This window comes from Notothenia rossii, assembly GCF_949606895.1.
Source record: "Notothenia rossii genome assembly, chromosome: 8".
NCBI lineage: Eukaryota > Metazoa > Chordata > Actinopteri > Perciformes > Nototheniidae > Notothenia > Notothenia rossii.
In genome coordinates, this window is record NC_136906.1 from 16,443,999 (window position 1) to 16,500,531 (window position 56,533).

The 56,533-nt window shown below is 42.7% G+C and overlaps 3 protein-coding genes across 5 annotated transcripts; 1 reads left to right on the forward strand and 2 right to left on the reverse strand.

The window, feature by feature from the left end:
* Positions 1-323: 323 nt before the first annotated feature.
* On the reverse strand, positions 324-13,688 carry srl (sarcalumenin). 2 transcript variants are annotated; one of them, XM_079645405.1, is made up of 7 exons: positions 13,551-13,688; positions 5,356-5,457; positions 5,146-5,241; positions 4,146-4,181; positions 2,780-2,896; positions 2,186-2,419; positions 324-2,069 (listed from the first exon to the last, which is right to left on the reverse strand). In XM_079645405.1, exons 1-7 carry the CDS (start codon positions 13,678-13,680, stop codon positions 1,258-1,260), a joined length of 1,527 nt encoding a protein of 508 aa, XP_079501531.1. In that variant the 5' UTR covers positions 13,681-13,688; the 3' UTR covers positions 324-1,257. The 2 variants fall into 2 exon arrangements, with proteins under 2 accessions (XP_079501531.1, XP_079501532.1); XM_079645406.1 differs by lacking the exon at positions 4,146-4,181.
* A 1,980-nt stretch (positions 13,689-15,668) lies between these two features.
* tfap4 (transcription factor AP-4 (activating enhancer binding protein 4)) lies at positions 15,669-24,647 on the reverse strand. Its single transcript, XM_079645782.1, has 7 exons — positions 24,244-24,647; positions 21,535-21,700; positions 21,345-21,443; positions 21,058-21,228; positions 20,809-20,946; positions 18,726-18,893; positions 15,669-18,611 (listed from the first exon to the last, which is right to left on the reverse strand). The coding sequence occupies exons 1-7, from the start codon at positions 24,330-24,332 to the stop codon at positions 18,453-18,455; spliced, it is 990 nt and encodes a 329-aa protein (XP_079501908.1). The 5' UTR covers positions 24,333-24,647; the 3' UTR covers positions 15,669-18,452.
* Positions 24,648-26,246: 1,599 nt separating this feature from the next.
* glis2b (GLIS family zinc finger 2b) lies at positions 26,247-54,338 on the forward strand. Of its 2 annotated transcripts, none has more exons than XM_079641740.1 (7): positions 26,247-28,874; positions 46,251-46,452; positions 46,612-46,742; positions 48,194-48,331; positions 48,424-48,557; positions 48,639-48,757; positions 49,380-54,338. In XM_079641740.1, the coding sequence occupies exons 2-7, from the start codon at positions 46,275-46,277 to the stop codon at positions 50,102-50,104; spliced, it is 1,425 nt and encodes a 474-aa protein (XP_079497866.1). In that variant the 5' UTR covers positions 26,247-28,874; positions 46,251-46,274; the 3' UTR covers positions 50,105-54,338. The 2 variants fall into 2 exon arrangements, with proteins under 2 accessions (XP_079497866.1, XP_079497865.1); XM_079641739.1 differs by having other exon boundaries at positions 26,250-28,874; positions 48,176-48,331.
* The last annotated feature ends 2,195 nt before the right edge of the window (positions 54,339-56,533 follow it).

Sequence of the window (56,533 nt, forward strand, 5' to 3'; positions counted from 1 at the left end):
AGGTCAGGGGTCAACTCAGAAGTCCTCAACTTTACTTTTACCTGCAGCCCGGCTTATGCAAGCTAGGAAAACGCATTCTTGTTGTGGTAGTTTATACAAATGTAAAGCAGGGAGTATTCAGTACACCTACATAGAATACTTAAATGCCCATTTGGAATAATTATACATTCAAACCAATAAATAGCTTTCTATCCTGCAAAATAAATGGTTGAATAAGACAGCTTTAATCAAAACACATCCTCCATCTTTGTTTGTCATGGTCATTCAGCTAAAAGAAGCTGGGAAGCTTATTGTTCAAGGGGAAAGAAAATCATAACACAGTATTGAATTCCTGCCAAAGACTGGCAAATTTATAGACGCATACAGAAAACAGTAAGAACAGTTAAGAAGTGAAGCAAAATTAACATACCCAGCCCGCTCTGAAGAGTCTGACCCTTGAACCCTGAACTCTGCTTCTATCACAGTGCCCATGTCATAAGTTGTCAACAACCAGGACTGATGAGCGTATAAAATGAAAGGAGAAAAAAAGGCCTTATTTGTTGCATGGCAAGGTTGGTTCAGGTTTCAGTTACACAAGGAAATATTATTTTTAAAACGTTATGCTAGCAGGAATTACATGCATCTGTTAAATAAGATCTAACATGCATTGTTAAAGTTAATCTATGTCAAACGCAAGAGTTGGATGACAAATGCAAAGGCTTATAGCACCCACAAAAAAGACTACTTCAAAATCGGCTTTCGAAGTTTATGGAATTGACTTTCTGCAATGCAGTTCTCAAGATTTTACAACACAAATTTGCAACTTCTGTTTCCACTTTTTCCCATTTTATTCACATACAAGGGAGCTGGTATTTGAATGTTTTCAGTCTCAGGATTATCAAGATTTTACTGAATTTTACTTTTTCATTTCTGTGCTTCTTTACATAATTAATTCCCCACCCAAAAGAACCCTGTGGTTGGTGAGAGAAGAGAAGGGCATATATTTTAACAAAACTCAGTGATTAGTGGCATTTTCTCATGTCTTCAGCATGTGTGTCCTTAAGATGCCTTATCAAACAATGACCCTTCCCCTCCCATCTGTCTCATTAATACAGTCCCTAAATGCAACTCCCCATATTATCCTGAGGAAAAAAACAAACACTAATCTCCCTTCTCCTCTGTCTTCTTCATCAATACAGGCATTCTGACAAACGCAAGGGTGGCTCCCACCCGACCCCTTCTCTTCTTACTTCACCCACTGAAGTTATTTGGATTTCCTCAGTTCTTTCGATAACGATTCTTTGGCTTCTCACCACAGCCTGTAACCTCACAGGAGGTCAGGCCAGGCTGCTTGCCTGAGTTAATGCTGCTCAGAAGGGCGGGCAGCTCATTGGTGATTGCCTTCTCAATCTTATCCAGCAGACAGCCACCCATGTAGGAGCACTGAGCTGTCAGGGGCTTGAAGTTGGTGACAGGATTAACGCCAAAGAAGTCACGGTAAGCATCGCGGTTGGGCAGGTCAAACTTGCTGATGTTGGTCTTGGCTAGGATGGATTTGAAAATGTAAAACTTGTCTGGGTCATCTAAGATCTCCTTGAAGACTAGTTCAGGGTCACTGAAGTAGCTCATCTTCTCTTTAAAGGTCTGAACGTAGCGGTCTACCAGCAGGCCGTGAATGCGCACGCGGATGCCGTGTTGGCGGATGAAAGCAACTTTGTTCTCCATGCGGTTTTCAATCACCTGGTTCAGATCTTCCAGGAGGGAGATCTCTTCCCGTTTGAAGAGGTCACGGCTGGTGTCAGGTGCGTAGTCATATGGCCAGAAAGAGCTGACGTAGACGCGGGGGGGTTCGGTCACATTGATGAGCGGAGCTAAGCTCCAAAAGAGAGCACCATAGACTCTCATTAAGTCCTGGGTGGCAAGGTTGTCAGCCTTGTTTAGGATGATGCGGATCTGGGATTCACGACCCTTCAACTGACGGAAGAGCATCTCCAGCTCAAGGCCTACATCCAACTTGGTGGGGTCAAATACTACGAAGATCAGGTCAGCACGGTCAATGAACCACTGGCAAACATCATTGAAGGGATAGCCTGGACAGAAGAAGAGAATATGTAAACCTCTAGATACTGAGTTGCAGACAGATTGCTTTGTGTTTGAAATGTTGGATTGTGTACATTTGCAAACTAAGGTAAAGCTCTCTGTTTACCTCTCTCCTGCTGCTTCCGGTTCTCAATAATTCCTGGTGTATCCACAAAAGTCACACGTTCCAGCATCTTATGGGGCATCTCAATACCAACCAGCTTTTCCAGGAAGTTTTGCCCAAACTTCTCCAAGGGAGAGAAGGACCGAGAGCTGTCTGCTGCCATTACAATACCCTCAACTGAGCGGATCTTCTCCCCATGCGTAATCACAGTGAACTCAGAGGTAGTAGGCTCAGCTCCTGAAAAAAAGGAAAACAAGAGGGAACGATTAGCAGGAGTAGTATCAAAATATGTTTTACTGAAAAACGATGCTGTGAAAGCAAACCAAAAAAGTTGCGTGTTAAACTATGTGCCAAAACTCAATTGAAATCTCTTCAAAGCCAAGTGAAGCTGCAGATCCAAGACACGAGTGACCCTTTTCCATCATCACATTGTTTTTACATTGTCATTCAAATATTTTTATGTTAAAATATTGATTATAGCGATTTTTGATCAACTGTGTAATGGTACTAAATTGTCAGAAATCACTTCATTTATTTTGGATTATAGTACAAAGGATTACAACATTAAAGATGATATTGCTGATCTGTATAACATACCTGTGTAGAGCTGATAGGGGCTATCTTGCATGCCCAGGAGGTAATTGATCATGGAGGACTTTCCTACACTCCAGGGTCCCAGGAACAGCACCATGGGCTTGGAGGTAATCTCTCCATCTGTCAGGCAAGGAAAGACAAGATTGGGTAAAATCTCAGCAGGGTGGCTAAATAATGACAAAGAACCTCTCAAGTTCATCCCAAATGTTATGTGAATAATTACAAAATAACCACTCATGATAGGATTTGGGAGATTGAGAACTTGAGCTGTTTAATATTATAGCCAAAAGAAGTCAATATTTGCTTGGCTAGCTTAACAACACTCCATCTATACGAAAAAAAATCCTGTGGTTGTTTTTGGGATGAACTATATTTGAAGTCTGAGTACACCAAAGAAGCATGTCATCACAACACTGTCATTCTCAATCCAGAGCACGAAAATAAATATTTCCTCAGACTGAGAATGGAAATAAAAAGAAAGATGCCTGTGGAAAGAAAGCTGCAGTGCTTTTTTAATAGCAGAAGAAGACATTTTACAAAAAAGAGGCAGCCATATTTTAGTACCACACGTCAAAGCAGTGCCTCTGACATACAACGCTGCTTTCAAAGCAATCTGTGTGTCTCTTAACAAGCTGCCATGTGTGTTATCAGTGGACATGGTGTGGTAGGGCGCAGGAAAGTTCTGTGAGAGCCTTGTAGTCCAAGGCTGAAAGAACTCAAAAAGATGAAAAAATTCAAAAAGAAGAGAAATTAAAAGAAGAGAACATTTCATCCAAAAAGATACAAAGAAAAAGGTCAAAATAACCATCCCTGATGATATTGGCCTGAATAATACTATTTTGGACAAAAAGTCAGTCAATTCACTCTCATCACCTCCTGCCAGTGTCCCCTACTCAAGCATGTGTGTTTTTCGCTTAAAGCTTTGCTAAAGCCAGAACTGCACATGCAACCCCGTCCAAATGTTACAATGTGAACCCTAACACAATGTTATGCTTGTCATCTGTAGATAATGTGATGACCAAACCATATTCATTTTTATTTTTATTTTTGAGTAAACCTTTTATTTACATTTCTTCCCTTTTCATTCTTTTGAATTGGATTGGAGTTTTGGTTGGAATTGTGAATCAGTAAATCAAGGAAAAGTAAATCCATGTCGATTAGGCTATAAAACATATCTTGCTCTATATGGGTTGAGCCTTTTGCCTATGGATCACTTTGACTAAACCTAATCTGAAATGTTACATCTGGGTAACCCCAAAATGGTATCCATCCAATTGACTCACAAATTTACAAGGACAAATGAATGGGGTAGGAAAGGGCTAAGCACTTCAGGCAGTGCCATGCACAGGTAAGCCCCGCCGACACCCACCTGGGTCTGAATCCCCCAGGGTTCGTCCGGGGTATGCTGTTAGATGGGGGGAGTGGAGGGAATGGGGAAACGGGACAGTAAAGGGTAGAATTCAGAGAAGTGAGTGGAACAGGAGGTGGGTGAGAGTGAGGAATGAGGGAGTGAGGTCTCCTGGAACGGTGGAGTAACAATGTGCAGGAATGGGTGGGAAATTGGGAATACAGAACCATCTTTGACCTGATATGTCCAAGATGTTGTCCCTTTTTGCCTAGGGGATTTTGTGTGAATGGTTTTTTACTCTCATTTTAAAAAATAGTTTAATTAAGAGCAGAGACAAGCACAAGCCCAGGCTAAAGTTATACAAGCAACAGCCCATGTGCCCTTTGTTGGCTTGGCTGCCCTTCTTGAGGAAAGATTAAATACAAATTGTTGATGGATGACACCTACAATCTGAGTGGTTGCCCCTTTTTGTCGGTAAAACAACATCCCCTCAGAATTTCTGTGCATGTCCCAGATTAGGAGGCATGATATAAAAGGGATTTGACAAGTTTGCATGTATGCCAAGCCTAAAAAGCCACAAGAGGGCGACCTTTATTTCATTGTAAGTAAAGTTTGTTCTTGACAGTTAAGTATGCAGCTCAGAGTGTCGCTCTGGAGGAGAATTGAGGAGTGCAAAGTCATTTAAGAATCAAACAAGGACAAAGGGAAATTAAATAGAAGAAAAGGGGAAGAAATATTTTAAAGCTAATATATTACCTGTCCTGTATATATAACTTAAAAACAAATTATACACAATTCTTTCCTCACCCTCATATAACAGTGAGTCTGAGAGCCCAGAAAAAGATAATCGCATACCATAAAATCCAAGAATTTAAAGAAGATCTTTCTGTTATGTGTTGTTGATGGAGTAAGGATGATGTGTTTGTACAAACAAGTCAAACGACCAGTCACTAAAGCAACCCAAACATTAAAACCCACACATCAGAACAAAGTGCAGACATAGCCCAACCCTCTTTGATACCTGAGATCTCGTGCTGCCTCAGCTCATTGTACTTGTAGGCCTGCTCCATCGGCTTGATGGATGAGTGGTAGATCTTCCGCAACTTCTCAATGGCCACTGGAGGATAAGAAAAGAGAGAGGAATAAAGATTAGTTACTGAGTAAAATGTGCCAGTTACAGGCAAGCGAAAAGCTTTCCATAAAACATATCCAATGCATCTTTGATCCTCACCTGCATAGTCTCCTGATTTGTCCTCAGTTGCAAGCCGCAGCGTCTCATCGATGTGAGATCTGTCTCTGAGGGCGGAGATGAATTCTTCTACTTTATCTTCCTCTGTAAATACAACATTAACATCATTTAACTTGATTTAAGTCCTCACTGTTTGTCTTCAATTACAACATGAACAATGGAAGTTGGCCCAGGTTTCCAGATATGGTGCAAACCAACCCAGTGATAATTGTATTATGAAGTTGCCACTGGGGCTAATGACAGACATGTTCAACTAAGCTATGCTACAGAGGCCAACAGTGCCGATATTTCTGGACGCAAGTCAATCAATGCATCCTGTATCAACACTGCTTGGAATTTAAGTGTGACACACATATTTGATAATAAGAAGTGGGAGACAGTTTTGCATTTGATGCCACTATCAACTAATGACACAGCAGATATTTGAGCTGTCTACATTTCAAGTGTTTCCAACCTGAGCCTTGATTTCCTCTGCAGCTACATCGTTTTTCCTTCATTTCCATCTACCTCTCTGTCTCATGGTTTATTTTTGTAAATACAAAAAGGTTATTGCATGATAGCCTCCCATAAAGTGTTTGTGTCTGGCAAAAATGATAACTAGCTATGCATGAAACCCTATTGATTGTTCCAGACGTACTCTGCGACATCCATTTCCTTCTGAATGACACATGCAGAGGCCAGAGGGAAATTGAATCATGCATTGTGAACAAGACATCATTTCACCCGGTTTTTTTCCTACAAATCCATCCATTTATTTATTGTTTTTGTGCATAATTAACCCAATAGTTTCCACCCAAATATATGTTCATGACTTTGTGGCTACAGAGAGGAACAAAGTATTTTATGGTTGACATTTTTGGGTGTTTAAGGTTCTCTATCCAAATAAAATGGGTGACTTTTCCTGATTGTGCATACATGCAATTTGGTGCTTTTTTCCCCAAAGTGCCTTAAATGTTTGCACCCCGCAACATACACATGTCTAATTTTTCAATGACTATTCACCCCCTTATGCATATCCGCTCACCAGTGTGCCGTGTCCACTTATGAGCATGAACATATCAGATAGCTCAGAACTCAGCTGTTACTATAATCAGCTCTTCATTTAGAAAGCAAAGGCCAAAAATAAACATAGCTATTTGTTTGGCATCACCATGGGCTTTTATAGCAACTGCAAACATAAGGGGGGCAGAGAGAGAGAGAGAGAGAGAGAGAGAGAGAGAGAGAGAGAGAGAGAGAGAGAGAGAGAGAGAGAGAGAGAGAGAGAGAGAGAGAGAGAGAGGGACTTCCCCAGTTTCATTACAGACTGGGAGGAGAACTCAGAGCTGGACTGAGTGTTCCCATCAATAATACACACGATGAGACAATGATGTGCAATCCTGTGTCTTTCCTCTTCTATATTTACCAACCTATCAGAGACTCATCGCACTGTGGGGCCTGTCCTTGTGTGTCCAGGCCTCAGAACAGGCCTCCCTTGTAACGCCTCCCACACGGTCCTGCGTCGGACAAACCTGCTACGGCTACATGCTATATATAGAAGGAATGGGGAAGTCTTCCTGGTTCACACTTCAATGTCCCTGAAGGGTTATGGGTCTGTGTGTCCAAGCTATTAAACACTCCCTTAATAGAGTTGTTCGGGAATTTTAAAGGTATTTACAGCATGCTATAGGAGTATTAAAGATGATAGTATAGCAGCAATGGGGATGATTCATTGCAATCATTCAATTGTAAATCATACTGTCTGTGTCTGGCATAATCTGAATATTGATTGTGTTATATAAACACATCAGCATACTTCTTGTCAGCACATCGGTTAATCCGGTTTACTGGCACAGGCAGGGCTGGCCCTAGGCACTGGTAAACTAGCCGGTTGCCTAGGGCGCCAGATCTGGAGGGGCGCTGCGCTGGGAGAAAAAACACATACCCCCGGACCCCCCTAGAGGATGTGACGTCCACCCGCCAATTAAAAAATGTTCATACAATAATGAATACATTTGAAACCTTCTTTATGTATATAACCAACATATCAATATGTTACAGTTTTTGTAGTGTATTGGTCTTTTGTAGAGATTTTTCATTTTTTCTTTATATATTCTATTGTGTATTGCTTGGAGCGGGGGGGGGGGGGGGCACCAAATCCTAATTTCGCCTAGGGCACCAAAATGTCTAGGGCCGGCCCTGGGCACAGGCAACATGTAAAGATAGTTTGAAAGGAATCCTTGATCATAAAAAAAGATTTTGATACAGGCTTCTAAGCTTGATGACAAAAAAACTTGAACATGCCTGACTTATAAAACTAAGACTATAAAATAAGATGCCCTGTTCAGATGATGAGACCTGCATGGACACCAGAAAGCATGATAAATTGGTGCTGATGCTCCAGGTCACGACCCTGTGATCTCAGCTGGCCAATTCTCTGGTCAACACCAAACAGACCTGACTGATGTGAAGCAGAAACACTTAGTAGGGATGCTTGATTTTGCAGGTCAAGCACTCTTATGCAGACATGCCCAAAACTTAGATTATTTTATAAACTACCAACCGTCACTTTCTCTTTATTCATATAAACAAACAACCATACTCTTTATATCGCTCTCTCGAAATCTCTTCCAATTATTTCAAATGCTACTTAATTTTAATCATGTATGCTTACAATGTTTTATTTAATTTCATAGATTGCTGTTTTTTGGAGTCAAAATCAAACAAATTACTAAGAATAGGTTTATTATCAAAAAGCAAAGATGTAATAATGACACAATATTGCAAATAGCATAATCAAAGCGACAATTTCTCCAAATAATGACTTCACGTATGCCACCTATTAATGTGTCTTTAACCTTATTGCTTGATTCCTGACATTAGCTTAATGGCTTTTTGTATTATGCAGGCATGTAAAGTAAATCTATGTGAGGTACTGTCATGGGAACCTCCACCCTAACCTGAATTACCGGCACCAGCCATGTCGTCAATGAATTCTAGTGTTTCTGGCAAAGTGTCATATTGGCACATTGCTCTGGCCAGAAGTAATGGTGCATCAAATGACAGGAAAGATATCTGAAGGCCTGTTTGTTTACAAGTCTGAAGCAAACTCGTTTTGTATTGATGAACAAATGATAATTGAAGAAGAAATGTATTCACAGTCAATACAATGAACCCAAGTATGGCTTCTGACATCTGAGGCAGAGATAGAAAATGTCTCCCCAAAAGACCCCCCACAAAGTATGGCTGGTGCTTTAATTAAAACACCAACTGCGCTTTTGCAGTGAGGCAGCAGTGACACACACTGCTGGTTAAGGAACAACGTAGCGCCACTGATTCTCCCCGAGTCAACCTGCTAAAAATAAGCCTGTGCAATGTTGCTCCCAGCACGATGCAAGAACAAGAGAAACCAAAAGGTTAGAAGCCAGAATAAAAGGAGAAGATGAGTAATACTGCAATCCCTAAAAAGATTCAGTGACTGATCTATATCTGTCATTAAATATTAAAACGCTACTTTGTTAAGCTTACATTCTCAATGAGTATTTTTAAGGAGCTCTGTAAGATGTGATGATAAGAAAAGCATGTATGAAAACAATGCAAGAGAATGAATAGAATTTTACAATAATCACCAATTAAAAGCATTTCAAATCAGCCAGTGTAGGTCAGATACATGCCAACACAAAATGTTTTTTGTCATGTTTTTTGAAAACAGCAGTAAGTGACATCTTGTTGCACAATTTGTGAAACATGACTATCATTTTGCAACCCCCGCAACTCATCACTTGTCATGGCACAACTGCATGTCAAATTGAGTCAAAGAGAAACAATGCACACAACGAAATTTCAGTCATCTGAACCAACACTGAGTGAAGATATGGCACAAGATGAGTGATTTTGACAAAGAAGAGAGAAGTCAGCTTTCAAAAGAAACAGAAGATCCACTTGGATGCTTGAGGCACATTTCTTATCTTTTCACCGTACCAGGCCTGCACCCTTCAGCCGCAAAGCTTAGTTAACTTCTGTAACTTGACTCATCACTCAGAAGAGTCATGTCTTTTAACACAAGCTCTTATAGGTTTTAACTGCTGTGGGAGTGTTAACACCTCCCAATCCAGCCGATGCCTGATAGAAGGCCTGGGACAGAGGTCTGCAAAGATCAGAGAGGTAGTGTTGCCCGCTGAGGGCGGGCCTTGCATAAGCGCTCAAAATGAACTGTGCAGGCGCCAGGGGAGTAGAACCCGCGACATTTGCGCTCAGGACCATGTGTCCTCAGTGAGCCGGTTGCCACACAACCCAGCCTCAGTTTGGAGAAACATTCTGGTGGCATCAGCACATCCAGTAGGAATGTTTGTGAGTTAAGCCTACCAGCGGCTTAGTAAGTCATGCCTCAACTATAGATCCTTGGGTGGAGGCTATTCAATAATCACAAGGAATGTCAATCAACTCCTGTAATTGTTAAACGTCTGTGTATAAATATGTTGCTCAAGTTGAAAGAACACCATGGATGGACATTAATGTGTGTGCTTGTGTTTGTTTGCACTCATGTGCATTTACACTGTTTATATCAGGTATCTGTGTATGTGTAAAACCCCAGGATCATGTTCTGCTTGCAGCACAGTGGAGGTAAATGGAATTATGAACATGATGAGGGACGACAAGCCTGGAACCCCTAGTCAGAGGATTTATCCTGAGCACGGGGGGATTCAGGCAACCTTTACTAAAGGCCAGGGGGTTCCACTGGAAATATCCATGGAGAGGCATTGGTTTCATTTAAAGCTAAACCGAGTGGACCATTTTTTTTACAAAATCACTGTTTTTTTAAATACCAAATGTTATATACAGCCTTAATGTGACAACAAAACAACTTTCCTGATCACTCTAAAAGGACAATGCATGTACTTTTGACTAAAAACTAAGCCCATTGAATATTTAAGAAACCTAGAACTATGAAAATGACTCTTCCTCTGGCAAGGGTCAGAGGTGTGAGAGCAGTCAGCAGAGCGTGTGCAGGGTGTGGTGAAAATAGGCCACGGATGGCAACAGGTGGAACAGCTTCTGGAGCTAGTACTCCCCCTCAGTCAGAAATAGACCCACAATGGGTCAGAGGATGGACAGAGGAGGGGGCAGAATGGTTGGCTCCTATTTTAGTCAGTGTGTGGAGACTCAGAGACATCCACATCCCTCAGATCGGAATCTGAATGTGTAATATACAGGGAAACGAGTGAAGCTACTGTACCATCATGAATGATTTAAATGAAGTAAAGATTGGTGGAAGACAAAGGAGAAATTTGCCAATTAGACACATTAAAGATTTATTTGTATCTCAGGAATTTACACAAGAAGTGCAGTTAAATGCATCTTCTGAAGTACGTTTCCACTATGGAATTTCGATATTTCAGACAGAAAGTACATACTTGATAGAAAGACTACTTTTGTTGGTCTCATTTGTTTTACTTGAAAAAAAATACCAATCAAACAGAAACATGACTTAATGGTTGTCAATGGCCCAGAGTCTTTCTTATGTGAGCCACATCCGGACTGTAAGTCCTCTAAGGGGACACTGACATCTACGAATGTATTTGAGTGACAGGCTCAAACGAAGACAGAATGGCAAAGGCACTTTAACCTGAGGTGTTGATCTGATGCCTCTATCCCTGCTCTCCTATTTGAAAGCCAGGAGAGGAAAAGTGCCCTTGGGACCGGGGGGCTTGTCTCAAGAAGGGGTGTGTTGTAAGGCAGTTAAGTATGACTGGTGTGTCCCTTCCACTACTACCAGTGTAGGGATGTCCCAGACATGCCACATGCCTTAAGAGAGGATTACGTGGAGCAGAGTGCCTTTAAATGTTCATGCCTCCCCTCTGCAAAGTGACGACAAAGAGGTTTTTACTGTATCGAAGATGGGTAGTGTTACCTCTAATGTATAAACACACTTGTGTGAAAAACTAATCAAGTTCCAAAACAGGCTGTTAAATGATTGTATGTCAAAAAGAGTCAGCGTCACATTTTAGGAATTACATCTTCACTATCAAACATTACATGTGACATTGGACACTGAACATGGTATGAATCCACGTTTGGTCTGTCAACACCATTCACACAAGACCTGGTTAGTCTAGGATTTCTGGCAACCTTATAATAACTCCATCGTAACTATAGCAATCTATGTTTACTTCTACATGGAAAGTGAGCGCAGCGTCATGGAATCAGGTTGGTCATGAAATACAAGTTGAACGACAATAAAACCAGGCTTCCCTTGCCTGATTCAATCATAAAATGAATGATCAAGCTATCAACATAGTTGATCAAGTTCAACTATGTTGTGCAAAAGTCACAGTATCCTTGCCTATCATCAAAATGTATCATTTTCAGTTTATGACAGCTTATTTATTACTGTTGTGGACAGAAATGTGGGACGAAAATGAGTGTAAAATATCAAAAACATCAACTTTTCTACGTGTAGGCCATGCTGGTGCTTTGAGTTGTATTTCTCACAAAAATGTGGTGTTATATACTATTAATTAATTTGCTTTTTGGACCAGAAAATCTGCGCTTTGCAGGACTTCTATAAGATGACCCATGATCAGTTGATTGAAAGTCAATTTTAGATGATTTTGTAAGGAGATTACCCTTTCTTCTACTCTCTGCACTGTTAGCTACTCCAATGGATTCCTGACATTGATTGAACCAACCAACAACATAAATAATTGGCCATTAAGCAGCAAGAAGTTTATGGTTCTTCTCATAATTGTCCGTAACCAACAGGTATTGGAGTACAAATCAACACATAGTTTCCACATGCTGCCACCAAAAGATGCACGGGCCTGCAGAAGGGGTCTATGAAGGCATGAATTGCAGCCATAGCCCAACCCCTCCTGCCTGGAGAATGCATGTCCCTATAAGGCCAACTGCTGGGAATAAATTGCGATTGTGACAGTGCAGAGTGACAGCAGCTGTGCAATGCATCTAAAGGGAAGCATTGGGCTGGGAGGGGAGAGGAGTCAGGAGGGAAGGGGAGAGGAGGAGGGGGGGGGGGGGGAGACTGTAGTGGACAGTGTTGGGTTTCAGGAGGCCTTCCAATCTTAGACACCTGACAGCAGCCTGGAATATGGAGGCCTGGGCCCGGCCGTGGAGCTCAACGCCGACCCAAGGACGGACAAGGGTGACAGACAAGGGTAATGCCAACCGCTTTGCTCCAGACCCGCAGACCTGTCTGCACCAACACGGGCAATCTTGGAGAAATCGTTGTCGCCATGACATTCTACTCCATTGCTGCCATGTTATCATATTCATTCCGATATTTGTATTTATAATTTGTATTTTACTATGCTATAGGTTATCGTCCAGATAATGTTGCCCCCCACATGTAAATGGGTATAAGTATTTATTCCAAACCAAGTTGTGGAAAATGAATTAAAAGGAAGCAATGAGATCACATCTATGAATGAAAAACTATAAATGACATAAAGGTGCATTGCCCATTCAAGCTCCCGCGTGGCTGTTCTCTCCCAGGTTAGACTTTCCATCAGCTGGTGCCATGCATTACGACAGCTGACATGCTGTCAGTGATCAGGGGAGGCTGAACTCTCGTTTGAATGATCTTTAACTGCTCTGCTTTGTAAAGTCACCAAAAGGTTTGGTACATCCAAAGTGAATTAGAGTGCTGTGTTTGTTTTGGATTCTAATTAATAGACAATTAAAAACTAGAAAAATCAAAGGGACACTCAAGTCTCATTTTGTACGGGGCGCCAGCAGTTTAATTTTAAACTGAGACAGGATTATTATAGTCCAGCTTGATGGCAAAGAGGGACTGGACTAACATTTCTGTCTCCATTCAGTCTATCCTCGGTTGGTGTCCCCATGACAGTCTCTGTCCCCACACACTAGAAGCCAGTGACATTTCCAAAAAAACTGCACAAACATTTGACACAAGAACTGTAAAACTTTCAACCATCTATGTTTGACAGTCTAAATCAAAGCTTCTGAATCTCAGAAGGTTTTCGTAGTAGATCAAGCTCACAAAGCAGCCAGGAATCCATTTAACATTCCTCAAACCAACTTCTAAACCTACACTGCATCCCTGTTTCATTCATTAGCAACATTTGTGTGGAAACGTATATATATAGAGCCTTAAATGCACCACCCAACATAAAATATGAGGAATCCACCAGATGTTTGACCAAAATGCTTACTAAAAGTCTTACCTGCTGTGGCTTGCAAAAGCAGCAGGGACAGGAGACAGCTGATCACGACTGTACCCTTCATGATGGCTGCCAGGAGAACTCTGATAGTCACACAGACTATATATACCAAGGCAGGAAGGTTAAAGGGCATGCAGATTGAAGAGGAGGGGCACAGAGAGGGCCAGCTGGTGGAGGGGCTGGGATCTGTGTGTGAGGGCCTCTACGTGTGCAAGCAGCTGACTTCTTTTTAAAGGGGTTGCAGCTTGGGCCTCTGCAAATATTTCGGCAAAGACCTGGCTAAACGTGTCAGTGCTGAATAACACAACTTCTTTCTGATGATCATTTTAAAGAAATTGTGTTTTATAGACTGGAAGTAGGTATGGTTTGAAATGAGCAACAATTCTAAGAAGATGACATTAATAGAATGGGATTAAAGGCAAACTGGTGTGAAATCAGCCCATTTTAGAGGCCTAAAAGTAAAACGTATTTGGGATATATGTTATTTTTTATTTTTCGCATATAGTAAGATCAGAAGATTGATACCACTCAGTAGGAATCAGTATCAACATGTGTACCAATTAAGCTTAAGAGGTGTTGGTTAAGTCGGATTTTTTTACTTTGGAGAATGGGCCATGCTAGCTGCTAGCATGCAATATGGTAAATGGACTGTGTAGCAGTGCAGTGAGCTGGCCAGTCACTTCAGTAAGGAAAAGAACATCTCCTTCCTCTAAATTAGTAATACAAACTTTAATACAGCTGCTAGGGTTGCTTGGTGCAACAAAAAATAATGATCAAATGACTGTAACAACTTTACCTAACTTTAACAAGTTAACTCCCTAATTTTCAGGAAATGTTCATAAGGTAATACACTTTTAATGTTAATTTAGACGCTGCCAGATTGGGAAGTAATCTTCACTGTGTGAGAGAGGCAGGGATGAGAGCTGAAGAGAGGGTATGTCTGGAAAATGTAGACCCCCGAGTCAACCCAGAATCCGAGCTAAGCGCTAGGCGGATTACTGCTTTATCACACTCAAGCAGACACACTGTGCAGAACATAATCTCACAATTCAAGGGAATAAACATCTCAACTATAAATTAATCCTCAAATATAGCAGGACTTTCTCACTCAAGCATGTCCATCCCTAATGACTCTGGCAGCGTGTCCAAACAATACAGCGTGTTCATTTTGGTGCGTAAAACTGCCTTAATCCTCAGAAACTTCACTACTGATGTGGCATGACTATTTGTTCATCTGTGCTTTTGATGAGCTTTTATGAATTAAAACAATTATCTTTTGTTTATTACTATGACAGGCGCTGAATTCAGTAGTGTGCCTTTAAAAAGTGTTTGTAAAATGAGCTTTGTTGTTGCTTTTTCTGACAATGAAAAAAGTCACAGAATATAACAAGCTGTTAAATATGGTTTTCAAGTGACAATTGTTAAAAGACTATACTTTTCAACCGCTATTTCACAAATGTAGAAACAGAAGGCTCTTCACCTTAAGGGAGATATATGTTATCTATGTTAGTACATAGTGCTTAGGTTCTTAAGTACTATTTACCACCTTTAGCTTTTAACACAAAGTGGAGCTTTGGATGTGTCTAAATACCCTCTTAAGAACTACTTAATCCCTTAATACATCTGTGCTATCCATTTCTCCTAACTCCTCAACAGTTGTGTTTTTCTCTACCTATCAAGGCTATAGGAAACAAACAAAAAGTAGGCTTGATTTAATCTCTGGACACAAAAACCTGAGGTCTTGTTGGATAAATGTGTGAGGGTGTGAACATGAGGCCTGGAATGAATGAATGCATGTCAGGGGATAGTGGCAGAAGATGCCACCTACTGTCCCTTGTGTACATTTGAACTGTCACAGGACGTGGTGGATCTTAATTTAGCGATGAGCTGTTGAGCAAGAGAGGGGGGTGGGGCTTTAATATCGCAGCCACCAATCAGGAATAGACACTTGGACATCAACTGTACTGCTTGAGTGATGGCCAGCCACAACCGGAGCTGGTACAAATTCAGCTGCTTATGTCATTATTCATGCTATAATAACCGTTATCAACTCAGAACTGGAGTGAAACACTTATTTCAAAGACTTAAAGAGAGAAACAAAGTCACACACTAGGAGCCCGATGCATAAAAAACAAAGTACAAACTTTATTATTCTGTCTTTACAAAGGCACAAGCCTCTTTATCCCCAAAACATTTCTTTAAAAAACAAAACAAAAAACACGAAATAGCTTCTTGACGACCATAAGCACTGACAGGTCTAACAAAAACAAAAATACAGATAACAGACGAATGGAAAGGGAGATGAGGGAGCCATCAAATGTGTAACGGGGTACAAAAGATATTGAAAATAGAAAAAAATAAGACAGCTAAATAAGATTTTGCTAAAAATGTGATGGTCAAACAGGACAATGATGTAGGAGGTCCGGACATGAAGGAGAAGGGGATACACAGCTGTGCGGCTTTTACTCATAACCTCAAGAGCTTTATCTGAGGAGAAGCTCCTTTATACAAAAGAAAGAGGCCGACTCCATAGTACAGTAAGTGCTTTGTAATGTTGACCCTATTTAATGATCCCCAGGCCCACCCCACTCATCTGACATGTCCACTTAACATTTCCTAACACACAGAACAAAGTTTAAAACACATTTGGAAATAAAACAGTTCTGGTTTTCAGCAGAAAACGAATAAATGCAAATACTCAGAGAAGAAAAGCACGGGCTCTACAAAAAGCAAAGCTTGCAAAACACGTTTTTAGCATATAGGAATCCCCTGCCCATAGTGACAGGGAGATGTCCCACGATTTGACAGACACGTTGCTCTTTTTAGTGCAGCTGACATCAATATTTCTTTAAGGGGCAATTCCATGACATAAATCATGATAGATGAGTTGCGTTCAATTGAACACATTATCTGTCCAGCAGTTCAAAGCTCCATCTATGCATTCATGCAGGGGATATTAATAAGGAGTTTGTCCCTAAATGCGACTCTAAAATAGCATGATATGTCAAAAGCACTAAATGTAATCTCTAAATACACCAGGGTTCACTTTTGAAAAGTAACCTGATAGGGAAAAATGTGTAAAATGTATGGAATGTCAACATTTCATTGTGGAATTTTTCCCCAATGAATCTGAAATCTGGCTTTAGTAGAGAACACTAACGGGCCAACAGTTGAAAATCTACATGTAAGTCCAAACAGCAGTCAGTATTCGGATACATTTTGAATAACTGGGGAGTGCTTGAATGTAATAAGTATAACTGCCCGGTTTGTGGCAAACACAATATAACAAAAAGAAGAGACTAAAGAACTGGAAATACACCGTATATTCCAACACACCAGGGTGTTTGCAAGCCTGTTTGGGAAGGCAAAGGAAAACCAATCCCACCGGCCACCAAGCGACCCAGATCAAGTGTTCAGGTTTGCCTCTCAGACCCCATGGCCGTGTTAAGGCTGGCTTCACAGTGCCTCCCTGCACCATCGGGCTTATTAGTAAGGCAAGCTGCTGCCTCTATCCAAGCTACATTTCTGAACGCCGAAAACCAACAGCACCAGGCAGAAACACTTAAAGTATGATCTAAGCAGAAACATGTAAATAGCATGGTAGGATAAACATAAAGCACGCAAAAGCACATGTGATCTATGCACGGATATGCATATGTCAACTCCATGGCACATTCAAACTATTTCACAGGGCAATTACACTCTGCTTTGATAGAGGTCCTAACATTAGGACAGCTAACTACATTATTAAGGGCTTAATAAAACCAGCCCTTAAGACTGAGCAAAGAAATGATTGTATGTCAGTTTTAGATGTGTGTTGTGTGCACATACACACATCAAATGCCTTCATTTCAAGGCAATTGCAATGCTGTTGCAGACTGCCAGAGTCTGGGATATAACTGCTGATTCAAAATGCTATATGGGACACACATACACCAGTGGAAATCACTCAAGAGTGCCCACGGATTAGCTTATTTACCTATAGCCAGGTGCTTTTAAATTCAATGGGGGAGGGTGTAAAAAAAGAAATGCACTGATCTTTTTTTGTCAGGCCATGAGCAAAAGGAAGAACATGCCAAATACATATGTGGGATTACTGGGAACCCAGCCCAGTAAAAATGGCAACAAACAAACACAAAAAGAGAAGAGCTGTGAACCAGTAAGCGCACTCTCTCCTCCCGAGCTTCATTTTCTGTGGGCACCAGTTAGCCATGAAGACAGCTTTTAAATTGTGTTTTTCCAGTACAATCACTTAATTTGCTGGCTGAGGGAGCCTTAGAGGAACACAATATTGAAAAGGAGACTTCACAAAACATCATATTCTTAGATCCTGAAATCTAAAGAAGGTAAGCTCACAGTGTCTCTCAAGACAACTCAGAGAAGAAGGTTTAAAAGAGGTTAATCTAAAACTAAAATGCTCTGGTGTTGGGTGGTGACGGGCTCTTCGTCAACTTTGTCTCCCGTTTTGCGGATCAGTCAAATGACTTCAGGGCCGAATAAAGAGAACAGTCATGGAGATTAATTGTGATGTTAAGCAGACATTCTAGTATCCAGTTTTACAAAGCATTCATAGATCAGTCAGTGAACTATTTGTTTGTGAGATATCAGGGGGTTAAGCAGAGAATGTTAAGACAAGCAGAGAAAAACACGCAGAAGAGACTGCTCGTATGAGTGTCTAAGTGTAAACATATTCAGGCTGACTATCACGGTAAAACATGTAAGAGTGTACTGAAACAAAAACTAAAACGAGTGCTTCAATCTGTCTACCAGCCCTAATAATGTCCAATGAACAAGAGTGCTGTTGGTGTGAAGCCTCCTGTAGCCCGTTTCTGCTTGGGCTTTGTGTGTGTGTGTGTGTGTGTACATGTACGGAAGTGTATGGCGTGCGAGACGTCAGGGAATAACTCAGGGGAGTGAACAGTCATCGGGCCCGTCACTGTTTGAGGCCGTGTCTGAGCCTGCCGCGTCAGAAAGGCCGCGACGCGAAGTGACGATGACCGCCCTCCGCTGCTCTTCCTCGCCGGCACAACCCTTCCCCTGGGTGCCCTCGATGTGCTGGATTGCCTGGGGAAAGACGAAAGTGATGTCAGTGACAACAGCACCCTCTGGTGTTCATATCTGAGAACATTTCCAACTCCAAGAAATGAGTCTTAATTCTGCGTCTGACTTTCGTCTTACTTGAACAATGGTGTCCAGGTTCTGCCGAGATGTGGACACTGTATTGATTACTGATGTCTGGCCCATGGTTACCACAGTGACATGATGGGGCTGTGGAGGCTGGGCAGGTGCAGGGACGATGACCGTGGCATGATGTGTAGGGGCAGGGGGGGTAGCGGGGGCAGACACCTGGTAGAAAGGAGGAACATTTAAAAAACCTCTCTTTCCCACACTGCACTGTGATAATAAATGATTATGGTTAGGAGTATATTAAAGGAATAGCACATACACAGGCACTATTGCACACATAATTGAGAAAACAGCTGGGCAGCATATTGAATATTAGCCAGGCCAGATGTTAAAATCTATAAGTCAACCACATTTTTGTCCTTTGTTTCGTCCCTCTGTCTTTTGAGGGTGCTTTCGATCACTCTGAGCTTGACCAACAAGATTGAAATGAAGTAGGTCTTCTTTTTTTAAATAATTATCTCCAAGTATAAAATGACAAAGCTAGTTTGGGACCGCAAACATAGTTAAAGGTGGGGTAGGTAAGTTTGAGGAACCGGCTCGAGATACACTTTTTGTTATATTCCATGGAATGCTCTTAACATCCTGATAGCAATGAATATCTGAAGTGCTTTGACAACAAATCCATAAAAAAAATGTCATCTGTGGAAGCCGTAGCTCTGTAAAAAGCACAACCAATCATCTGAGCCGGCCAGGCTAAAGTAACTGGATGGCCTACCTGCCTGTCAGCCTTCCATCTGTGCACAAACTTATCTCGTGCCCTCATTGGTCATGTGCGCGTTCGTGTGTGTTGGAGGAGGGGCTCTGTAAGGAATCGGCAGATTTTTTCCAGCTGTGTATTTTCAAATTCTAGCGCACTCGAGCTGGTTTCTCCTAAATTACCTACCCCACCTTTAACCTCAAGGTGCACCTATTAGCTTGTTCCAGGACTTTCGACACATCTCAAAGTCTGAAGTCAGTGATACTCGGAATAACATCCTATGAGATGTAGTTTTGACAAATATGCCTATTTTGTTTTTGATTAAAAGTCTGATGCGTACATATTTCCTTTATTTCCAGGTATCAGTTTCAATAATTCAGTAAGGTAAAGAGGTTTAGTGATCCAAAGAAAAATGTAGATACAATTGGGTAAGAGTTCATTTTTACAGAGGTAATTCTGTTTATTCATAGCAATATTGAGTTGAGGTCATATCGCTTGGGGAGTCACAAACAGTCACATGACTAATGCAGAGTGTATCAATCGTCTTCACTACCAACACCCAGCTGCGACAGGAGGTGGATGGGCAGACAGCATATGCCAATTGATTTGGCATCATGTTCAGTTAGGGTAAGCATTCAGAAACACGACACTGACGCTGTCAGGGCAGGAAGACGGGCAGAAAGACTTGTGAGCTGCTCATTTAACACACTGTAAATGTGTCTTAGCTGCTGACAGCTAACTTGGGACGGTCAGTGTGACATTCACAGTACACTGAGATTATTTCAGGAGTATTTGTGTAAGTGTTTTAAATGCAATATGCGGCATTGATTAAAAGAAAACCAAAACATTTTACAACTACACATAAGAAGGAGGAGGGGAATATCAAGCCAGCAGACATATTGTATATTAGAATAAAGAGGCCAACATAAACACTGGTTTTCAAAATATATTAAGGTGACCAAGTCTGTGTATCAAGTTCAGATCTTACTTGGTGTGGTACAAAAATATGTTTATGTTAAACACATTATTCCTACAGTAAGTATTGATATATTTGGCTCATTTCAACCAAGGGTATTGTTTGGTGTAGATTTGTTTGTATATGTCAGTGTTATAAATCCTAACAATATTAAATGTTTTACACATTCAGTGAGAGACAGATGTATGTCTATGGCACATATTTAATGAAACATACTTCTAGAAATACCCCATGCCTGTTTTAGCTCCAACATGTTTTGTTTCAGCATTAAATGTGTAAACAGATTCTTAAATAAGACCTAGGGAAGATAACTAACTACAAAAATGTAACTACATCATGGTAATGCTCAGAAGGATTCAACAGTTAATGTGTGAGTCAAACATATAAAGAATGGTATCCACCTGTGGGCTGTGGTCTGGAGAAAGGTTCCTCTCCAGCTTGTGCTGCTGCAGATGGATGAGGCTCTTGTTCTGGGGCTCCTGCTCGGGGAGTACCCTTAGCTGCTTCTCTGGGTACAACTGGGCATCCAGGGAACGCATCTGAAACACAGAATAGGGGATAACGGTGTGAGTTAGCAACACACAGAACTATGTTGGCCAGTGTATTAGTCTGGACACAGACTTTGTCAGAAAATGTGTAAACCATTTTACCTGATCTTCTAGCATCATTCTGACTGAGCGCTCTTTCTCCAGCTGCTGCCGTAACTCAATCATCTCCCTCCTTAAGTCCTCAGTCTTCTCCTCCTCCAGGATGTCTGGTGAGCCAATCCCTTCATCTTTTTCCTCTGCACGCCTCCTCTTGGGAGAGGAACCACTTAACTCCTAGGGAGAGCACACAGAAATCAGATATCTATTTTAGATAAATATATAAACTGATGATACTGAAAGACAGAAATCACGATGAAGCCTTTTCACCTTTGGCACGGTGACATTTTTACCTGTATGATTCGTTTGAGCTGATTGTTCTGCTGCAATAGCCGCGTCTTCTCCTGCTCCAAAGCAAAAATGTAATCCGTTGTCTGTTGCAGTATAGCAGCCTGGGGAAATGAGAAGAATAATAAAGTTGAGTTCAGCACCTTACAGCTCCATATAACGCCTCAACTAACCCAAACTTCTCTTATGACCCACCTTACTGAGCTTCTCTCCATCACTGTGTGGGATGAGTGTTTTAAGAGACTGGAATCCAGTATTGATGCTCTGCATACGCCTACGTTCGTTGCTGTTGGCAATCTCTCTGCGAATTCGCCTCTCTTGGTCCCGGGCTGTTTCTGGGGTCAGAGGAATGTTGGCCAGACTACGGGGAGGAGAAGAGAAGGGCAGTGGTTAGTTGGACACAATGTCAAAATAAAACATACAGTGAACTTCAACCTAATCCAAAAATAGCAAGAGATAGTCAAAATCTTTGATCTCGATCCTTGAATGACACTTTGTAATCCAATTGTTATTAATGCACCCAGTTTTAAAATAACATTACGTTTTAGAGCTAATTTTTATGTGGATTAATAACTACTTTCCAAGGTGTACAGTGAAACACTTTCATTTGATTTATAGCATCATAACCGTTCATCATAAAGTTAAATTCCATATTTTCATGCATGCTGAAGGCTGCTCTTCCATCACTGTGCCATTTTCTACCAGGTGTTAAAGTGACACCTTAATATGTATGCTGTGCAATATAATTTTATGATTGTGAAAGGTCTTAGGGAGTGAGAATTCCTCCTGACGTTGAAGCAGGACTGACATTTTACAAGACACTTTTCAAGCAACACACATGGTAAAACATCTTTACAGTGGCACCACCTTTGCTGATAATTCCAGTTGGGATGTTAAAAGAGCAACATTGAACCTGTTAGCATCCCCAACGACATGCTCTGCCATTATGCTGTGCTTCAGTTGAGGGGAAATTCTGAGCGAACTTCCTCTTACCTCTGTATCGAGCTCAGTATCTCTGGGACCCTCTCTAGCCAAGCGCTTATCTGTACTGACTCAGCTGCCTCAGTGCAAACACTGGGAACAATTGTGCAGACACAGATGAGAAAAAGGAGTGTGTGTGCGTACACACACAGGCACACACACGTACCAGCAATGCAGCGGCATATCCAGCCAACACATCCACTGCCAAAACATCCCCAACTGTGCTTGGACTTCACCCTACCACACAGGCACAACCACTAACCAGGAGAAAGACTGGGTCCCATGTGGATTGAAGCCTAAAACAGGAGTCATAGTGACAGGAAACTAAATACAGCTGAATAGTACAATAAATCCACATGATTGGTTGATGAATTATTAAAATGAAATCAGAAAGTTATATTGAAATTGTATTGATAATCCTTTTTTTTTTTTAAATGTGTCATTTCGCAAGCAAAATGTGATATTTTGAAAGATTCACGCGTCAAAAATGTAACAATTTGCTGCTTCCCTTTTCTTAAATCTTAGACATGTAAATGCTTTTTCTTGTGAAAAAACAAACAAAGACATTACCATCATCTCTAGGAAATAGGTCTGCACATTTTTCGACAATATTTCTCATATTTTATAAACTAACTAATCATCCACATATAATGGAATAGTATCAGTTGATACAATAATATTGTTATGAGACTGCAACTTGTAGCCTATGCCAGCAATTGATTTTAGTTTTAATATTCATTCTGAACCTAAGTCATTTATGATTTTTTAAATCGTAATACTTGTAAGTATTTATACTTATGTTACAAAGTATGTCCCTTTTCTATAGGTAGATTTTCCTCTTTTGTTTACCAATTCTCCGCCGACTTACACTGAGGAATTAATGAAAACGAACAACAGGACTACATATCCCACACTGCCCGCGTCACTGCTAAGATCCATCAGCAGATCACTCCGCCTCCCTCTTCAAACAGGGCTGCGGACGTATGGATGGCCTTCCGCGACATACACACCCCCTTATTAATAACACCACTTTTTATCCTGCCTCCCCGCTAACGCTGAATGTCCATTTACCGGACACACGGGAGATAATGTATAAAAAAGCCCAACCATTAAACCCCCTTAGTCGACACAGCGCCCGACAACAGCTCCGTGCTCCGAGCAGATTTTCGTGTCCTCCGCCATTATAACAATGCGGCAGGCAGCATGGCAGAGGTGCGGGATGAAAAGACGCAGTGGAGGTGACTCGATAGCGCGACCAAGACACACAGAAACCCCAGTTAAACTATCGCCACGACAAATGGGGGCAATTTACAAACTATATGTATATGTTCACATTAGAAGTAAACGAAAACGGCGCCATAAACAGGAAACAAACGCCAGACCCCCTCATCACTTTTAGCACAAGCCACAAGCATGGCCGCACTACCCACAATAACTTCGGATCCCTCTGAGCAAATCGGCAACACGCACGACGTGTGCGGCAAAACTAGACCCTTTCACACTGAATGACACTCGCTCGTGTTATCTTTTCTTTTCTTATGCAAATCACAGCACCTAAAGGCGACACTGGGGGTGATTTGAGGATAAATAGAGCAGGGGTGCGCTCTGGAGCAGAGTAGCAGCGTGGTGTGCACGGAACCACGTGGTTTATGTTAGTTAGCCATAAAAATACAACGATATCGCAACAAAATGTGCAGAAAAACCTCACAGGGGGGTGCTGCGGGTTGAGACAGAGCCCCGACTTGCTCAGAAGCAACATAATTCAAGTGTTCGGTGATAAATAATGCGCGCAGCTCCCACTGAGTGGGTCGTGTACACAATAACAGATCAGTTCAAGCATGTTGCCTCATCGCCGTCTACTCCAAACAGATGACTTGTAATAATAAAACAGCTGCATGCTGGGTGAAGCGCATGTATACACACCTACAAAGACCTCCAATCACTTCTTTCTCCGTTTTCCTGAAATGTTGCAAAGAGGGCACCTTCTGAGCTGGTACCATGAAATACTCCATGCTCGCCTCTCGCCAGTTTGCCCCCCCCTGCTAAAAAAAAACAGGCAACAGTCTCCGTTGAATAAAAGAAAAAATAATATGCTTAGAGAGCAGAAATCCCGTGATCCGACGCGGGTTAAATCCTCAAAGAAGATATGAATCCTCGTTTGTGTAAGGTAGTAGTTTTTCAGGCTGCTGAGAGTTGTAATGTTACTCGACTTCCAGCTGATGGGGTTCCCTCGTTGTGTGTGGCTCTACCTCTCTCTCTCCCTCCCCTCTGCTTTCTCCCTCTGCATGACCGTGTGCGCGCGTGCATGTGTGTGTGTATGCAGCTGATCGGATGGCTTTCAAGGCGGGAAACAGCTGGTAGGAGTCACACTGCACTTCCAAAAGCCTCCTTCCGCAGAGAGGGGGGACTGCATGTAAACAAAGGACTATTTAGCGCAGAGATACAGCGTGAAGACAGCGCACATGGCTGAAAAGGGGGTTAAATGTATTTAATATGAATTACAGTGAAACATTAGCTTTATCATTTACGATTAAATGTGCGATGCAGTGTGGAATAAAAGCAATCCACGAATCCCCCAGTCGGTAATAACCATATAACCATATAAATCACACGTATATTTCCCCTCATTTGACTTGTTTCAAGAATATTTTTTATAAAGAGCGCCTTTAGATTTAACCCTTACATATTTAAAGATCCCTATGTTACAAACAGGTAGCCTACATGCTAATAATATGCCATAAACATAGGAGTCATTTTACAATATATGTTAAATCAATAACCTCAACATGTAGATTCCACCTTGACACTGGTGTAGTAAATAAAAAGCAGGACTACAGTAGGGGCGGACACTCAAACAGCTGCGATAAGAGGACAGAGGATCAGCTGACGGGCTGGCAGAGCTGCACAGCAACAGCACACCGAGAGGGCTTTCAGGGACACACTGCTGACACACACCACTGCTAACCGTGTGTTGATCACCATTTTGGTTAGCAACAGTGGTAGTACAGGAGAATACACCACATTAACCTATTTTAATAGAAGCTGTGACGCTCATGCAGTAATAACCTGCCAGCCACAAAATGGGAGCAGCGAATTTGTTTCTGTGCACCCGGAAACACGAAGAGCTGTTGCAGCTGTATCCTTGTGGAGGCACATGGTGGCGCTTTGTTAATTAGTCTACCTTACTGCTGCAGCTGTGAGCTGAGGAGCTTTAACACAAGCATATCTTTAACGCTGATTATCACACAGCTGGTTACACACAGATGACCTTCATGTAGCACTATGGCAGTTATTTCTAAGATATATCAGGCCCACAGCAGGCTACGCATTTAAAATGTTTTTGTTTTTTTAAATAGTTCATATTATATTTCATTTTTTGGATGTCACACATATATTTTTCAACTTAAATACAGTTCTTATATTTCTAGGCGTATAAACTCAGACTTTGATAGATAGATTAACAGGATATAAAATAATAGTTTATTTGTATAGTTACAGTACGATTACATGGGTTTGGATGTTTTGCCCAACCCTTACCTATATTCAAATATCAATTGATTAAGTCTTACTAATTTTGGTAAATAGGATATACAATATATTTAAAAAAAGATTATATACAATTACAGAACACAACATTTGCATAACATAAGCGAGAGATTTAAAAATAATGTTTTTATTCACAAAAAATAAATCAGGATCCACAGTGTATAGCCTAAGCTATCTTCTTGCAGTTGCTAAAGTATTATGTATGGAATTTTTGCCAAATTGGGATCTTGCATCTTCCTATATCATGAATCTCGACCTAACAAAAAACTGCCGAAGCAACATCCAGAACACAACACGGATGAGTATCACATGTAATACCAACATAATACAATCAATTCATAATAGTGAACTAAAATATAAAACCCTTAAAACTTGAAATGAATATATGAAAAATTAACATCAAATTACAGCAATATCTTTGAATTTGTTGTTCCGGGGGAACTAAATTGGCTCTGGCAAATGTTTCACCATTTACTTAATTTCCAAAACACATACACATAAATCAAACCTCAGCTGTTGGAATTAGAAGTGACATTTAGGGCTTAAATATTGCTTTCAAGTGCATTAAGAGATCCTGATTTTTCTTTTTGCATGAACATTCACTAATGGACTTGATCATTATTTAATTAATATTAAATGGGCGGAAAATGATGACTTGTTCAAATGAAAAAATAGGGCTTGGCAAATCCATTTTTATTCCATGACATCTCATGGCCTCCTAGATTTATACAAATCTTATCCCAGGCTGCTTTAGGCCCTCTAGTGGTGGCAGGGTAAAAAGTAAAAGGGGATCCTGGTGCACATTTTTGCATGCCAGCATCACTGACACTCTGGATGTCCCAGGGTGGACAAAACATCAACATCTGTATTCAACACCTCTTAGGTCAACATAGTAGCTATATAAGTACATTCCATATATAAATGATTTCCTTTAAGTTCTGTTAAAAAATGGCTTTTACTAATAATTGGTATTCACTCGTATAACTCACTTGTGTGGATGCCTTTATTTAGTCAGCTACATTAGTTCCTGCATCCATCAAACACAAAACAACATTAAAACATGAAGAACTGCTCATAGAAAATCTGCATTAGAAAAAAGGAACTGTCAACAATAAAACAAATCCAACTTGAGTAGACATGATCAACGATATATTTGAACAACAAACAGACTTTAAAATAAATTAAATTATTAAATTAGTTTTACCAATTGTAAGTGCAGCTAAGCTACATCAGGCTGTTTAACTAAAGCTACGAAGAAAAAGAAGTTCAAATATAATTAATTATCCCACTTAATTTTATTTTTTTAACTTACATCTTTTTGGACAGTTTCACTGACTTGAGCACTACTAGTCTAAAAAATGGGCCCCTTGTCTATTACAGGGCTTTGTAACATCAGCATTGTACAATCTAAACAACTTAAACAGTCATTAACTTGCATATTTTACGCGGAATAAACTTCTATACTGGTCTAAACACTGTCACTGGGCATATCTTCTATTTCCCAGAGCAGAAGAAAAATAAATCTCTTATAGAGAATCAATGGTAATTAAATAGAAACCCTATCCTTTTATGTCCCAAAATGTAATAGGTAACTTCAAAAAATGGCAAAAAAAGTAATTTAACTTCGTATTCACTATGCAAATACATATGTATATAGGCCTTCATTTTTGTTTGATTTAGATGCACAAAATAGGTCACATGTATAATATAAAATACTGTAGGCCTATATTCTGTAAGTGACAGGGATTTTGTATTTTTTCAGATTTTTGTTTCTCCATCTTTATTATGTATTTTTTTGTTGCACATAGCTCCAACTGGTGGGTGGATTTATACATTAGTGTTAGAGTAAAATAACAGGCTGTCTGTAGTTTCAAACTTTTTCATTATGTAACACTGTTTGGTTGGTTACCCAGAGGTGGTAGCCATGGACAGAGATGTCTACACTCTAGACAACAGACAGTGAAGTATATAGGGGTGTTACCCTTATCCAACGCCGGTTGATGGAGGGGAGCTGAGGCGGAGACATGGCCATGTGAACGGAGAGAGAGGGACAGTTTGGAGAGGCGCCGGGGACTGCCCATGGTGGGGGGGCGGAGCAGTAAGCATGCGCTGAGCTGGCAGACTCTGGGCTGGTCCTGACGGGCTGGCTGGGCTCCGGGCGGATGGCTGTGCGCTTCAGACGGTCTTGGGGGAGACTACCACCAACACTCAGCGTCTCCTGGAGTGCTTAGAGACAATTAAAATAAAAATAATAAGCAGAAGAGACGCGAGGATAACTCTGAGGAAAGGACAGACACATTATAGCCCCACCTCGACATCTGGAAAAGCACCGAAGAAGGAGACGATCCTCCCCCTTTACCCCATACCCCGTCGCCAACCCGCCCTACCCTACCCACCACTTCGTGCCATCCCTCTGGTCTGATCTGCCCTCCCACCCCGCCAGGAGGACCACGTCCATCCACAGGAACCCCCCACTTGACCAGCGTTGCCATCAAGCGATGCGCTTTGAATTTAAGAAGAAATCCTCTATCCGTTTTTGATGCACAACACAACCAGTGGCTTCATTTTTTTTCCTCAGCGGGAACACTTAAGGTTACGGATTTGGGTGTTTACACTTTTTGACGGGTTTCCAGTGGCTTGATAACATGAAGAATAGATCATTCCACGGCAACAGACAAGACTGTCATTCCATATATTAGTCTGTATTTGAACAACCAGCTGTCACATACGCTGCGTTTGAGCTTATGTATATTTTTCCCCATGCTTAAAAATCTAACCTGACAATGGTCTTGGAACGGACCGCCTCTACAGAAACCTAGACATATTTTTTCAAGACGTATCAGCTCTATAATTTCGTGTTTACCGAAGGAAAAAGCGACACATTGACGAGGAGTCATTTGACACCGACGCTGCTTGAGCCATAGGACTTCGCGTGCGAAGTTTGCACCGGGAAGAGGGGGGCCAAGTCGGAGATATCTCGGGCATTTCCACGGTATTTTCACTGTAAGGTAAGCAAGGAGGAGCGTACCCTATAATGCATGTCCGTCCTTTATGTCGTTTCTTTTGTCATGTGTGTCCACGTTGCTCTGAGTGCGCAGCTACAATGTGAAAAATTGCACGAGTTCAAACAGGGTAGTGACCTATTTTCAGAGTCTCTCCAGCGGTGCGCCCATATCCTGCAGCCTGGACTCCCTACACTGTCATATTCAAGGCCGTCGGCGGACGTGCCTTTACCTGCGTTTGTTAGCACTTAACTGTCAGTAGCCTACCTACTTCCACAAGGTACCGAACACTCTTTGGCGTGTCTGCATCCCCTCTTGAAGTAGCATCCCCTTTTCTCAACCCTGAGACATTTTCAGAGAATCACAAATCCTGTCCTATAAGGGCGTTCATCACAGCCCAGCCAGCTGTTGTGCAAGATGCAGGCTTCCACTGAGCTCTTTGATGTTCTGTCACAACATCTGATAAAGAGTTCAACGTCTACACACTGCTGACATTCACTTAAAAACAGTGCAGTATTGGTCAATACAACTGTGACCCCCACATCAGGGGCTAAATATCAGATGTCTTCATATTATCCACAAAAGATTACATATTAGTATTTAATTTCACCACGTTGTACATGACAAAGTGTGCTTAGATTTTTATTTGTATGCATTTCTAAATGACCACAGTTTACCATGAGTTGTCTTTATGCTCAATAACCACTTGTTGGTGTTATGGCTGAAACTAGTAAACATTTTAATTTGCAATCTTAACATTTTTGTTAGTTAGTTGAGGCCAAGCATGTAGTGCAGGGGGCAAGAATGAGCACAGGCACAGAGGCCTAGATAAAGAGCTATTTTCCTCCAATTAAGCAATTCCACTGTCCCTAAGCCTAATTGTGTTCACACTGGGACTGGGTTTGGGATGGACCTTCTCCCCATTGGCTGCCTCCCATGGGCCCATTGTTCCGGAAGATGTCAGGGCAGAGAGCCGGGCCCTGCCAAGGCAGACCTAACAAGCCCTTTGCTGGAGTGGAATAAGGCCTGATCATTATAAAGCATTAGGCCACAATGCAGATCGAGGCACACTCAGGGGGCTGCAGTTATATTTTGGATCAGAGTATGATGGCCGTTTATTTCCAAGGTGACTGTAAAGGATTGTATGAACCATATGACATGGAGCTGCATAAGAGAAACTGTCACACAGATATATGAGACTGGAGGAGGTCTAGCTATGGGCCCACTGGACCTCTCTCCAAGTATGTGGGGAAGAGGAGCAGTGAGGGAGGCCGCACAGGCTTTATGCAGAGGAAGGACTTTGATTTCCCTCTTCCAGATCCTGCTGCTATTTAATCCACAACCCCCCACTGAACTGTGACCACAGGTGCTCTTCATGTCCAGAGCCTGCTCAATGCATTGTTTATCCAATCAGCTGATGATCAGTTCAGCTGCAGGTCAGCCTAACATCAATCTGACAGAAAAACTGAGGCCAGACGGAGAGGCATCCATCACTAACGGGCCGGCACACTGGTTGTTCAAGCAAGACTTCTCTTACACAGCACTTAGTCACTGCAGAGAAAAAGGCTCTCAGCACCACCATGAAGCCAGATATCCACTGGGGTCCAGCTGTGCATCCCTGTGGTGGCATTCCACACTCTCAGGATGTGTGCATGTGTTTGTGTATGCAGACTTTTTTTGCTGTACATTTTCTTGTCCTGACTGCATGCTTGGCCAGATGTAGATACTTGGACAGCTGCTGCGTGCAACAGCTTGCACTGAGTTTTGGTCAGAGTTTGACACCAATTTGCTTCGACCTTTGCAATTACAATGCTTGAAGATAAACCATTCAAAGGCTTTGCACCATGCCTGTCTCTAAAATCAAATGAGAGGTGTGGTTGTCACTTCACCAATTTGCCTGTGCTTTAAGATTCCGTCCCACATCACGAGTGTGTGACATCATAGCCCTGAGGTCCCAAACTGTGGGGGTTAGGCAGCTGCTTTATGGTGGAAAAGGTGGACCCTAATGACATATTCCTGCGTCAGAGAGCAACCACGAGGCATGTGGTAGAGGGATGGTGGGAACCCACAATTCACTTGTACTTATTGCCTTAAACCAGGCTAATACAAGTGTACCACATTTAATGTAAAAAGAGTTCAGTTGGTTCTTTCATTGTGAGTAAGGCACCACAAAGTAACTGTCATCCGAACATTTTTGTTTTTTCACAGTGTTGTCAACCTGTTGTGAGGCCACTAAAATATGTTTGCGACTGAAGTAAAAAAACTCTGATGTGGCCGAGGATTGCTACCAATAATTGGGTGGAATATAAGTGGTACAAACTACAGTGGGAGAGCCAGTGGGAGTGTTTGAATTGATATCACAGTGGGGTTTCATAGCTGCTGGGGATTATGGTCAAGCTGAAAGGCAACTCAGCAGCAGGGAAGGGAGGATTATAGTGGGCAGTGAATCAGGCGGCATGCAGGGAGAACAAGGCACCTGATGCACGCTTACATTTATCTTCACAGGGATAAGCGGCACTTTATTTGAGATCGCCATGACACAAATGTCCTCTCTTTGGTAACGAAAATGTGTTAGCAATCAGATTTCTAATAAGACAATGGTGTTATTCATCCATAAGTGTGCTGAACAGATGAAACGTGACTAGTGTCATATATAATATACTTGCAAGTCCCAGTTCTTGACCTTTGTTTAGGCTGAGAATGTCAGAGGAGATGCTTGATGTAGCCAGATGAAGTTTCAGTGAAATGAACTACAGAGGGCATGAGGTCTACGATCTCCATTGTTATATTGTCATATTTAAATAAAATGTATAACCCTATGTACACATATATTTACAGAAAAACATACCAACTAAAAAAACAAGGGAGTGTAGACCCCCTTGGCGGATGTCTACACTTTTCAAATGCCCTTCAAGTTACTGAGATTATTATTGACCCCTTTACTTTGTCAATCATTTGGAGTTTTTGAAAATGTTGTAGTTAACTGATATCGGCTGTAGAGTATACCAATGGATTTGATATGTGCCACAAGGATGAAATCCTCAATTGGACTCTTTAAAATCTAAGTTAAAACGAAGCTGAATCAATAGCTGAACTCAAGTTAAACTGGTAAATGACAGGGAATTGCTCTCTTGGCTCTCATATAATTACAGTCTAGTTCTGTCAATTTTTCCACAATATCTTATCGCTAATCATTGCCATGTGTGCAGCAGTGGAGGTGACACACTCATTCTTTGCAGTGCTGCAGTGTGATGTGTCTATATGGGGTGACAGCCAGACTGGAGGACCCATACATTAAGAATAGACAGAGCGGATACAGAGCTTGACTCACACTAACTTGCAAACTGAAGGAGACCGCTTTGCTCCCTGGCTGGCTGGGCTCACGGAGCATGCATTTTTCTCCAGTTAAACTGTAACCACTAATCACCTCTCGGCCTCACTGTTTCCTCCTGGAGCAGGCCATTCCTGGGTCCCCAGGGTGGGTTTAAATGCCCCTTCTGGCACAATTTGGTCTATCCTTTTCAAAATCACCTGTGTGGGACATCCCAAAAGAGCACAGACTCTTGCTCTTTCTGCTCGGATCTGCCACAGGGAAGTGTAGGGGTCAGTTCCTCTGTTGCAAGTCTGCAGACCTGCATTTCCAAAATAAACACAGACAACTCAGTGCCTCACTCCAGTTACCCCGCCCTACCTCTTCTCATTCTCCTTAATGCTCCTTCTGCGCTCCCTGCTCAGTGTTTCTACCGTGAGAGAATTTCAGCTTGTAGAGCCTTTCAGACAAAATGCAGACCATGTCTGGTGCAAGACACATTTGATGAGGAAAAGTAAAAGAAAGAATACAGGAGTAACGCCAGGACTCCTAAGAATAACAGCAATCTAAAGGAGCTGCTAAGGGTGGGAGGGAACAGAGGAAAAAACTATTTTTACAAAGACCATTTTGGGTTTCTACCAATATACCTGAAGTGTAACTTCTGGTTGATATTAAACCTCTATCCAGCCGGAGCTTTTTGATATCTGGGAACTGAGTTCAAGAAGCTGAGTTGTACAGTAATATGCTCACAGCAATGCAGTTTAAGTGGAGACACAGCTGGTTTGTATTATTATTTACTTGCTTGGCCAACACCCTGAATTCTCCAGTTTACCCTCAAACAGCAGTTCAGTTTGACTGAGGTATGTGTGTGTGTTTGCTTGTTTGAAGAGAAAAAGAAAGGGAGGAGCCGGACAAGAGGGGCTCTGCCTGTAAGACGGGTGAGGAACAACATGCTGGGCAGGGAGAGACGGGATTGATGGTGTTTTTGAAAGAAGGGGATGAGGGGTGAGGCATTTCTGAAACTCCAATGAGGCTCTCAAGTCTGGGCCCGGCTCCCTGTCTGGGCATATCTAGTCCTGTCAGCTAGCTTCCAGACTTTGCCCCCTTCACCCCCCCCCTCCTCCCTCCATCCACGACTCCCTGGGACTCCATCTCCTCCTTGCTTGTAACTTTGCTTCTGCTCCCTCTTTTCCTTGGTCCCTCCCTCGCATTATCGTCTCCCACTTTCCATGAGCCCCCAGCTTCATAAGTGACGCTTGCAATTATATAAGACATTCTCCATCTTATACATGCAATAAAGGAGGGAGAGAAAAAAAGTTTGGCCTGTAAGTGTTTACCTTGGTGTGGAGATGTTGCCAGCACTAATTTAATTCATATGTACCGTGGCTGTTTTTGTTCTTATGAGGGGAGCCTTATATTATATGGAAATGTTTGAAAGTAAGATTTAGTGAAAATAATACTTATTCTAACCTTAGATACTTTAGCGAAAAACCCCCCTTTATTTGGTTGTTAATAGTTAATAATTCACTATCAGTGGCCATCTTGAATAATCGCTGTCTTAACACATCCTGTATTTCTTTTTTTACTCAACCGATTTCTTCTAAATGCCCATGCTCCTTGTTTGCTCAGGTCTCAATAAATGGTGCCGTTAGTCATGGTGAGCAGGGCTATTCCTTAATTGATTCTAAATGTCAGCATTGATTCGGGACAGAAGAAGAGTGTGTAAGAGCACGAGTATCGCCCTGACCTTCAACACTAATTGAGATCCTCTCTTAGGCTCATTCTTTCCAATGCTGCCGATATACTAAATGAATGCATTCGTCCGCGGCACATTTATTAGCCCTTGCTGTGTGTTTCGCCAAATCAAAAGAGGAATGAGATCCAAATCTTTGTTTCCAACAGATCGCGCACATGCCAACAAATCTAAATCAAGAGTTTAGTGATACTCCATTTTACAGCATTATGCTCAATTCTGTCTGTCGCCATCTCACTCGCCCTCCATCTGTCCCTTTGCATCTGTCTCTCTGCTCTCTTTTTTCCTGTTTCTCCCTCTTGGATGGAGCTGCAGAAGATAAAAGCTGTAGGGTGGAGCCTGTCACTTAGTTGAGCTAGAACACAGACGTACAAAGAGAAACGGAAAGGGAGGGAGATAAAGGGAGAATAGAGAAAAGACTGTCATATTGACCTTGTCTTAATGCCAGCCTTGGTGGGAGGGGACACAGCGCGGAGAGTTACTCAGAGAAAGCAGGCGCTCCATGTGAGGAGGGAGAACACAGTTAAGTTGGCACAGCCTCACAAGGAAAAGACAACACAAGCCTTGTGTGTACATATATCCGTGAGATCACTGGCGAGGGAGGCAGAAAGGCTGTGATGAAGGTATAGCAGACAGTATGGGGGGCACGCCCAAATTTAAAGAAGCAGGAGCTCACGCTACAGTGTGTGTTTCCCCAACACACACGCATGCAAACACACATCACGTCACTTTGTCTGTTAATTGCTCTCCTCTGTTTTGTATTCCTACCTCTTCCTGTTTTCCTCCCCTTTCAATATGCTTTGGTTTTGGAATCTGAGCCCCTGCCCTGTCCCTTCTCTTTGTACATAAACACTCTAATGCACACATATATAAACTTACATGCTAACAAACACACACCAACAAAGAAACTCCCAGTCCAAAGCACATCTGGCTCTGCATGCTCCCCCATCACCACCCCTACCCCTTCTTGGCTTTCTCCTGTGCAGCGGGGCTGGTGCACAGGTGTCCCCCAGCCCTCTCCAAGGACAGGGAGTGGCCGTCCAGAAAGTCTGGGACAAAGAAGTAGCAAAGTTACGACACCGTAGACGTGTCAGATTGGCTCAGCAACACCACACAGCGATAGAGAGCGCAACCAGCACCCCACCCCATGCTGCCCCAAGCCTGCCGGAGGGCCGCGTTGCATAAAGCTGTTGTTGGGATCATATTACCATGGCCATTGAATGAGAAGACTTGCTTCCCAGGGAGTTCACTATGTGCTGTTGGCTTATTGAGTTGCAAGCAAATTTAAGTGGCTGGGGTCATTGTGTACAGGCAAAAGGGGTTTGTTTCTCATGCGTGTGGTGCCATAATATTCACGTCCAGGAAATGACTGTGAGACAGGCGCACCCCTCCCAAAGCTGGAGCGGTACCACAGCGCTCTGAACTGGTCTGAACTCCACAACACATCCAACATGCTGTTCACTAGTGTGTGTGTGTGTGTGTGTGTGTGTGTGTGTGTGTGTGTGTGTGTGTGTGTGTGTGTGTGTGTGTGTGTGTGTGTTTTATGCATCTGTATGGCTGTAAAAAAGGGGCTGCATATGTGTTTATGTGTGCATATACTGAATGCCTCTTTAGCTGATCCTTGGCTTGAGATGGTCACTGAGAGGATAGACCATGCACATTGTTCAAGCAACTGGTGCTGAAATATACCCCGGTGTTATTGTACCAAAGTTTCCATACAATGTCCTCCCTATTAATCTGCCCTTAGCGTGCTGTTAACTGTGTGGGAGAGAAGGGTATAGAAAGGAAGAAAGAAAGATTTTTGGACCTCTTCCCGCTCCCTCCTACTCATGGCTTAGAACTGGGGTTGGGTTTTCACCAGTGAGGGAATAGAACAGACATCTCCCGTTGAGTTCAACCGCAGCTGCTTTGTACTCTGTTGTGTTTTGAAGTGAGCTTGAAGCTGTGGTTGTTATTAAGTGATATACTTTTCTACATCATCAAGTTTGGGGATGCACACCTGTGTGTTTTGTTTTTAGGGCTGAAGCCCTTTCTTGAAAGGCTTAAACCCTGCTCTGGGATTCAGGGAGTGGCCTGTTGTTTGTGTGTGTGCTGAGGGAACCTGGTATTTTAAAGATTTAGGCAGGTGCCAGAACTTTGCATTCCTTACCTGACCTTGTGCTCATTTCTGCTGCCTTTAGGGGAGGTCTGCCTCTACAAAGCCTGGAAACCAGGGACTAACGTATGTGTTTGTGTGGGAGTGAGTGAGTGGTGTGTATGCATAGATCTCTTCACAAAAGCATAGCAAGGTTTCAGCTTTAATCTTGGCCCTTTAAAATGCAATAACCTCACTCTCCATTCATGATTAAGTGCGCTTTGTTTGATAAGATCAGTCTTTGCATGCATGCATCTCTACAAGGCTGAGCATATCACTGCATATCCATTATAACTCAGAGAGGTAATACATACGGTCTTGCATTGCCCCAGCAAGGAAATGTGTTGTGTGATAAAAGTATAGATCTCAAGTGATAAAGGTCAAATTCCAAATACATATTATTTGAATCTCATACTGCCAGTTTAGGTGTTAGAATAATGCTAATGTTGGTCTGAGTCAGCTGGAATGACAGCATTTGGTGTGGGAGTAGCAGAGAACCGTCACTTCCCAAACAGACCCTATCCAGCAGACACAGCTGGTTAGTGGGCTGATCTAAGGCGGAACGAGCTGTTGTGCTTTACAATCTTCCAGAACAAATCCATTCAAAAGTTCCTTCGGTACCTTCAATAAAACAAAGGACTCAAAATAACTTCCACGCGGTACCCCCACTACACGCACATAAAACAAAAACAACATGTTTACCCCAAGTTAAGTTTTGGACATGCACCAACTGTTAAACAGAGCTGTTAACTTTTATCGCTGTGCTTTTTCCCTACATTACCCACCACTAGCCTCAGACAGTTTTTCCTCCTTCTCTCATTGGCTTCATTTCTTCTTTTCTTCTCCCCCCCCCCAACCTCTTTTCTTTCCTCTCCTGTTGCTTTCCTACTGAGCGTGTTGTGGTGACGCCCCTGCTTTGGCTAGCGAGCCGACTCCAGACCCTGTGATTGCGCGCAGGAGTCGGAGGATTGCATCACTGCCTGTGGGGAGAAGCCACAGGAATGAACTGAAAATGGGGGGAGAAAAGTAGAGCGAGAGAGAGGTTGATGAAGGAGAGGAAGAGGAGCTAGCAAGGAAAGGACGATGGGGACATAGCCTGAGGAAGTGAGGAGGAAATCGACAGGGAATTGGGCTGGGGGAGATCATGCAAGTTTTTGTTTACTTGGAAGTAAGGGAGAGGAAGATCAGAGAGGAGGAGTGAGATTTGGAGGGAATGCATTCAGTGGACTGCAGGAGGTAGAGAGGCCCAGCAGAGTTAGTGGGAGGTCTCCTTCCACACATACTTCTCTCCTCTTCTCCTCTTCCTTCCTCTTCTCCTCTCACGGATGGTGGTAGGCCTCCTGCTGCGTCCATTGGTTCCCCGCCGCCCTTTGCTGCGCTATGAGACTGCTATGTTGTGAAATGCCCCACGTTATTGTAAGATTAGTCACCAGTTTTCGAAGCCTACAGTATACCGTTGTGCGAAGTGCCTTAAGCATTAATGTTGTGCTGGTTTAATGCTCAAACTCTGAGTCATCGTCCACTGGAGGATTATCTGTTTATCACTGATTGCTGTCCTGATGCTACAGTATAGATTTAAATTGTTTTAGTTGATTAAAAACGTATGGATCTGATTCTTAATGATAGTAGGCAGAAGAAAACTTACCATGAATTGAAACACATGTTGCTACACGTGACCCCTCAATCACATACTGTTAATGTCATATAGCAGCTACTAGGGAATCTAATAAATGGACTGCGGCTTGGGGGAAGTTTCCTAGTCTCGTGCCAATGTGCAGCTACTCTTTCCCCTTATACCTGCCTCTTTTTAAATGTGTTCTAGCAAAATAGTCGTTTTTTCTGCTTTAATTGCAAAATCGATGTTCTAATTTTGAAATACTCAAATGAATTAAAGGATCGCAATCTAGATCTTTTAGTCTCAAAACTCAAATTGGATAAAGGCAAGCATTATTTATATTTATCTGATAATGCATGCTTCTCTTGAAATTCATCAGTCATCCTTTCGATCCATCCCACTCTGAGTCAAGTCAGGTCACTGTGTTGTGTGATAATCCCGGGTTGAGCAGGTCACAAGGCTTACTGACACAATGTGAAATCTCAGCCAGATGGCTGTTTATAGATCATGCACGGCCTAATCTTACAATATGGTGGACTAAGTGAAATTGCTGTCCTGTTGAAAGGCCTCCCTGGATGCAGTTAAGATGCACCCACTCACACTATCCAGCTAATGTTATATTCAGCCCACACAGCCATTAATATTAAACCTCAGACCAAAATCAACGAAGCTGTCAGTAGCTTTTATTTTTGCAGTGTTTCTTCACAAAATCTGCATCTTGTCTGGGTAAAAAGCAAGTATGAATGTAGATCTATATATCTGTAAGATCTTAATACCACAATACTAACAAATAATTCATAAATAGAGGCCAGCAATTATTCTCATATTGATTTAATGATTGTTTTGTCATTTAAATCAGTTATTACTTTACATTACATGTCATTTGTTAGACGCTTTTATCCAAAGCGACTTACATACTCAATACTGTGGACAATCCCCACTGGAGCAATTTGGGGAGAAGTGTCTTGCCCCAATTATCTATCACATCAGAAAATTGTAAAAATGGTCTTTATCAGATTAATTTAAATTCATCTATCAACTGATCAATTCATCCACCAGGTGTTTCAGCTCGAGCTATGGCTTGACAACTCTTATATTGAAACATGCCATAGAGGTGGGTATGCTGAAATGTCTTAGTATTTAGATTTTTTAGAATCATCATAATCCAGTATGGGCGTACAGTACACAAAGATACCTTTTACTGTGTACCTAGATGTCCCGCTATTCTTAACCGAAAGTTTGTCAATCTAATGTCAGGCTGTTCATACCAAAGTTTGCATCCTAACAAAAGGGTTAGTGTTCAACCACAAAGATATGTTGTGCTAAGCGCGTGCTCTGCCTTTCTCATGTAGCAGTCTCCTTTGACAACAAACCGCAAGTGCGTCCCGCCCTCCTCGCTCGGTGCCTCCCTCCCTCCCCCCCTCCTGGCACCTTCCCTCCTTGCCTGCCCTCTGCCTGGAATTCCTCAGTGTCTGAACGCTCTGGCTGCAGGCCATCGGTAGCTCGCTGAGAAGCTTCCTGTTGCTTTCTCTCCCTCCTTCAATCCGTCTATGCCTTACTTTTTTCCTTCCTTCCTTCCATCCCTTTCTCCAGTCTCTTGTATTGTCTCTGATATTTCCCTTCATCTTCTCCTTCACATCGTTATAACTTGGTTTTGTGTGCTTACACTCTGTAATTGGATATATTCCTATTCTCCTCTTAAAACCCCAAAAGAACAATCTTTTGCTTATTTTTCTCTCTGAGTTTAAGCATGAACACATGTGTCATTCAGTCTCTGTACAGCAGACGTTGACGTGTGCTCAAAATATTTCCTTTTTCTTCAATAGCCCTTCCCCAGCAGTGGCTCCATGCATGCTGCCATTACATAATCAGTTGTACGATCCTGTGTGCTCTTGTTGCAACAGGAGTAAGGAGAACAGGGTCACGTTTGGATTGACAGTCGCTTTAACATTTGTTTATCTTGAAGAAATGGTGGAAAAACAGGAAATAATCAGGCAACGAAAATACCATTAAAGACAGCTAGGAGTGTTAGGTGAGATAAAAAGGAGATGAGAATTGGAAGAGAATGACAAACTGAAAGAGGAAACAGAGCGGTGAACTTGAGAGAAAAACTAAAGTAAAGAATATAGCAAGAGAGAAAAAGAGGGAATGAGAGGCCCAGAGGAGGAGGAGGAGTGGAAACTGAGGTTTCCTGTCTGAGGAGGCGGCTGGCTGAGGAGGACAGAGGCAAGAAAAAAGACATCTCTCAGCTGTGTATGTTTACGTGTTGAGTTATCCATCAGGGTTGGAGGGTGGAGGGCGTTTGCGAGGGCTGTGGCTCAAATTTGTGTGTGTCAGCGGAGGTGGGGTCACTCATGGCACTTACGTCAAAAAACATCAGCAATGACAGAAGAGGGAGTGAAGGAGTGACCCGGTGTGGGCCTGTTTTCTTGAGTCTCGAACAAACATAGTAATAACTGGGTATTAACCTGTCTCACCTTAGCTGTGTGAACTTCTCTGTGACTAATATTGCCTGAATTTGATATGAGTCTGTGTAAATGTTAATGTTAAAGGTAATAAGTATTGTTAATGTAAACCTTTCTCCTTAGCCCCAGTTAAAGATGTAAAACCCAAAAGTGAGGGGTCAGAGTTCACACCACACCCATGCCGCAATCAGTAACCTTTGACCCTTTCCTCCACACCTGGTGGATGGAAAACCAGCAGGTCTAGACATGAGCTATTCTACAAGCACAGGTCTTTACACATCACTGCTTAACCACAAAATTACTAAACCAAGGGAGCACATTTACTAAACAGAGATGTTTACTTTTAGTTTATTCATATGGTCACCTTTTAAAATGGATTAATTCAATCAAGTTTCTGCCCCCGAAACACGAGTAAAGATAATGATTGGTCTGCAATTCCTCACCAGTATCATAAGGTTTTAGTAACTCTGTAATAACTCTTAAGGTAAAAGTATTTTTTGTTTTGTGTGCATCTTATGCTGTTATCTCAGTTTCATAACTTGGTCTTAAAATTATTAGTTTGGTGATCGATAGGTGTCGGTACTGTCAAGCTTACGGTCCAGAAAAAGAGAGACTCTATTACAGAATGGTCGAACATATATGATTACAGACACAACAGCCATAAAGTCGAAACACCGGCTATTAAGGACGAGACCAAAACTAACTAGTCAACCCTAGTCTTTAGACAATTATTGTTGAGAGGTTTTTAATCACAAAAACCAATGGGACTAAAAAGAACCTGCTATGCAGCCACTGCTAGTCAACCACGGAAGTGAATCAAATCCTATAACTAACACACACATAGCAACACATAAATGTAGATAGCACGGAGCAAACCCATCGGACAAACCTAACAAGAGTAAGAGGCTTCAAACAAAGGCTTAACTAAACGGGTCACCTTAAAGGCTTCAAATTGGAAAATCACTGAGCACCACGTTAACTGCTCTCTCACCGCTATCTTATCAACGACTTACAAAACCAACACGTGTGATATTCAGCAGAGTCAAGCATCTTGATTTGATCAGAACCAAACTGGCCAGGCCAAGTAGACATACAGGATAGATTGTCACAGTATACTCACTAATTCTCAACATATTCAGAGCCTGAAGAGGTTATTGAGTTGAATTACAGCAAGATATGCAGGAACTGGTACTTTCTGCAAGTTAAGTTGAACTGTAGGGTGGTCATTAAGGGTTTTATAAAAACATGTTAAAGCCCTTCACACGTACAATTACATCGGTAACACAAGTGGTTAGACGCTCCCAGCAGGTTCACCTCTCTCTTCGCGTTCTGTGTGTGTGTGTGTGTGTGTGTGTGTGTGTGTGTGTGTGTGTGTGTGTGTGTGTGTGTGTGTGTGTGTGTGTGTGAGTGTGAGTGAGTGTGAAAATGAAAAGAAAGCAAAGAGCCTCAGGGAGAGATGGCTTACCTCCTACAGACCACCTCCCAGGGCCACAGCGGGCGGCAGATTAAGTTACAGCCAATCTCAGAGGGGGGTCACACAAATTGTGCACACAAATTGTGCACACACACACACAAATTGTGCACACACACACACACACACACACACACACACACACACACACACACACACACACACACACACACACACACACACACACACACACACACACACACACACACACACACACACACACACACTCTACTCTCTTAAACCCTTTATAGGAAATAAAATATTACACAATATGATTTTATACCCTGTAACATAATCATCTTATACTGGTTATGCTCTCTGATGCTTTTTGTTGGCTCTCGATGCTGCACCATCAGATGGAGCAGACTGAGCCGATATGCGATCCTGTTCAGATCAGATCAGGCTAAAGATCAATCGGTCGCAGCATGGGTGAAAGGTCAGCTCTGATCCATGTGAGCCTAGCCTGGGAGCGTTGAGGTGTTGAAACACATAGCCGTCCTATGACCTGATGCCCCAACGTGCTAACTCACCCATTGGCTAACTCCCACACCCTTCAACCTCGACCCATGCTCACCCCCCCGAACACACACACCTCTTCAAAGGGCGGTTTCCTTATGCAATGGGTGGACGTGGGGGTCGGGTGGGAAGGGGTTATGCAGGGGAATAGGTGACAGAGGTGGCTAAAGAGGACACACACAAACCTCTCTTTCAGGACTCCTTTTCCTCCACCACTTCCTCCTCCCTTCATCCTCACCCTTGTATATCCTCGCTGTGGCCCCTTTGGTCATCCCTTCTCTCCCCTCGCTCTGCTGTAGCCCGTGTTTACTCTGTGAGAGAGAGAGAGAGGGCCCAGAGAAGGGACAATGCCGCCTTTCAGAGAGACTGTCGACCCCACGGCTGAGCAAGGAAGTCTGCATGGGGGCCAGCCAACACCCCTTTCACAAACTTCACAGCCATCCGCCACTGAGCTTTACACACACACACTCACATATCACGCTAACGCCATACTCCTGCCTTCACTGTATCATTCTTTCTCTTGGTTGCCCTTTCTCTTTGTCTCATATTTCCCACAAACCCCAGCGTCAGTGACTGTGGCTCACGTAACTAGAGTCCAAGATCCACATGCTGTGAGTCACTTCCCAGCCAGTCTACATTTTCTCCACAAAAAAATTAGGAAGGGGGGTGGGGGGTACGGCAGTAGGGACTGATTCACCAGAAGCTGCACTGGCCCGACTTCACTGGGAGAACATAAGTGCGGTATGGCCTGCGGGTAATGTAGATATCTGATGACTTAAGACTTTCTTAATGAACTAATTGTCTTAAGGTGTGTCCAAATCCCAAAAATACTTAGTTTATTGTCCTATAAAAAAAAAAAGGCATTTTTACTTGAAACGGTTTTACATAGAAAAACAGTTCCTGATACATTTTCTGTCAATAGGCTAATGGATTAATTGAATCTTTTCATTTTTAATAGGTTAAAGTGAGCAGTTAGTAGAAATATTATGTAAGCTCATTTAGTAAAATTATGGAAATATTGAATACTGAAGCACTCATGACACACATGAATTAAAAGGAAAAAGGATTTAACAGCATGGCAGCATTGTCATTTCTCCTTCTGAATCATACCAACACTGATTTTCATTATGTTCACATTTTTAATAAATTGTCTATACAGTCCATTATGGAGGTTAAGTAATGGTTTGCATGCGAAGCAGCTGCCTGAGAAGGGCTTTAGTGTGTGTAGACCCCTGTAGCGCTTCACAGTGAGAGCTGTGCGATCACATGATTTGAGGTGCCAGAGTAATTTACATCCTAGTTGTGTGGTTCCAACATTTCCATATCGGTTTTTTTATTGTATTTTATAGTTAGGATTATATCACTGATGGAAGCCAGCTTTCTGTTTGTCTCCGCAGCTGATAGGATTTATAGAAAGGTTAAGCTGACTCTCGGTCCGTGCCTCAGGGTAAGGGCTTTTGCTCGATTAAAGTGGATGACAGACGATTTTCTGCTACTTTAGCCAAACAATAAAGCCAAAAGTCTTGGCAGGCTTTGTGGTAGGAGTTACAGTAAATTAGTCACACCCACCCAATCCAGAGAGAGAAACAGAAATGTGGTATTAACCGCAGCTTGTACTAAATGAGGTTCATATCCGCTTTGACAGAGCCTCACATGTTTATTTTCATAGCTAATGGCAGAATTTGCCCACACAAAAAAACATCTATGGTCAAAATGATCATTAGAGCAACTACCAACAATATTCCTTTATCATTACACAACTGACCTGGGTTTAACTGATGGAAACAATCCATTTAGCATGCGCCAGGGTTATGATGGATACATTTTGTAAAAGTAGGATGATGGAGACATTATTAGACAGGGGTACATCTGGTCCTTACTGTAACAGTTAAATGTCAAATTATATAAACAATAAGTCAATTCTCAATAAATAATAAAAAAATGTCTCTCTCTTTATAACCTAATACCAGGTCTTGTCATTTTGTAAAAGAGGCCCCCATGCAAAGCCTGTTGCCTTCTCTTGAATCGATGCTCCTTTCTGTACTTATATCCCTACTTAGAGCAATTTCAATTGTTGAACCTGAAGACACGATCAAGATGGACCGGGTATCATGTGCTTGCAAGTGCAGTCTATATTAAGATACAAAACGATAATATGTTTATCTATATGCATGTGAGAACCATGAACGAGTACTGTATATACAGTATACAGAAAGATCTCACTGATAATGGCATAATGCTCCTCTGTGTGAATGTTCATACAGTATGTTCTTCTGTTTGCATCCGTACGTGTGTGTATCATCATCCTCTTATCTATGGCTGAATGAGTCTTTACACCCCCTCTGGATGTATGTGCATGTATGTGCATGTATGTGCGTGTGTGTGTGTGTGAGCTTGTGACTGTCCCTCGTTGGGCTGGTGAACCTTGTGACCTCTCTTCTCCGTGCCTCCCAGACACAAGAGCTTCTCATGTGGCCCCTGGCCAGTCGCTCTCAAAGCCCACCATTCACTACCTCCAACCGTGGCTTCTGTGAGTGTGTGTCGGCATGTGTTTGAGGGAGAGGGAGGAAGAAGGGGGGGAATTTGTTGAAATTATAGTTTGATTAATTATTTGTGTGTGTGTGCTTCTGTAAGTATGACTATGTGTGTGTCTACATTCAACATGCACACAGGGATCTCTTCTACATGAATTTGAACAGAAATATAGGACACCCTGTAACTGTGTGTGTGTGTGTGTGTGTGTGTGTGTGTGTGTGTGTGTGTGTGTGTGTGTGTGTGTGTGTGTGTGTGTGTGTGTGTGTGTGTGTGTGTGTGTGTGTGTGTGTGTGTGTGAGCCTGGTGAGAAGGGGCAGTGAACCCTAACACATTGTTGTGGAAAGCTCGTCATTAAACCAGCAGAACTGTATAGCACCGCCTGTATGTGTTAAGCAGCACATGCTGGATTAGGGAACAGTCAGCATTTGTTTAAATTGAAAGGATCTGGAATCTCTGTCTTTCAAAGAATTGTATTTCTTCAAGAGCTTTTTCTGTATATTATTAACCATTTATTATTGTTTCTGTTGCTTCAAATATGATTTCCTTCAAATATGATTTCAATTGACTTGCTGCAACCAACAATTGTTTTCTTTATTAGTTAATCTGCCAATCATTTTCTAGATTATTATGTCATTACTGATCTCAGAAATGTCAGATAATGGTTAAAATAGTATAATAAATAAAATAGTAATGGTGTTGTTTTGACAGTCCAATCCATACTACGTGTTCATGAATGACTACTTAAACGTTTAACCAAATATCAACAGTGACGATTTTATATATATTTTTAAAAAGTATTATTATTATTATGAGCTCGACACATTTTTAAGCTCTCCTCAACCGCCCTGACTAATAGGGTTCATCTACGTGTTTGATTGAGTAGAAGTTTGCTAAATTCCTTGCATGGCCCAACACGGGGATGCTGGTTCAGTCTAGTTGCAGATAGAGGAAGAACACAGCTTCACCTCAACATGACAGCTAGATGGAGCGTCCTGCCCACATCCCTCAGGCTGGGTCCAGAGGTCAGTGTGTTTAGAGGAGGGAGGAGGTCCAGCTGGCCTCGTAGCCCCGGGGGGGGCTGCCGGTGGGTCTCAAAGGTCCATTGGGTCCAAGGTGCACACTGTGGGGGCTTGAGTGGGGGCAATGTGACAGGGTGCAAGGGCCGGTGACTGGCCAAGGGGTGGGGTTAAGCAGGGCTGGCGGTGAGGGTGACCATCTGGATTGGATTGTAGAAATTCCTCAGGAAGAGTGCGCGAGTAAAGGTCAGCATGGAAGAAGAGGAGGGGGTCTCTCGGATGTCAATGTGTGTGTGTTTATTTTTCTTGGGCTCACTCAGTGTTTCAGTTTACGATTGTGGTCAGTTTACCATTGTTGGAGAGAATGTCTTACCCTGCGGGATTGTGGAATGTGAGATGCTTTCAACAACATTCACGTGGGAAATATTGCAGGTGGGGGGATCTGACTGTCACTGTTTCACATCGGAATGCAGCATTTCATTGTATGTGTGGCTATATGAAAAGCAAGCTGTCCCTCATTGGCACCACTCGGCCTAACGCTGCCCGTCTGTGTGACTGTTTGTGCAGGTGGGAGGTCAGCGGGTTGCGGTCATGCTGTCCCTGGACGAGCCCCTGGACCTGAAGCTCCCTCGGCGGATAAATGGGCGGGACAGAGGGGCCCGTTCACCACCCCACTCTCTGCTGCACCCCAAGAGAGCTCGTCAGCTCCGCATGGCAGATGATGGAACCGCAGTCATAGAGCCTGCTTCACCAGGATCTCCACACTCAGGTCGGTAACAACTCAACAACGCATAACACACTAAATTGTAAAAAGAAATCCGAAATGTCAACCTCATGTTTATGGGAAAGTCTGTACAAAAACGTACAATTCATCTAACAGATCCCCCAGGTGAAAGGTTATCTTAACAGGTGTGTGTTTATTTTTCAGGTGTGCAGGTGGTCCCTCATGATCGGACAGACACCCCCACCCCCCCTGCTGTGGACCTGAGCATGTCGCCCTCCTGCCGCCACACCCCCAGCTCTCCAGAAATGACCAACGGCAACTACTTCCCCTCAGGGGTGAGTCTGAAACTTAAAGACAAACACACACAGACCCTGACCAGCTTTAATTCTGCCCTCCACGAGGTCCATTGTTTCCCTGGTCTTTGCTGACCTCTGAAATAATAAATATCGTCTTTCAATGCAGTAGTGAACGGCTAACACTTCCCTGTCTACAGCAGAGAGTGACTCAGCCTGTTGGGGTCAGCAAGTCAGGAACAACATTGGGTTGTGTCACACTCTCTCAATAAGGGAATACAGCTATGCAAGGGGTGGGAGGCCTGTGTGGCAATGAGTGTGCATGTGTGTGTGTGCATGTGAGAGAGAAGGGAGAAGAAGCTCTTATCAAACACCTCTTGTGTCCCCAACAAGTACCTCAACTCAATGGTCCCACTGGCATGACATGTTAGTGCCTGTGTGTGTGTGTGTGTGTGTGTGTGTGTGTGTGTGTGTGTGTGTGTGTGTGTGTGTGTGTGTGTGTGTGTGTGTGTGTGTGTGTGTGTGTGTGTGTGTGTGTGTGTGTGTGTGTGTGTGTTTATAATCCAATTTAAGAGAAGGTACAGCCATGCAGACCTCACGCCACCTAATTCAATTCCCTCCCAATTGAATTGAGATGAGCTGGCTGGGACCATTCAGCCGACCCACGTCCCCCTGAGTCCCAGAAAGCCCCCCTACCCCACTGTTAAACAACCTCATGCTTTACTTATCTCCAGGGGACATTATAGGATGCTTTCCGTCCCTCCTTACTCTCTCATACAGGCTTCTTATAGATGAACAGCTGCACAGACTCATACTCACATTTTCTCTCTCCCTACAGCATCTCACAAAGCAGCGCACATAGTTTTGCATGCAGAGGCAGAGCTCAGAGCAGGGAATTTGCCTCATTTTATGAAATTTGTCACATAGGCATTTCTGACATAGCTGACCATAAGATACGATTAGACAAGCACAGGATTGTGATCCATTTGCACCCTTATTCTCTCTGTGCTTCCCCTACTCTTGGACTCATGTGTCCTGTATTCAAAATGTCCCTTTTTAAGACTCTGTTTTCTTGAACCCATTTTCCCAGTGTGTGCGTGTGCGTGTGCGTGTGCGTGTGCGTGTGCGTGTGCGTGTGCGTGTGCGTGTGCGTGTGTGTGTGTGTGGGTGCATTAGCATTTGGAGCCCCAGCAGAGGCTCAGTGAATTTAGCTGCTCTCCTGCAGAGCTCAGGGTTGAAGGGGGGTCTTTTAAAACGCAGCGGGTGACTACCAGAGTGAACATTTGAGTGAAGAGATGAGATGCAATGTAGACAGTCCGCATCAGAGCTCACACAGCCGACTAAACAGGAGATGTTTACCGTTAGAGTTCTGATTGTGAGCATCGTGAGGTTGTATTCTAGAGCTCAAATATTACCCATTTTAGTTTTTGAACTAAAGCTAAACTCGCGTTGCTCTTTTTCTGTTTGTTTACTAGAATTCTCACATGTCACAGGCCTTTCAGTTTTTCATGCCGATTGGAGCTGGGGGGGGACTTCACCTGCCGTCCTCCATGTTTATCAGCCAGACAAACGACAAGAGAGCGTCTCCTGACCTCTCGGCAGATGAACAACTGGCCTGCCACTGGAAGAAGGTAAGATCGAGAAAGAAGAAGAAAACCCATTCATGGTCAGCCCAATATCCGTTCATCATAACAATTCCATTGAAATGCTTTTACTTCTCTAGTGCCATCTGCTCTTTGACTCCCTGCAAGACCTGGTTGACCATGTAAACGACTTCCATGTCAAGCCCGAGAAGGATTCTGGGTACTGCTGCCACTGGGAGGGCTGTGCTCGCAAAGGGAGGGGCTTCAATGCACGGTGAGGAAATCAGACACTTGGGTCATTTATTATCAGTGGAGATTTCAATATTTCAAGACACTTATTTTTGTGTTGCTGCAGGTACAAGATGCTCATCCACATCCGCACACACACTAATGAGAAGCCCCATCGCTGTCCCACCTGCAACAAGAGCTTCTCCCGCCTGGAGAACCTCAAGATACACAACCGGTCACACACAGGTCAGTGGTAGAGCTGCACACACACAATAAGTCAAAGCCAAAATCAATGTTTTCCTAAACCGGCAACAGATAAGTCCTAGTGGTATTATTTTGATGCCACTATCTTAATGACATACTGTATTTGTTTTGCTTTCTGTTTAGCTTCAAAGCGACCATCATCACTGCATTTGTTTACAAACTTCACAGTGGAGTAATTTACATATCATGTTTTCTGAACGCAAGAAACAAAAGGAAGCAAGAAACTTAAAGAAACTAAATTTGAACTAGAAAACCACATTTCAGTGCTTTGATAGAGAAGCAATATTTCTAAGAAGCAGGTTTTTTACTAACTGATCTAGATTAGTATAAATAACTTTTTTCCCGTTCTACCTCTTCACGTTCTTTGCTTCCTACTCACCTGGGCTCTTTTGCCATGCAGGTAGAGTTTCCACAGTTTACTGGGGAACCTTTCTAAAAGGCAGATGTTGTGAATATTCTATAGTCATTATATTGTGCAATAACATTCACTTTATAATGATAAATCAAAGGAAAAAGTTATCTTTTGCCACTTATATTTTGTAGAGTAAAAGTGAAAGAATGATTTATGAATTCTCAACATCTGAATCATCCCCCCCCCCTACAGGTGAAAAACCCTACATCTGTCCTTATGAGGGTTGCAACAAGCGCTACTCCAACTCCAGCGACCGCTTCAAGCACACACGCACACACTATGTGGACAAGCCCTACTACTGCAAGATGGTGGGCTGCCTGAAGCGCTACACAGACCCCAGCTCACTCCGCAAGCACATCAAGGCCCATGGTCATTATGTAGCCCAGGACCAGGGCTCCCCAGGTGGGGTGGGCTCCCTGCTGAGGGGGAGTCAAAGTGGAGTGCTTTCTGGCGAAGGGCGGAGGGATTCCGAGCTGTCTTTTGTGAGTGCAGCCCACATTATCATCCCAGGGGCAGCGGCTGCTTTCCTGGGAGGCCATGCTCTGCAGGGTCTGGGGGGGGGGCTAGCCATGTCCTCCCTCAGTTCTCGGCCCCTGGACCTCAGCGCACTGGGCTGCCCCGGCTCCTCTCCAGGCACCTCAATTCTGTTCAACGGCTCCCATCTGGGCCTCAGCAAATCTCATCTGCTCTCCACAGCGTTCTCCTCTTCGTCCCTGGGCTTGTCTATGATGCCAATGCTGGGGGCCTCGTCTGAGCGAAGGGCCCTGAGCCAACAGGCCAAGAGGGGACGGGGGGCGGAGGCTGAGAACAAGGTGACTGGTGGGGTCCTCAACCTCTCCACGGGATCCCATGATCCTCTGTCCTGGGTGGTCATCCCCCCAGGCACCGTGGTGCTGAAGCCAGCTGTGGTCAACTGATACACACGCACATTCCAGAAGAGCTCAGGGGGGTGGGATGGGAGGGTGAACGCCACAGTGAGGGTACAGGCGGTCAAAGGTGATAGAGATTGGCTTGCACAATCATATCCATTGCATTTCAGTGAGGTTGGAAGAGGAGAAAGCTATAGAGATACTCATCACATCCTCAATCAGCAGAACATAACACTGCACCTCATAAATAAGTATACAACGCAAGCCTCTTGTTTTGATGGGAAAATAAACTTGGGGCCCAAGAACTGTATGGCTCTGTATTTCTATCACAAGGCCTGACAATGGGCTCCTCTTTGCCCTCTTATTTTTTATTTTGTACTTTCTGCATTCCTATTTCCTGAACGTGACAGTCTTAGTGCTCTGTGTTCTTAAAAAGGTCCTGATTCATTCATATGTATTTATATGGCTGTACTTGATCGACAGTGTGCCTCCAGTCTAGCAGTGAGATGGATACACCATAAAACTGAATGACGCACTCACAGTTAGACAAACGTGCACTTAGGACGATTCTTCACAGTTGATTTTTAAGTATTGACCTATTTTTCACAGGCTTGCTGTGATTAATATGATTGAGACAGGCTTGCCAAACCAAAGCAAGTGAACTCAAACAGTCTTGGATTTGCAGTTTCAGCTCAATTAAAGACAGCACTTAATAGTGTCACCTGGTAATAGTATTGAAACCTCAAATCTGCTGCTAAGCTTTCAGCTCCTCCAGTATACTGGGAGAGAGCACTAATGACAATCTATCTCCAGTTTGGGGAGGGTGACCAACATGGACCAGCCTAGTCCAGGTGTACCGACTAGGGGCTTCTACGACATAGAGCCACAGAGGACTCAACACAGAGAAATGGTGTTGCATCACCTGACAATGACCAAGTGGAATTCAAGGCACTGCTGTGTCTGGCTCCTCCTTCTGGTAGGACACGATACACAACATCCCGCTTTCCATTTACAGAGCTATTCCTGTTTTTACTTCTGGATTGTCCAGCTGCTTTCCCGTAATTGAATCAACACGGCCAGATTGTGTATGAAAGGGCCAGTGTGGTGATAAACACTAGTGTCTTGTTTTGCTTAAAAGTGACTCGACCTAAAACCAGCTGTGAAAAACAGGTGGTTGCCAATTTAAAAGCCCAACTTGTTGGTTGACGTTTTGTCAGAAGTTCAACAAGTCCGATGCCGTGCCAAAAATACCTGGAGAGGGGGAAAGGGATTTTACGTATTGTGCCAGAGAAGGGGGTGTGATGCACTCAATGCCACATGCAGCTTGACTGACTAGGAAGCCACACTATTGTATTGCAAACTGCCTCATATACTCTGCCCAAAGCGGCATAAAAAGAAGAATAATTAGATGTTTGGGAAAAACTTTTCTCACAGTTCGATTAAGCAGTCAACACGCACTTACCACACACAATATTCCTTACCTGTTTATGAAATGTTACTGCCAATTCATTGTTCTTTAAAAGCTAGTTTGCTCTTTTTCAATTTGTCTGCAAGGGTCAATTCTGCTGTGGAGTCTTTCCAGGCTTTTGATCCTCAGTGTTTATGCATGTAGGATGTGGAATCCACAGGGTGGAGGTAGGGGAGCAGGAGAGGATCAGCACAACACAAGGAACATTCCCTCAAGAGACTGTCACACCCTCCTCTCTCCTTCCCCGTCTCCATCACTGCTTATGTTGGTGGTTTTACTTTTCGATCGCCCATTCCTACAAGTAATTGCCGTTTTACATTGTTGTCATTCTACACTTTTTGTTTGGTTATGTTCCGACGAGACATTTTTTTCTGATGTTGAACTTGCTTCTTGTGTTGTGTGACAGCTGCTCTGCGCTCAGCTTTCTGCTGCCAAGTGTTTTTGAAGGGCGGAGGAGAGGACATGAGGAGAGGTTAGGGATTTCTTCTAGAGCAGTGGTTACCAATCCGGAGGGATTTAGGATCAATCTGGATCAGATGATGACCACATTGATATAAGGAAGAGGTCATCTTTGCTTTTTAACTATGCTAGCAATGTTGCTCTTTGGAGGGCCAATCCAACTCTACGGCCCAGAACGAAAAATCTCAACAAGTATTGGATGGATTGCCATGCAGATTATAGTATTAATGGCTCGAGGCATACGGCTGCACAGAGCTATCTGCTGGCATGGCTTTAGTACTTTTAGTAACTGTTCGTCTTGTTTCCTGTGAAATACTAATCATGGCTTGCTATTCAGGGAAGATGACACAAAATGTGAAATAGAGAAAATAACTCACAACCATATATATCCAAACTGAGGCCATTATTAGGAGTCATTTAAGGAACCACAAGCCAAAAAGGTTGGAAACCACTGCTCTAGGGGTAAAATATAAAAACTATATATCTAGTAGACCAAATAATATCACATTCCTCCATGACAATCACATTAGAGTACAGGGGATTACTTAGATAGGGTGTAGGGACCAATTATATGTCTGTATGAAGTGTCCTAACAACATTATCTACTGGGCTGAATTAGATAACCATGCTTCCTTTGTTCTGACTTTTAATTTTCCACTGCTAGATAAAAGGAAACCATAGAGAATTAACATCCAACTGCGAAATGGCGGGCAGTGCTGGGAAAGCGTGAGAGCAAAGAGAGACAGGATTGGCTGAATGAATGGACAAGGGAAAGCGAGAGATGAGGGAAGGGACTGAGTGCCAGCGGAGGAAAAGAGGCAGAGGATACTTTGCTGTGCAGCCGCCCTCCATCTGGCCACCTAGCAAGCAAACAGCCCTCTCAGCTCTGAAGTCACTGGCTGTGCTGTGCCCAATGTGGCAGAGACTCACAGGCATACCAGCCCGTACAAAACTAGGCCACTGAACTCTTTCTGCCCTCTGGATTTTTTCTTTTCTTATAGATTAAAACCCAAACGCTCAACTCCCCCACCTCCCGGCCACAAAGCATTTTTAGCAGAGATGAGGAAAACAGGCAGACTAACAAGCTGCATTCACAGTAAACAAAAACAAATATAACCCCTCGCTATCTGAGGACAAGCTCAGTGTTGACCCTCCCACAGGCCTGCGCGGATTCACAAACATACCAATGTTTCTGCCTCTGTAATTCTTAGTCATCTTTATCACAGACAGCCCCTCCACTCTATCTCTATCTCTATCTCTATCACACACACACACACACACACACACACACACACACACACACACACACACACACACACACACACACACACACACACACACACACACACACACACACACACACACACACACACACACACACACACACACACACACACACACACACACACACTTCAGGCTGGGCACTGATGTGAATCTCTCGTGCGAGTGGACAATCCTGGCATGTGATGTCATCAGAAACAGGTGTTAAGTAGGCTAGACATGGTTTCCGTGGCAACAGTGAAACCCACAGATGCGGCGGCTCTCCTCCTCCCTGTCTGTCTCTCCTCTGCAGGTCGAAGCCGGGGACAGAGAGAAAGAGGCGGCAGAAAGCTGAATAATTTGACACGGATCCTTTCAGGGTCCACATTTTTTTCAATATCAAATAAGCTGTATGATCCATTAACCCTTTGAGCTCAGTCTGTATGAACTGCACTTTTGTTCCCCTCATTTGTAAAGACGGGGATGTTGTCACATCCTTTCTCAGTGTACAGCGTAATTCATTATTCTTTTGGAAACCAAGAATAATTGTAAAAATCATCCACAGTTGTCACTATGTCTGAATTTGATGTATTTTTTTTGTTCATGGTATAAAAGTGGTACTCACCCCTGGAGATGTTAAAGTAACCCTCACTTACTGCTATCAAGAGTGGAAGGGAAATCCAGGGCACACAATTTGCGTTAGCTAGCTGATTCAGTGTCATTGTAAAGGGGTGCCATTGACTGAAGTGCCACAGAGTTGCACAAAGGGTTAATGATAAGACTAAGGCCACGCAAGGCCTGTTCCAAGTTATGTTTTTTGCACATTTGTGAGATATGTCAGTATTTTAATTTTTCCAAGTGCCTTTTTATTATAGGTAAGATATAGAAGTTATACACTATATGAAAAATGATTATATGAAAATATATATTTTCCTGGCATCATGTTCTGTGGTTGAACATGAAGAATTTTAGAGTTGTAAAAGTCTCCAATTGGTACAACATAGCGGTGTTCTCCTGTTTTAGAGGAATTTTATTACGATATTGATAATAATGTCAATGAAAAGAAAATGTTTAATAAAGTTGTATTTGATACAAGTTGTGTATTCATTTCTGTTCCAAATATACAAAAACATTACGCATCATGACATAAAAATAGTCCAGGTAAATGTGATTCTGTCCTATTGAGACCGACATGTGCAAACTTGATTCTGCTATCACACATACAAATGACTGATTAAAAGTCAACAAGCTGCAGTTTTAATCAACGTATTTACCGTGTAAGATCCACACTAGATTCAACTGTGACATAAATAAATGTGTTCTATTGTTCCATTGCTCCAAAAAATTGACAAAGTCAAGACTACAGAAAAAGAGGAAGGCTTTTATTTGGTTATAATTTACAGAGGATGGGGAAGGGAAAGAAAGGTTAAGCATAATTTGACTCTTCATGTTTCCGTATTCTACTGTGATTTCTGATTCGGTTGTTGTGTCTGAATACTAACTTCCTCGTCTAGACGCTCTTTAGCCCGCACCACCTGCACAAAAAAGTCAAAGAGAAGACAATTAGACAGGAAGAAAGGCGATCATTGCATTTAAAGGTCTCCTATTATGCTATTTTTAGACATATATTATGGGTCTCAGATACAGGACTGTCTCAGAAAATTAGAATATTGTGATAAAGTTCTTTATTTTCTGTAATGCAATTAAAAAAACTAAAATGTCATACATTCTGGATTCATTACAAATCAACTGAAATATTGCAAGCCTTTTATTATTTTAATATTGCTGATAAAATTAGAATAGTTCCTCAGACCAAGTAAAAAAAAAAGATTTATAACAGCAAAACACAATCAAACATTTGAAAATGTCCATTAATGCACTCAGTACTTGGTTGGGAATCCTTTTGCACGGATTACTGCATCAATGCGGCGTGGCATGGAGGCAATCAGCCTGTGGCATTGCTGAGGTGTTATGGATGCCCAGGATGCTTCAATAGCGGCCTTTAGCTCATTAGCATTGTTGGGTCTGGTGTCTTTCAGCTTCTTCTTCACAATACCCCACATATTCTCTATGGGGTTCAGGTCAGGGGAATTTGCAGACCAATCGAGGACAGTAATGCCATGGTCAGTACACCAGTTACTGGTGGTTTTGGCACTGTGGGCAGGTGCCAGATCATGCTGGAAAATGAATTCCTCATCTCCATAGAGCTTTTCAGCAGACGGAAGCATGTAGTGCTCTAAAATCTCTTGGTACACAGCTGCATTTACTCTGGGCTTGATGAAACACAGTGGACCAACACCAGCAGCTGACATGGCTCCCCAAACCATCGCTGACTGTGGGAACTTCACACTGGATTTCAAGCAACTTGGATTTTGCTCCTCTCCAGCCTTTCTCCAGACTCTGGCGTCTTGACTTCCAAATGAAATACAAAACTTGCTTTCGTCTGAAAAGAGGACTTTGGACCACTGTGCAACTGTCCAGTGCTTCTTTTCCTTAGCCCAAGTCAGACGCCTCTTCCGTTGTCTTGAGTTCAGAAGTGGCTTGACCATGGGAATACGGCTATTGTAGCCCATTTCCCGGACACGTCTGTGAACAGTGACTTTTGATACCTGGACTCCAGCTTCAGTCCACTGTCTTTGAAGCTCCCCCAAATTCTGGAAGCGACTCTTCTTCACAATGCTGTTAAGGCTGCGGTCATCTCTCTTGGTTGTGCAGCGTTTCCTGCCACATTTCCCCCTTCCAACAGACTTTTTGTGGATGTGCTTTGAAACTGCACTCTGTGAACAGCTTGCTCTTTGAGAAATTTCTTTTTGTGTCTTACCTTCCTGATGGAGGGTGTCAATGACGGTCCTCTGGACAGCAGTCAGATCAGCAGTCTTCCCCATACTTGTGATTTAGTTTACTGAACCAAGCTGAGTGTTTTTCAAGGCTCAGGAAACCCTTGCAGGTGTTTCGAGTTAATTAGACGATTCAAGTGATTCGTTGAACACCCTACTAGTATACTTTTTCATGATATTCTAATATTTAGAGATAGGATATTTGAGTTTTCTTAAGCTGTATGCCATAATCAGCAATATTAAAATAATAAAAGGCTTGCAATATTTCAGTTGATTTGTAATGAATCCAGAATGTATGACATTTTTTTTTTTTTTTTTTTTTTTTTAAATTGCATTACAGAAAATAAAGAACTTTATCACAATATTCTAATTTTCTGAGACAGTCCTGTATATACAAATATATTAAAAACATGTCTATGATATGTTTTTCTCAAAATACCAAACAGGTCATGC

What these genes read in the sequence shown, in the direction of transcription:
- glis2b (XM_079641739.1), top strand. Translation starts at nt 46,275, where the DNA reads ATGCTGTCCCTGGACGAGCCCCTGGACCTGAAGCTCCCTCGGCGGATA. An exon ending in GGGAGGGGCTTCAATGCACG is followed by an intron (nt 48,558 to 48,638) that starts GTGAGGAAATCA and finishes GTGTTGCTGCAG; the next exon opens with GTACAAGATGCTCATCCACA. An exon ending in ACACAACCGGTCACACACAG is followed by an intron (nt 48,758 to 49,379) that starts GTCAGTGGTAGA and finishes CCCCCCCTACAG; the next exon opens with GTGAAAAACCCTACATCTGT.
- srl (XM_079645405.1), bottom strand. Translation starts at nt 13,680, where the DNA reads ATGCCCTTTAACCTTCCTGCCTTGGTATATATAGTCTGTGTGACTATC. An exon ending in CCCCTATCAGCTCTACACAG is followed by an intron (nt 2,420 to 2,779) that starts GTATGTTATACA and finishes CCTTTTTTTCAG; the next exon opens with GAGCTGAGCCTACTACCTCT. An exon ending in CCGGAAGCAGCAGGAGAGAG is followed by an intron (nt 2,070 to 2,185) that starts GTAAACAGAGAG and finishes TCTTCTGTCCAG; the next exon opens with GCTATCCCTTCAATGATGTT.
- tfap4 (XM_079645782.1), bottom strand. Translation starts at nt 24,332, where the DNA reads ATGGAGTATTTCATGGTACCAGCTCAGAAGGTGCCCTCTTTGCAACAT. An exon ending in ATGGAGAGAAGCTCAGTAAG is followed by an intron (nt 21,444 to 21,534) that starts GTGGGTCATAAG and finishes TCATTTCCCCAG; the next exon opens with GCTGCTATACTGCAACAGAC. An exon ending in AGCTCAAACGAATCATACAG is followed by an intron (nt 21,229 to 21,344) that starts GTAAAAATGTCA and finishes TGCTCTCCCTAG; the next exon opens with GAGTTAAGTGGTTCCTCTCC.